Source organism: Arachis ipaensis, chromosome B9 (assembly GCF_059453495.1).
Source record: "Arachis ipaensis isolate K30076 ecotype BB chromosome B9, ASM5945349v1, whole genome shotgun sequence".
NCBI lineage: Eukaryota > Viridiplantae > Streptophyta > Magnoliopsida > Fabales > Fabaceae > Arachis > Arachis ipaensis.
Window position 1 is genome coordinate 32,034,738 of NC_142444.1, and position 72,089 is coordinate 32,106,826.

General features: G+C 35.7%; 2 protein-coding genes, 1 non-coding gene and 2 pseudogenes across 4 annotated transcripts; 3 read left to right on the top strand and 2 right to left on the bottom strand.

Moving 5' to 3' along the window:
• Positions 1 to 8,451: 8,451 nt before the first annotated feature.
• On the top strand, positions 8,452 to 9,642 carry LOC107615353 (uncharacterized). The gene has a single exon (XM_016317422.1). The coding sequence runs from the start codon at positions 8,452 to 8,454 to the stop codon at positions 9,640 to 9,642; it is 1,191 nt and encodes a 396-aa protein (XP_016172908.1).
• Positions 9,643 to 19,715: 10,073 nt separating this feature from the next.
• On the top strand, positions 19,716 to 29,912 carry LOC148544203 (uncharacterized; annotated as a pseudogene).
• A 5,411-nt stretch (positions 29,913 to 35,323) lies between these two features.
• Positions 35,324 to 35,758, bottom strand: LOC148544204 (uncharacterized). Its single transcript, XM_088498891.1, has one exon. It carries the CDS (start codon positions 35,756 to 35,758, stop codon positions 35,324 to 35,326), a length of 435 nt encoding a protein of 144 aa, XP_088355017.1.
• A 4,293-nt stretch (positions 35,759 to 40,051) lies between these two features.
• On the top strand, positions 40,052 to 48,368 carry LOC107615350 (alpha-amylase 3, chloroplastic-like; annotated as a pseudogene). The gene is made up of 13 exons (XR_015899026.1): positions 40,052 to 40,444; positions 40,740 to 40,870; positions 41,161 to 41,215; positions 41,309 to 41,434; positions 41,584 to 41,686; positions 41,829 to 42,188; positions 42,697 to 43,403; positions 44,014 to 44,203; positions 44,407 to 44,513; positions 45,477 to 45,726; positions 46,360 to 46,482; positions 47,216 to 47,383; positions 47,910 to 48,368. The product of XR_015899026.1 is annotated as an alpha-amylase 3, chloroplastic-like (transcript).
• A 16,797-nt stretch (positions 48,369 to 65,165) lies between these two features.
• LOC148544205 (small nucleolar RNA R71) lies at positions 65,166 to 65,272 on the bottom strand. The gene has a single exon (XR_015901498.1). It is a non-coding gene; the product is annotated as a small nucleolar RNA R71 (small nucleolar RNA).
• Positions 65,273 to 72,089: the final 6,817 nt, after the last annotated feature.

Genomic DNA, 72,089 nt, shown 5'->3' on the forward strand with positions numbered 1-72,089 from the left:
TCGACCCGGGATGTTTACGACAAGTCGACCGACCTCTTCAGGACAGGACCATCCGACCTCTTCTCAGAGAGCTCGGCCAAATCACCAAAAAAGCCCAAAAAAGGGCCCAAACAGAGGAGCACGACCCAAACCCAAAGGCAGCCCAACCCTAGGGAGAAAAGGGCGGTTTTCTTGAAGATAAGATAACCCCACTCAAAGATAAGATAAGATAAGATAAGATAAGATAACTATCTTATCTCCAGAAAGGTCATTCCACACCATTATAAATACTCTGGAGCACCCAGGTATAACTCATACTCTGATTCCACATAAAACCTGCTTCATACCCTTGCTAACTTAAGCATCGGAGTCCCTTGCAGGTACCACCACCCTCCGGTGACAGAGGATCAGCAGCATTGCCAGTCCAACAAGTCAGACATGACAGCTCTGGCCGCCACGCACAAGCCGGGCTCGTCCTCTCCGATCAGTACAGAAGATCTCGTCCAAGATCGACCCACAGTTTCAGGTAACCCTCGGAACATTGGCGCCTCCGCAAGTCCTATAGGCATATCGGACAACTCCGCACTCTACCACAAGGGAATCACCTTTCCGATTAGCTTATGGAATGGAGGTAATGATCCCAGTAGAAGTCGAAGAAAGATCGTCCAGAGTGATCCACTACAACGAAGAGGCCAACTCCCAATTTCAAAGGGAAGAACTCGACCTACTTCCAGAAATCCGAGAAAGAGCTCAGATCAGGGAAGAGGCATTAAAATGACGAATGGCCCCAAGATATAACCAAAAGGTAGTGCCGCGAGGTTTCGCTAAAAATGACCTCGTTTTAATCTGAAATGACATCGGAACAACTCGACCTGGAGAAAGAAAGCTGGCAGCAAACTGGAAAGGACCCTATCGAGTCATAGAAGTACTTGGAAAGGGCTACTACAGGCTGTCCGAACTCAAAGGGCGAGAGCTACCAAGGTCATGGCACGCCTGAAACCTAAGAAGGTATTATAGTTAAAGGTAATAAAGATCTTAAGGACAAGGTGCACTCTTTTTCCTGAAAAGGTTTTTTAATGAGGCATCAAGCCCAAGATCTACAAACTGCCCAACTTAGAAGGAAAAACACCCACATGTATGTATTGGCATATTTTTTATCTTGAATAAAGCTTTTTCAGATTTTCTACTAATCCTTTATCAAGACGCATTAATCTGAAATGCAAAAATTCATCGCCCGATTACAAAGCTGCAGATCGGCTGAAAAGTGAAAAACAAATTCACAGCCTGATCACGATAAAGACCAGCAAAAGTTGAAAACCATATTCATCAAAAGGTCGACCAAATGGGTTTTCTACAAAATCGGTGAAAGATGAAAAGGCGACAAAAACAGAATAATGCAAGAAGTTATCGAAAAAGATCCATAGAAAGGACCTGACGAGGTCTTAACAAAATGGGTTGCTAAAAATAACTTAAAGACAGACCGACATAAAGAAGTCGGACCAAGTCGACCACAAATAACCAAAGTTATAAAAAGTAAATCCCTGGAAAGAGGCCTGGCCAGCCCTAAAAAAGAGGATTACTAGAAATAACTTAAGAAGGACTGACATGATGAAGTCGACCCAAACTAAAAAAGTTATAAAAAGTAATCCATAAAAGAGACCTGACCCAGGTCCAAAGAAAATAGATTACTAAAAATAACTTAAGATGGACCGACATGATGAAGTCGGCCCAAACTAAAAAAGTTATAAAATGTAATCCATAAAAGAGACCTGACCCAGGTCCAAAGAAAATGGATTACTAAAAATAACTTAAGAGGGACCGACATGATGAAGTCGGCCCAAACTAAAAAAGTTATAAAAAGTAATCCATAAAAGAGACCTGACCCAGGTCCAAAGAAAATGGATTACTAGAAATAACTTAAAAGGGACCGACATGATGAAGTCGGCCCAAACTAAAAATAACTTCAAAAAAGAAGTCAGACAACAGAAGGCAGGGGCTACACGGGACCCAAGTCGGACCAAGAAAGCTATGACCTCAAGAAAATCAAACTACCAGCACCACATCAGCAAATGCAAAAAAGATTAGCTACACAAAGCTAGACAGAAAACAAAAACACTAAGAGGATCAAAAGAGATTGGACAACAAAGCCCCAACACTCTCAAGATCCCCTAAGCTTTCAAGAAAGATGCAGACTAGCATATTGCAAAAAGAAACAAAGTCATCATCATAATCAAAGCTCAAGAGGCCACCCGAAGTCGACCCCAAAAGGCTTGAAAAACTACAAAATAAGAGAATTCAAAAGCCCACAGGCCGGGCTATACACAAATACATCAGAAATAATCAAAGAGGATCCAGAGATTTCCCAGTAGCAACATCCCAGGGTGAAGGAGGACGGGTCTGAAGAGGCACCGCATTTACCGTCCCATCATCCCGGTTCAGGATCTGAACATCGGGATCAGACTCAGGCTGAGCGACCTCAGCTGCCTGAGTTGAAGAGGGCAACACAACGGAGGTTTTAGTAGCAGGAATAGGAGGAGGGTCAACTTCATCATCATCAGGATCATATGGGAGAATCTTACCATCTTTTACGATGTTGTCCAAACTGAAAAGAGTAAGGTCAAGATCGGGCGCAAGAACTCGAACTTGATCCCTTAGATTCTCATAAGCAGCATTTACGCTTCCCACAAGATGACCCTAGAGCTCGGCATAATCAGCTCGGGCAGAATCCAACTCCTTCCTAAGACCCATCATCTCCCTGTAAGTTGTAACATAGCTCTCCTTATGCTTCAAAGCCATATCTTCAGACAACTTGGCAGAAGCCGCCAAGGCAACAGCCCGAGTCTTCTCTCCCTCCAACTCTTTCTCCAACTTGGCCACTTTCACCTCGAGCTCCTCCTTCAAGCCCTTAATCCGATCAAATTCCAACTTGGCCTCCTCCATAAAGGCCTTTGTAGCATGGATAGAAAGATCTTGAGCAGTTCGATATAAAGCTGCTCCCATGTGTGCCAGTTTAACGCCACTCCGAGTGATAAAATCCAAATGATGAAGAATGGATACATCATCAGTAGGCATGATACCATAAGGAGCAATTTGTTGATCAACAAACCCGACAGCATCAAAGTCGGGAGCATCTAGATTAAAAGGCTCGACAGTCCGGGGTCTTTTTGGAGGAGGAACGGCAGTAGGAGAAGAAGTAGCAGCAGAGGTCTGGGGAGGATCAACTAAATGGACCTGAGGTGTTAGGATCACCCTCCTCGGCCCAGTAGAACTCGAGATCGGTCTCTTAGGAGGAACTTGAGAAGATCCCTCCCCTGCAGCCTTGGCCGAAATACTCTGTGCAGCGGTAGCCTTCCTCGCTTTCTTAAAAGCTTTTATGGAGTCATTATTCTTGGCCATCTCTAAAAAACAAAATCAAACCATAGAAACAGGTTACAAGCTGGAAATAAAAGCAAAAAACAAAGTAACACAAGACAAAAGGAAGTTGGTCACTACCCAACTCAGCTCGGATAAGAGAAAGGTCCCCTAAATATCTCTTTGTATCGAGATGAGGAGGCTCCCCCCAAATGTCTTCCAACACATGTACAAAGGCCTACTCAACCTCATCAAGCATCTTCCATGAGTACCGAGACACCTCGACATTCTTTTGCCAACACAAGGGGAAGGTAGGCTCACCATTCGACTCTAAGAAAAATGGCCGAGCTCCCTCAACAGCTCGGACCTTAAAGAAGTAATTCTTAAAGTCCCTAAAGGACTCGCTATACATAGCAAACACCTTATGTCCCTGGGCAGATCGAAAGGAAATCCAAGAAGCTTTCTTTTTGGAGGAAATTCCGGGCTTAGTCAAAATAAAGAGGTAAAGAAAGAGAGTTTGGGAAGGTTTGACATCCAACTCTTGGCAAAGCAACTGAAAGATCTTGATAAAACCCCAAGAGTTCGGATGGAGCTGGGATGGAGCAATGTTACACGACCACAATAAGTCAGTCTCGAAGGAAGTAAAAGGGAAAGTAATGTTCAGCTAGCTGAAAAAATAGTCATAGACATAAAAGAAGGGACGCTCCCCATGAACCAAGGTCGGGAAACAAACCCTCTCATCAGAATCAGGTGCTACAAGCTCATAATCTTTCTCCTGGGCACGACTACTACAAATCCTATGACGTTTTCTCAGCTCTGCACAGAACTCAGCATTTACCATGGAGACACACATCAACACGAGGGAGTCCAGCCAGTCGGACATACCCTCAAGAATCTTGGAAGACGTCTCAACAATATTTTTGCGAGAAGACATGGCCAACTAGTCCTACAGCAAGAAAAAGAAAATGGATTACTAACCAAAACAGCTCGGGCGACATGAAAACATCTCGGACAAACATGACTTCGAGCAACACAAACAGTAAAAGGAAAGCCCCAAGACACACATCAAGGTCCCAGAAAAAGTCTACTAGGCTACACCCCAACAAATCCTCCGCAAAGAAAGATGTTCCCATTCCAAACAAGTAACAACACAAGAAAGAAAATCAAAGCAGAACACCAAAAAATCGAGCATCTTCTACAAGTTTATCAAAAAAATCACTAACATAAGCAAAAATCGTCAAAGGAGAAATCTTTCTTGAAAAGCAAACAGTAGTTCATCAGAAGTACGATCAAGAAAAATAGCGACAACATGCAAAAACCCTAGGACCTTCAAAACTGTCATCCACCCAAGAGTATACATAAGGTCGAGAGAAAACCAGAAAGCACACATTACAGTAACAATCAAGCATGGTAATACAAAAAGGCTCTAGCCTTCCAAACACAAACTCAAGCAAAAACCGGAACTTTGCCAAGGATAGAACAAATAAAGAAGCAGAAAGAAAGAACCAACCTGAAAGAGGAACCGACGAGAGAGGGGCGAAAATCCAGAAGTTGCCTTGCAAATGGAGGAAGCTCCAGTAACCACCAATGACTCCATGAAGAGAAGCGCGAAAAAGGCTCAGGCAAAGACAGAAAAACGAAGAAAGGTGGAGTTACGGCGAGCAGAAGAGAAATTGCAATAAGCAAAGAGGAAAGAAATGGAAGCGAAAGCTTTTTTGAAAAGATTTCAAAGTGGAAAAAGGAAACGGCGAAGGGAGGAGTTAATGGGTTTTTTAAAACCCTCGCACGTTCCCAAGAAAATGTAAAATGCGAGCTACAAGAAGAAACGTCACACATTTAAAGCTACTTAAAGGAAGTTCCACAAACAGACCCAGCAAAAAATGCTCGAGTCCGGCTTCCCCAAAAGAAATCGAAAAACTCGACTTCAAAAGAAAGACCGAGCTTGAGCAGGGGCACTGTTCATACCCTAGGTCGAGCTGTTCGACCCGGGATGTTTACGACAAGTCGACCGACCTCTTCAGGACAGGACCATCTGACCTCTTCTCAGAGAGCTTGGCCAAATCACCAGGAAAGCCCAAAAAAGGGCCCAAACAGAGGAGCACGACCCAAACCCAAAGGCAGCCCAACCCTAGGGAGAAAAGGGAGGTTTCCTTGAAGATAAGATAACCGCACTCAAAGATAAGATAAGATAACTATCTTATCTCCAGGAAGGTCATTCCACACCATTATAAATACTCTGGAGCACCCAGGTATAACTCATACTCTGATTCCATATAAAACCTGCTTAATACCCTTGCTAACTTAAGTATCGGAGTCCCTTGCAGGTACCACCACCCTCCAGTGACAGAGGATCAGCAGCATTGCCAGTCCAACAAGTCGGACACGACAGCTCCGGCCGCCATGCACAAGCCGGACCCGTCCTCTCCGATCAGTACAGAAGATCTCGTCCGAGATCGACCCACAGTTTCAGGTAACCCTCGGAACACCGCTCGTCACATATAACGTGGGGTATCCTGTGTTATACGTGGGGTGCAAAATAGAGGCCAAACTTCTTCAATTGTGGCCTATGCATTGTATGCATGGTGGTGCATATAACTCACCAAACAAACCACCCCCAGGGCCTTCAATTCACTCACCAATTTCTGAATTCTTCAAGCATTTTGGTGAGTAACTCAAGGCCTAGCATAAACCCATGAAATCAAGCATTAATTTCCAATTGTGGAGAAGATCAGGAGGGCTTATCTTGAAGAAAAAACTTTCTGAGAATACTTAATGAATGAGATTTGATTTGATTTAGTTTTCTTTTGAATTAGTTTGAATTCTGAATTAATTGCCGGTGGAAATGGACTGTTTGAGGGATTTTCCGAGGCCTTGTCTCAGCCATGAAGCTTGTGAGAACCTTTTAAAGCCAGTTTCAGTCTTGGAAGTTAAAGTAGCAGTGGATAGCATGAGCCCTTTCAAATTCCTAGGGCCAAAATGGTTCCAAGCTTTCTTCTTCAAAGAGTACTGGGATGTAGTGGGGCAGGATGTATGGGGTTTAGTTTAGAAGATTTTTCAAGGAGATGTGATTAACCCTTCTGTTGAGTTAAAAAATTAACTAATTTAAATTGATGATGACAAACATTATTTTTAATTATATTTTTAATCATCAAATTAAAAGAAATAGCAGCCCAAATGCAAGGAATCAAAATCATTGCTGGTGGGTCTTTCTAACCAACGAAGGACATAGAAAATAATGCAAAGAAAACTGCTGGGCTAAATAAAACAAATCCAACCCAAGTCCATGAAGAGTCCATCAAGCTGAAGATCTCCAAAGCCAAAGTTCACATGTTTGCTTCAGTAAAAGAACCAGAAAGAAAAGAGAGAGAGAAAGCTTCGTTCCTCATTCATTCACCATAGAAGAAAGAAAAAGAAAGCTTAATCCAAAAGGCAAAGGTCTAATCACCCAAATCAAACTATTTCAAGCTAAGTCAGAAGCTAAAGGTGATTTATTTCTATTTGCATGCAATTTACTTTCTTCACTCCTACTCCAACACTCTGCTACTCCAATTTGTGATAAATGGAGAAAGTGATTTCTGATAATCACTGCTGTGAATCAATGGTCACAATTGTTTCTTGGGGGACAAAGTTGTAGCTCAAGGGTTCAGATCTGGATTTACCATTGAACAACTTTTCCATTGCTTCTTTGAGGCTTTCGGTCAAGCAAAAAGGCTCAGATTCAAAGTTCCTAATTTAATGATTAATTGAAAATAGTGAAATGATAAGTTGGTAGCACACAATTTGAGGAGTTGACTTAGAAGAAAGTAACTCAGCAACATGGAAGGAGATACAAAAAGTTTCTTCCTTCTGAAGACAAGGAGAAAGAACAAGAGTTAGAGTTTCATTGAGAGCTTCCTGAGAAGGTTCAACATTTTGGAAAGTGCTATCTAAAGAAAGAAGCATTCCGCTAAGATGAAGAACTTGATTAGTGTTTGCTCAATCTGGTACAACTCATAGCAAAAGAGGCCGTTGAAGCATCAATCTCCTTCAAGTTTTACAGATTGTAATTTCCTGTTAATGTATATCTTTCTGTAATTTCTAGAGTGGTAAAAGGCTGAATGAGAGAATTCAAAAAAAAAAGCCAAAGAGTGACAAAAGGCTGAGTGATACACTTAAGAGAAAAGCCTAGAGTTATTTCAGATTTCTTTAGGTTGGTTATTATGTCTTGTATCTTGTACCTGTGAGGTACCCCTTTCTAAGTTGGGTTGGCACTTAGAGTAGAGAGTTAGGTATTAGCATAACCAAGTCAAGTTAGGATAGAACTTGAGAGGGAAAGGATTGTGTCAATCCTGTGAAATTGGTATATGTAATACTTTAACTATAGTGGAAATTCTACCATTGTTGTGGTGGAGACTGGATGTAGGTTGCATTGCACAAGGCAACTGAACCAGGATACATGCTGGTGTCATTCTTCTTCTCTTTCTTTATATTCTATTTTCTGATATTTATGAGGCAAAACAAAATTGTCTCATAAGTTTCCGCTGCACAGGTCAAACAGAATCTAAGTGAAAGCTTATAAGTAAAGGCTTATTTCATTATTATAAAAGAATGTCGTAGATTCAACCCCCCTTCTCTAAGCCTTCTACAACCTTCAATTGGTATCTAGAACCAAGGTCTCAAGAATCAAGCTTCACCGGTCAGAGTAAAGGCCCAATGGCAAACAACTTGGGCACACCCACAGTTTCCTACACTCTAATAGAAGGCTAGTCAAACAACAGGCCTCTCTTCTTCAACGGGAAGAACTATGCCTACTGAAAAGAGAGGATTCAGATCTTCATCCAATCCATTGATTACAACATATGGAAGATTGTTGTAAGCGGCCCTAAAATTCCAACAAAAACAAGTGTTGATGGAGTGGTGACTCCAAAAGAAGAAACTGAATGGAATGAAGATGACAAGAAGAAAGTCGAGCTGAATGCTAAAGCCATCAACCTTGTTCACTGTGCTATCAACTTTAAAGAGTATCGAAAGGTGTCTAGATGTAAGATAGCTAAAGAAATCTGGGAGAAACTCCAGGTTACACACGAAGGCACTAAACAGGTCAAGAAAATGAGGATCGATATGCTGTGAAAAGAGTACGAGATGTTCAACATAAAGGATGGAGAAAGTATTGATGAAGTGTTTGAGAGATTCTCAATCATAATCAACAACCTTGATGCTTTGGGTACAACCTACTCAGAACAAACTCTAGTGAGAAAAATCCTTAGAAGCCTCACAAAGGAATGGGAAATGAAGGTCACTGTTCTAGCCGAAAGCAATAATCTAAGTCCCATAACATATGATGAGCTGAGAGGGAAACTCCTTGCATATGAAACCACAAACACGAACCAAGACTCAAAGAAAAAGGGAATAGCCCTTAAGTTAAGAGTTGAATCAAAAGAAAGTGATTCTAGTGACAGTTTTTCAGATGATGAACTTGTGTTTTTTGCTAGGAGACTTAGAAGGCTAATGAGGAACAAAGGCAAGTACAAAGGTTCAAGCTCAAAGGAGTACAAGAAGGACATGAATAAAGTGATTTGTCACCATTGCAAGGAGGCTGGAAATCTCAAGTATAATTGTCCGAAACTCAAAAAGGAGGATAAAGGAAAGAAAGAAAAGAAGAGAGTACTCATGGCATCTTGGGAGGATCTTGAAAATGATTCAGATGAGGAAGAAGACTCCGAATGCGAAGCTCAAATCTGCTTCATGGCTGGTGATGATCAACTCGATGAGGTAAATTGTTATGATTTATCTATAGATGATTTACATGTTATCATTGATGATCTCACCCTCAATTCTAAAAAACTGTGGAACAAATACAATAAATATAAATCTGAAAAAGTAATATTAAAAGCTGAAAATGATTTTTTGAAAGAAAAAGTGAAGGAAAACGAATGTGCTTTGGATATTATTGAAGAAAATAGATTTCTGAAATCTGAACTTAAAAAACTAAAAGGAAAGCACATTGTGGATCCTTCTCAAGAGCTAGTTGCTGAAAACGAAAGATTAAATGAAATGATTAAAAGATTGAATAGTGATTTAGCAAAGTTTGCTCATAGCTCTAGTAACTTGGACAAACTACTTGCAAATCAAAGACCATTATTTGAAAAATCTGGTTTAGGATATGTGATAAAAGATGATGCAGTTTTTGATAACTCCTCCACAAAATTCATGGCCTCTTCCTCAAAAACAAGATCCTTCATTAACAAATATGGTATGGGACACATTCCCACCAATGAAGAGGAATTTGAAAATTCTTATTTTAAGGAAACTGAATCATCTTTAAGAACTTAACCTATATTAAACAAATCGGGTCTGGGCTATATTTCAACTAATGAGGTTACGTTCAAAAATTCATCTTTTCAAAACAGAACCTCATCTTTAAAAGGCCCATATGCTTTCAAAAATTCTGGTTTGAATGCTTTTGCAAAAAGGAACAATAACAACAAAAATCACTTTGTCAAAAGAAATGCACATCTTCCAAAAACCAGAAAAACTCAAGTCCTAAATCTTTTCCAACATCAAAATTCAAATCAATTTCAGCAACATGCATAAGAAAATCATTACTTTAATTACAAGAAAATAGGTCATTCTTACTTACAATGCTTCATTAAAAAAAGAAAAGTAGAAAACCAAACTTACAATGTTGTGTGTGACTTTAATGCACTTGGATAACCAAGGTGGATTAAGTTCAAAGGATCCAAATTAATTTGGATACCCAGGTTAATTGAGTAAAAGAAAGATATGTAGTACTTAGATAGTGGGTGTTCTAGGCATATGATTGAAAGGTCAACTTTCTTCATCAAACTCAACAAGTATGATAGAGGTTTTGTGATCTTTGGAGATGACGAAAAAGGTAAAATTGTTGCTGTTGAAAAAATAGGTAATAATCACTCTACTTTCATTGATGATGTCTTTTTGGTTAATGGTTTAAGGCATAATCTTTTGAGTATAAGTTAATTGTGTGATTTGGGCTATTTAGTGACTTTTAAAAGATTAGAATGCTATGTTGTAGATGAAAAGACCAATGATGTGTTGTTTATAGCTAAGCGTTGTGATAATGTATATGGACTTACACTTGATGAACTAAAGGATCACAATGTAGCCTGTTTCCACTCCAAAGAATCTGAAAAGTGGCTATGGCACAAGAGATTAGGCCATGCTAGCATGTTTCAAATAAACAAGCTTGTTAAGAAAGGATTAGTAAAAGGTCTTCTTTTGATAAAATTTGACAAAGACATCACTTGCGATTCTTGTAAAATGGGAAAACAAATAAAAAGTTCATTTAAATCAAAGAAAAACATCTCTACTAAAAGACCACTTGAATTGCTACATATTGATTTATTTGGTCCAACAAGAACTCAAAGCTTAGGTGTTAAACATTATGGTTTAGTAATTATGGAGGACTAGTCTAGGTTTGGTTGGGTTTTATTTCTTGCACACAAAAATGAAGCCTTTTTGGCCTTTGATTTTTTTAGCAAGAAAGTTCAAAATAAAAAGGATTTAAAGATCACCTCAATAAGAAGTGATCATAGAACTAAATTTGAAAACCAATTATTTGAATCTTTTTGTGAGAAATTTGGAATATCACACAACTTCTCTTGTCCAAGGACACCACAACAAAATGGTGTTGTGGAGAGAAAAAATAGAAGTATTCAATAAATGACAAGACCTATGCTTTGTGAGAGTAATGTTCCAAAATTCCTTTGGGCTGAAGCGGTTAACACAGCTTGCCACATTTTGAATAGAACCATCATAAGGAAATTTTTTAAGAAAATACCATATGAACTTTGGAAGGGTCACCCACCAAACTTAAATTACTTGCATATCTTTCGATGCAAATGTTTTATTCTAAATAACAAAGATAATTTAGAAAAATTTGATCCAAAGGTATATGAGTATTTATTTGTAGGATATTCCACAACTAGTAAAGCATATAGAGTATATCATCAAGATGCTAGAATAATTGAGGAGTTCATACATCTTACATTTTGTGACACTAACTTGGTTCAAAGCATTTTGGAAGATTGTGATGCAGATAATCAAGTTTAGAAGGATGGTGAAAATGGCCAAAATCATGAGAGTGAAAATTCTGAACAAAATGAATCTGAAATTGCAGCTGAAGAAAATCCTGCAGGAGACAATTCTGTTTTGTCTCATGAATCTAGTGTACATCTTGAAACCACTAGTTCATTGAATCCCTCAATGAATGAACCTGTTACTAAGTCCACAAGACCTCGTGAATGGAGATTCCTCAAGAACTATCCTCAGAAATTCATCATTGGGGATGTCTCACAAGGTGTCAAAACTCGTTCTTCCACTAGAAAAGTAAATGAAGAAACAAACATTGCTTTTCTCTCTCTCAAATGGAGCCTCAAAACATCATGGAAGCTCTTGATGACCCATCCTGGGTAAAGGCAATGGAGGAAGAGCATCATGAGTTTGAAAAGAACCAAGTTTGGACATTAGTTCCAAAGCTAAGTGACAAGAAAGTGACAGGAACCAAGTGGATATTCAGGAACAAGTTGGGTGAAGATGGAAGCATTGCTAGAAATAAAGCAAGATTGGTGGCACAAGGATATGACCAAGAAAAGGGAATAGATTTTGATGAATCCTTTGTCCCTATTGCTCAAATGGAAGCTGTAAGACTTCTTTTAGCTTATGCTGCTTATTGTGGTTTTAAATCGTATCAAATGGATGTGAAATGTGCATTCTTGAATGGCGTGATAGATAGAGAAGTGTATGTGGCACAACCACCTGGTTTTGAACATAAAGAATTTCCTAACCATATTTTCAAACTTTCCAAAGCTCTCTATAGATTAACACAAGCTCCTAGGACTTGGTATGAGAGACTTAGTTCTTTTTTTTTTTTTGAAAAATAGTTTTCAAAGAGGCACCACAGACACTACTCTATTTATTAAGAACTCTAATGATTCTTTCATTCTAGTCCAAATTTATGTTGATGACATCATTTTTGGATCAGCAAATGAATCCCTTTGTACTGAATATGGAAAACTCATGACAAATGAATTTGACATGAATATGATGGGTGAACTTAACTTCTTCTTTGGGCTTTAAATTAAGCAAACTGAAAATGGTATTTTCATTCATCAAGAAAAGTATGCCAAGGAACTAGTTAAGAAATTTGGTATGGAAAATGCCAAACCCATAAGAACTCCCATGCACCCTAATTCAAAATTAGAAAAGGGTGAAACTAAGAAAGATGTAGATGAGACTAGGTATAGAGGAATGATTGGCTCTCTTATGTACTTAACTTCCTCTAGACCTGACATTGTTTAAAGTGTTGGAATGTGTTCTAGATTCCAATCCAAACTTAAAGAGTCACATCTTTCAGCAGTAAAGAGGATCATTAGATATGTTCATGTCACATCCAATTGTGGTCTATGGTATCCTAAGATTGATAATTTTTCTGCAGTTGGTTATTGTGATACAGATTTTGCTGGAGATAGAGTGGATAGAAGGAGTACATCAGGCATATGCTATTTTCTTGGGAAGTCCCTAAATGTTTGGTCTAGTAAGAAGTAGTCCACAGTGGCTTTATCCACTGCAGAGGCGAGTATATTGTTGCTTCTTCCTGTTGTTCTCAACTTATTTGGTTGAAAACTCAACTTTCTGATTATAAATTAAATGTTGAAAATATTCCATTGCTATGTGACAATATGAGTGCCATCAATATTTTCAAAAATCCAGTTTTGTACTCTAGAAATAAACATATTGAGGTGAGATTTCACTCAATAAGAGAACATGTTCAAAGAGGGAATATTAGCATTCAATTTATTAAATCAGAAGATCAATTAGTAGACATTTTCACCAAACCTCTAGCTGAAGACAGATTTTGCAAGCTTAGGACTAATCTAGGAATTTTAAGTCATGATTCATTGTTTGCACATTGCTGATGTGTTTGTTGAAGTTTTTGTCTCACGGGTTGGGATGAGACAATTCTGGGCAAATGAAGAATTATCTCTTTGAACTTAAATTTCTAAGCTCTAATACACGTGCTGAATCATCTGGGCCAACCTTAAAGTTCAGATTCTGAGTGGTCCAATATGTTTCCTTAAACATAACTATCTCTAGGCCCAATGAGTGTTACATGTGATGATCCAATGTGTTTCTTTAAATTCTTGTGATTTTGTGTATTTTGTCTTTAGTGAAAAAATTTTATTTAAATCAGTTTTTATTCTTTTAAAATATTTATTTTTTTCAAATCAAATCACTTTTTCATGATGTCAAGTCTTTTCAAGGTCAAATCATAGGTGATGCAGTTGCATGTTTCAAGAAACATTTTTTTTGGTGCGGTTACCAACCTTTTGACTTCTCCCTTCATAACTCCTTCCTCCACCTTTTCAGTTTCTCCCCACTACCATTAGTGCTCCTCGTTCAAAACCAAGGTTCAACCAATGAGGAAGAAAACCATTCTGCAAAAGCCTCCCCATGAAAAGGTTCTCAAGCTTCCAACGAAATCAAAACCCTCTACACGATCCCAAGACCAAACCTTTATACCTTCACCTTCTCCTCCTACTTCACCTCCTCACACAGATCCAATGGCTCGCACAAAGAATCCTTCGAGGTCTCCTCCCTCTTTCAAGCCAACTGCTCCTCCCAACGCTCTTTCCAAGCCAAGCACCTCGAAAGGGAAGCGTCCTGCTGCAGAGGAACTTGCGTCTGAACCCACTAGACCTAAACCTAGGTTTGCTCCTTCTCGTCCTCAAAGAGGTAAAACTCGAATCCTTCTCAAATCTGTTAAAGAGCCTTCCGTAGACCCTTTTGTACACAAAGCTCACTTCATAACCTCCCACTCAAACTACAATCCTCATCATTTTTGATCTGTCAAGAATAATGATTTCTATGAGGGTGTCATTGCTCACCGTACCTTATGTCCCACCTTTTTGGTTGATTTACCAAATCTGAAAAAAAAGTTGATAATCTTATTTTTCTTGACTGGAATTATATTTTTAAAATCAAAAAATCAGTTTACCCAGTTTTAGTCAAGGAATTTTATGTAAACATGACTTACCATGAGGGAGGTATTTATTCCTATGTAAAAGGCCGTGACATAATTCTAAATAATGAAACCATCAGTGATTCTCTGAAATACACTGATGTTGGTGCATGTGCCTATACATCTGGTAAGTGGGATGAAGGGGTAGGTCTCTCTTTCAATGATGCTCTAGCCTATATATGTGAACATATTTCTTTGATTGATGGCATCACTCCAACTCACAAATCCCACCACATAGTGAACCATATCATCCTTCCCCAGAGTGGCTCATATCAAAGGGTGTCTTACACTGATACTCTAGTTTTGTATACTATTCTCACAAAAACTGAAATTTCTTTTGCTTACTTAATGGTAAGATATATGTTTGATTGTGTTAGAAGTGAGAAGAAGGATAAAGATCTTCCATATGGCATGTTCTTAACCTGTATTTTTGAACATTTTGGTGTTCACTTGTCAAATAAGTCATATGAAAATAGACACTCTTATCTAAAAGGAGGTGGTTCAATGAAACAGCGGAAAAAGGGACCCACTCATTCTGAAAGGGTGGTTCTTGATGATGATGATGATGACTATGAACCAGAAGACATTCCTCCTCCTTCTACCACGGGTACTTCAGCCTCCACTAAACACAAATCTGCTTTATATGAGGTTGTTGAGGATGTAGTGCGGGAGTTTGTCTCCTATTCAAACCATTTGATTGCTATGAGTAAGGAGCAAAGAAAACTTGCCACCAAGCATGAAAACTTCCTCAGAAAATCCAGAGATAGAGTGGCAGTCTTCTTGAAATTCATTGACAACCTCCAAGAGGATGACAATACTGCCACTAATCCTGAAGAAGATGCTGCTTCTGATGAGGATGATTAGATGTCTGAATTGGTCTCACGTTGCTGCAGCCTTTTGTTTAATTTTGTCTCTTAAAACTGTTGTTGTTTACTTTTGAACTACTCTATGTCTATTTCGGATGCTGTAATACTCATAACAACTGTTGCACTTAATTTTAGTTACTTACCTGTTTTGGACTTTGCACTAACATTTTATTGCAGGTTTTAGATCATTTTGCTCCACCCTTGATGACAAAAGGGGGAGTAGAAGGCATTTTGTTTTTAAGAATTTTGTTTGTTTTTGTTGCTACTGTGTTCTTTTTTTGTATGAGAATGTGAATGTGCCTTACATGATCTGTTGATATTTTGCCATTGTTAGTCTTGATAAACTATTTTGTTTAAGGTTGAGCAGTTTTGAACTAAATATTGGTCATTACTGCTGATATGATTTGTTCAATTTTGGGATGCACATTTGGATGTTTGCACACTCTCTTGATTCAGCTTCATTAGATGATAAACTGTTTGAAAACCTTGCTGAGTACTTCATCCATGGATAACATATTTTATATAGTCTTTTATTGTGTTTCCTATGAGAATATGCAAACAGAAAAAAAGAGAAGAGCATAAATCTAGGGGGAGCAACTCTTGAAAGGGAAAGGGAGAGTAACACAAAAGCTAGTGACATCAATCAAAGGGAGTTCTTTAAATTTATTCAAGTTAAATTCCTTTAAACAATGTTATAATTATGTTTGTCATCAAGGGGGAGATTGTTGAGTTAAGAAATTAATTAATTTAAATTGATGATGACAAATATTATTTTATTGGGTTAATCATCCAATTAGTTTTTAATTATGTTTGATAAAGTGATCCAGGCAAAAATTAAAAGAAATAGCAACCAAAATGCAAGGAATCAAAATCATTGCTGGTGGGTCTTTCAAACCAACGGAGCCCATAGAAAAGAATGCAAAGAAAACTGCTGGGCTAAATAAAACAAATCCAACCCAAGCCCATAAAGACTCCATCAAGTTGAAGATCTCCAAAGCCAAAGTTCACATGATTGCTTCAGTAAAAGAACCAGAAAGAAAAGAGAGAGAGAAAGCTTCATTCCTCATTCATTCACCATAGAAGAAAGAAAGAGAAAGCTTAATCCAAAAGGCAAAGGTCTAATCACCCAAATCAAACTATTTCAAGCTAAGTCAGAAGCTAAAAGTGATTTATTTCCATTTGCATGCAATTTACTTTCCTCACTCCTTCTCCAACACTCTACTACTCCAATTTGGGATAAATGGAGAAAGTGATTTTTGATAATCACTGCTGTGAATCAATGGTTACAATTGTTTCTTGGGGACAAAGTTGTAGCTCAAGGGTTCAGATCTGGGTTTACCATTGAACAACTTTTCCATTGCTTCTTTGAGGCTTTCGGTCAAGCAAAAAGGCTCAGATTCAAAGTTCCTAATTTAATGATTAATTGAAAATAGTGAAATGATAAGTTGGTAGCACACAATTCGAGGAGTTGACTTAGAAGAAAGTAACTCAGCAACATGGAAGGAGATACAAAAAGTTTCTTCCTTCTGAAGACAAGGAGAAAGAACAAGAGTTAGAGTTTCATTGAGAGCTTCCTGAGAAGGTTCAACATTTTGGAAAGTGATATCTAAAGAAAGAAGCATTCCCCCAAGATGAAGAACTTGATTAATGTTTGCTCAATCCGGTTCAACTCATAGCAAAAGAGGCTGTTGAAGCATCAATCTCCTTCAAGTTTTACAGATTGTAATTTCCTTTTAATGTATATCTTTCTGTAATTTCTAAAGTGGTAAAAGGCTGAATGAGAGAATTTAAGAAAAATCCAAAGAGTAACAAAAGGCTGAGTGATACACTTAAGAGAAAAGTCTAGAGTTATTTCAGATTTCTTTAGGTTGGTTATTATGTCTTGTGTCTTGTACCTGTGAGATACCCCTTTCTAAGTTGGGTTAGCACTTAAAGTGGAGAGTTAGGCATTAGCATAACCAAGTCAAGTTAGGATAGAACTTGAAAGGGAAAGGATTGTGTCAATCCTGTGAAATTGGTGTATGTAATACTTTAACTATAGTGAAAATTCCACTACTGTTGTGGTAGAGACTGGATGTAGGTTGCATTGCACAAGGCAACTGAACCGGGATACATGCTGGTGTCATTCTTCTTCTCTTTCTTTATGTTCTATTTTCTGATATTTATGAGATAAAACAAAATTGTCTCATAAATTTTCTACTGCACAGGTAAAACAGAATCTAAGTGAAAGCTTATAAGTAAAGGCTTATTTCATTATTGTAAAAGAAGGTCATAGATCCAACCCCCCTTTTCTAAGCCTTCTACAACCTTCACCTTCCATGCTTGAAACTCTTATAGTACTCATCCCTAAGGTTGAAGCCCCAAGAAGAATGAATGACTTTTGACCAATTAGTCTCTGCAATGTCATGTATAAGATTGTGACTAAGGTGCTTGTAAGCCGCCTAAAACCTTACTTAGCTGACATTATAAGTCCAAATCAAGGTGGCTTCATCCCTGGAAGAGGAGCTTTTGACCAAAGTAACAAAAATCGCATCTTTAATCGTAAAAACGGACGATTATACGTTCCTACAAGTGTTGTATGTGTCCGTTTCTACTTCCGTTCCTGATGAAACTTAGAAACATAAAATCGTTGTGGAAGATCGTGGGATCGTGAAATTGTCTTCGTCTCCACCGCGTCAAAAGCGAGACAATTTGGAAGATGAATAGCAGCGGGTTTGGGATGACTTGCCTGGCCTAACCCAAATCCAACCAAAAAACCCTTCGATTTCTTCACCGCCTTAGTTCAATCTTTTCAATTTCAGTTTTAATTTGAAATACTGTAACCTCCCTGTCACTCTCCTACTCTCCCTGACTGGCTGACTCCCACTTCTCTAACCTATCGCATTCTAGTTCTGTACTTTTATGGTTTTTATTCTGGGACTCTGCACTTCTGCGGTTCTGCCATTATTGCCTTCTCCACGACAAGTTAGCATCTGCAACTCTGCTTTGTGCATGTAAGGTCCTCGACTCCTTCTCATGCTTCTTGATTTTAATTTCCTTACTATCATTATATTCAACAAATTAGCAAATAAATTGTAGTTGGCTCGTTGCCAATATGATATGAATCATATGATTTAGGACATCAGGATTTAGGTGCATATGCTCTTTACCTGTTATTGTTATTCACAATTCACAAAGATCGAAGAGTGATATATTTCAATTGCTACAGGATAAAGCCTAAATGCTTACATTACATAGTAACATAGTTAATTATATATTCATTTATATATTTTACTTATGAATGTTTAATACTTTATTTTAAGTTTTAACTATATGCTCTATTTAATTTCAATACTTCAATCTAGTTGTTATTGGATATGAATAAGAATTGTGGTATCAATTTTATTTATTTTTTTTTAATTATGAAAAATACTTTTTCTAATATCACTTTGTGGATATGTGAGAAAGATTGCAGCTGCTGCTTCTCAAAGTTAATGAATCCAATAAAATATCTCAAGTTCTCAACTCTCAAATTTAAAGACTCTGAGGTAAGCTTCTCAAATAATTAAAATAGAGTTTAAGTTTGCGACTACAAATCAAATAAGTAATATAATCTACTCTCAATTGTAAACTTGCTGACATCAAATTGGAGTTTCTTATACCAACTATATTATTAGATAGTAGATAATAGAACAAAGTTATTGATTAAAATAAAGATCATTTATGTTAGTATTTAGATAATAGTGGCATGTATGTTTATTTGTTCAATTGACTAGCATTAGTAGATATATATGCTTTTGTATATAAGTTTGTTCTAGAAGAAAATTTATAATTCATTCTTATTAAAGATTGTTAACTATTTAATGAAATTAGTGACAATATCCGATATTCATATAAGCCTTTATGTAATTGTGTATTAATATTTAGCATATTTAGCTCTCGTGCTGTAATTGGTAATTAGTTGCTCCAATTGATGTGTTTGAGAGTATAGATAGAAATTTATGTTACAAAGAACACGTTCATACCTTTGGTAATGTTCAATATGATTTTATTTTCTTTTTAATGCTAGCTAGCTAGGCACGGATGAAACAAATACTTTGGGGTTCATGTTCATGATCTGTTCAAGAAGTGGCTATGGAGTTTTCTTGATAAGTTATTTTTCGTTATGATGTTTGATAATTTTTGAAGTTTATTGGACCATATAAGTCTTTGTGTAATGAATTTGATATATACTGCACCATTTTCTTTTGAAAATTATGTGAATTTGTTGTATTATTGATAATAATATTTAAGTATTCTCACTTGATAATGCATTCATTAGTTTACTGTATATCAAGTTGTTCAAATTTTATTAATGTACTGTATTATTAGTTTATTACTACTATATTTGGGACTTTAAGACCCCTCCCTCGAAAAAAAAAATTAATACTGTATTATCACTTCAAAAGCCATAGTTTAATCTTAAGGGATTAATTGTTTACTTCTATTTATCTAGGTTTGAAATGGCTTCAAATGTGAATAATGGTGGAAATAATACTGGGTCTAAAACTGTCGGTGGTGGTGCATCTGAGAAGATCGCTAAAAATACTCCAGAAAATAGGAGTGACAAAGCTTGGAAGCATGAGATTTCTATTGATGGAGATGCCAAGAAAATAAAATGTAAGTATTGTGATAAGGTTGTGACAGGAGGAGTGTATAGGTTGAAACATCATTTGGCAGGAACAAAAAAAAATGTTGAACTTTGTATAGGTGTTTCTGATGAGGTTAAAAGGGAGATGTTTGATATTGTTGTTGGTTTGCAAAAAAAATTGGTTAAGACAAGAGACTTTGAGAAAAAGATACAAAGTAAAGATGAAGGAGTAGAAGAAGAAGGGGATGCTTTAGTTGGTGAGAAGATAAAGGAAAAAGAAATAGAGACACCAACAAGTCTCTTTAAGAAAAGGGGTGTGAGCACTCAAACAACAATCAACTCTATTTTTAAAAAGGGTCTAAAGGAAGAGGCATGTGATGAAATTACTTCGTTCATTTACAATAATGCTATTCCCTTTAATGTTGCAAGGTCTGAAGAATATCATAGCATGTTTGAGAAGGTTGCCCACCATGGATTAGGATTCAAGCCACCCTCTTATGATGAGTTAAGAGGAAAATTATTGAAGAAGAAGGTAGAGTCAACCAAACTAATATTAGAAGAATATAAAGCTGAATAGAAGAAAACTGGATGCACTATTATGATAGATGGTTGGACGGATAAAAGAAGGAGAACTATTCTCAACTTCCTTGTGAATAGTCCTAAGGGAACTGTTTTCTTGAAATCCATTAATGCTTCTGATATATGCAAAATAGCTGAAAAGATATTCAAGATGATTGATGAAGTTGTACAGGAAGTAGGAGAAGAGAATGTGGTTCAAGTTGTAACTGATAATGCAGCTAACTACAAAAAGGCAGGACAAATGTTGATGGAAAAGAGAAAGAATCTTTATTGGACTCCTTGTGCCGCTCATTGCATTGATTTGATGTTTGAAGATTTTGAAAAGAAGCTAACTCTTCACAAAGACACCATTGCCAAAGGAAGAAGACTTACCACTTACATATATTCTAGGACTTCTTGATGAACAAAAATTGTCGTGTCGGTATAGAATTTCCTCAATTGAATGAATTCTCGTTGCAAGTATAGTTCTACACCAACAAACAATCCTCCCAATCAAAAATTTGTTTGTCACTAGTACAAACCCTAAATTTATAAACCGAAGTATTAGAACCTCGGGTCGTTCTCCCTAGGAATTGCAATAAAGTGTCTTGTTATTGGTTATGAGGTATGTTTTGGGGCTTTTGAGATGATGGACAAGAAATATAAATGGCAAAGGAAATAAACTAACAAAAATGTCTTGGCAAGGTTAGGTGGTCAAGGATCTCTATCCTAATCACTAACCACAACATGAGAATTGGCAAGGACCAACCCCACTAAGTTAACCCCTAACTAATAGTAGAGGAAAGTCAAGTGAGCTATGTCAATCCAAGTCCATAAGTCCTAGTTCTACACCTAATCAATTGGTGAGATCTAGCGTTAATGGCTCCCAATCGTCAATCACTTGGACATTAGTAACTCAAGAGTTCCTAAGTTACCTTCCCAAGCCAAGAGCACAAAAATTCTACACTAAAATCCAACCAAGCATTTCATCAAATACTTGGAAGGCATAAAAAGAAAGTATAGTAAAATTGCAAGGAATATAAATCTACACTACTCAATTGCAAGGAACTAAACAACAATAAAGCAAATCAATAATAAAAGAACATGAATCATAAATTGCATTAAAGGAAAGTAGAAGAAGAAAGAGTGCATCAACAACAAAATAAGCAATTACAAGAATGAATTACAAAATTAGAGAGAGAAAGAGTAGAGGAACAAGAAATTGTAAAGGAAAAGTAAATCAAAACATGAATTAAACCTAGATCTAAGATGAAAATTAACCTAACCTAATTCTAGAGAGAAGAGGGAGCTTCTCTCTCTAGAAATCTAACTAAAGGCTCATATTGACTAAACTAATTGCTCCCCCCCCCCTTTGCCCAAACTTGAATTCTGCATGAAATAGCCTTAGAAATGAGTTGGGTTGGGCCCAAAGTGCTTCAGAAATCGTTGGGGGCGATTTCACATTAGTGGGCCACGTGCTCAATCGGTGCGCACGTGTATATGGCGCGTGCGCGCCCCTTAACGCGAAGCAATATATAGTGAATTTTATATCATTTCGAAGCCCCGGATGTTATCTTTCCAACACAACTGGAACCGCCTCATTTGGACCTTTTTAACTCAAGTTATGGTCAATTGAGTGCGAAGAGGTCAGGCTTGACAGCTTTACGGTTCCTTCATTTCTTCATGAGTTCTCCCACTTTGCATGCTTTTCTCCTCACTTCTTCCATCCAATACTTACCCTATGAACCTAAAATCACTCAACAAATACATCAAGGCATCGAATGGAATTAAAGTGAATTAAAATTACCAATTTTAGAGCCTAAAAAGTATGTTTTCACATTTAAGCACAATTCAAGGGAGAATTACAAAACCATGCTATTTTATTGAATAAATATGAGAAAAAGTGATAAAATTCCCCCAATTAAGCACAAGATAAACCACAAAATTGGGGTTTATCAAATCTCCCCACACTTAAACTAAGCATGTCCTCATGCTAAAATCAAGAAAGAAGCAAAGGGTATCACATTTATTCAATGCAAATTACTACATGCAACTTATCTATATGCAATCTATCTACATGAATGCATCCACTTAGTCAAAATAAATCAATTTCCAAGAATACATATACAAACACAAGGGCTAAGGCAATAGAAATCACTCAACCCACAATTGAATTGAATTATTAAAAAGATTTTACAAACTTGCAAGAAAAGAGATGATCATGGGTGAAAACATGTAATTGAGCGATCGAACCCTCACCGGATGTGTATCCGCTCTAGGCACTCAAGTGTATGGAGTTGATTCACTCAATTCTCCCCTAATCATGCTTTCCAATATTTGTTTTTTATCTAACAATCAACAATTACTTTATGCATGCATACAAATATCATGAGGGCTTTCCCATAGGTTGTAATGGGGCTAGGGTCAAGGTAGGATGCATATGGTCAAGTGAGCTTGAAATTTGAATCTTTGATTAACTTAAACTTTCCACCCAACCTATGACAACCTAAACAATTATAAACAAACCTAACTACCCATTCTTCACTTTTTCACACACTCATGCATTCTCTTTTTGATCACCACCCATATGCATTGACTTTTATTGAACCTTGCTTTGGGGCATTTTGTCCCCTTTTTATTGCAATTCTTTGTCTTTCTTTTTTTTTCTATTTCTATTATTTATTTTTATTTTTTTTTTATTATTTTTTTCATTAATTTTTTTTCTTTTTAAACTAAAATATATATACAAGATCATCAATGCATATGGTTTACACATGATTAATACATGAGTATGTACCCAATTCCCAAGATTCTCAACACAAATACAAAAACACACTTTTATCTCTACCCAATGTTCCCAACTCTCCCAAAATCAAATGATAAACACTCTCACTAGTCTAAGCTAATCAAAGATCCAAATTAAGGAATATTTATTATTTTTCACTTAGGCTTGTAATGTGCTACAATTAAGAACAAATGGGTTAAACATAGGCTCAAATTGGTTATCAATGGAAGATAAAAGGTAGGCTTATTTGGATAAGTGAGCTATTTGAATAATGGCCTCAATCATATAAATGCATGTATACACAAAATAATAGACATATAGAATTAAACAAATCAAATATTACAATCATAGGAAGAGAATAATGCACACAAGAATGAAAGTAAGTGGTTATATATAATGTAACCACACAATTAGGCTCAAATCTCACATGCTTGTGTTCTTAGCTCAAAAATCATGTTCCACAAAGTATATAATTCAAGCAAGTTCTAAAAAAAAAATTTTTTTCTTCAATTGGGGTGCCCTATAGATAAAATTCTTGGAAAATATCATGATTTTGACTAAGCTTAATATATACATATGCAATACAACCAAAAATCCTAAAAGATCTAAAAATGAAATAAAAAAGTGTTGGGATTAGAAACTTGTCACCCAAAAATGCCGAGCGGTCGGACGACCTCCCCACACTTAAAAGTTTGCACTGTCCTCGGTGCACTCAAAGATGAGCAAGGGGATACGGCGACTTTCTGAGTTGCTACCTTCAGCTGGTAGGTCAACCGGTGCTGCGTATTCTTCCTTCCGCTTCTATTTTTGCTTGTGGTGCATCGATCATGAAAAATAAAATAAACACCGTAAGATGAAAACATACAAAAGCTAGGAAGCGTGAATTGTTGGAATGAGGTGAATCACTAGAATTGAGTGAGTGAATTGGTGTGACATTGATGAAAAATAGTTGTATGGGTTCTAACTTGCATGCGGTTTAGAACTCACACTCTAGTATTTAAAAATCATGTCACAATTATACAAAATAAAACATGCACTTCACTCATTCTAGTGTGCTTGAGATACTTTAAAAGATTTGTAGGCTAAAGTAACCCAACAAGTAGTGAAGAAGTATAAAAGCATTCAAGCAAAAATCAAGCGATTGTGAAATTGGATAGTGCATGGACATTGATTGATGTGTAGGTAGACTTAGTGAACAAAATGGTATATGAAACTCACACAACAATTAATGACACATATTGAAGTTGTTGCAACACCTAAGTGACATAGAGGTGAAACACATGGATGCTATGGAACTTAGAAAAAAGAAGATAAAAGTGAAAATCAATCACATAGCAAGCATGGCCCACAAAGCTTAGAAAGCTCAAAAATATGTCGCTAGGTAAGCTTTCGATCCAAATTCACAATTCCACAAACTCAATGTATGAAATAAGTGATGTGAATAAGGGTAAACCATAAACAAGCATCACCTAAAAAAATGCAATGAGAATATACAATTGCCTAACAATAGATGATGAATGCATGGTGGCCAAAACATACAATTCAAAGAATTAAGATGCATGAAGGCAATGTAACAAGTACTTGGTATTCAAAAGTGTTAAACATGAAAAGTTCCAAACCAAGTAACCAAATATAACCTCAACAAAGAAATCCAACAATGACAATAACGACAATGATGTTAAACTAACATCCCATTAGTAATAAGCAGCAGTAAATGGTAAACAAGATTAGTAATCCAACACTTATAATGGAAAACAAAAATTAAACAAACTAACTAACTAAAAGAAATAGTGTTATATGATGCTTGGTAGTTTTGGATGATGATTGAAGGGTGGAAAAAGAAGAGAAGAAGGAAAAAAATGGAAAAAGGAGAAGAAAAGAAGGTGAGTGAAACAGGACAATCCACGCGTGCGCGTCATGTGTGCGTAAGCATGGATTGATGAAATGGAAGCGACGCATACGCGTACAGTGCGCGTACGCATGCATGGCAAGGCAGAGAGCGACGCGGACGCGCAAGGTACACGTTCGCGTGCCCTGGGGCACAAAGTTGGCACACTTCAGGCACAACTCTCGGGTGAATGTATGGGAGGTGGAAAAATTAAATCCACGCATGCGCGTACATGGCGCGTCCGCGTGGATGGCCAAAATTGCTTGAGGCGCGCGTACGCGCCAGGTGCGCGCACACGCGGGTTGGTGCTTTGTTTTTTAAATATTTTTTTCTATGTTTTTGCACCAACCCAAGCATTCCCAACCTCCAAACAACTACCAAAACATCATAAAACCTTATTTAACCTACTAGACTCCCAAATAGACTCGACTAACTAAACAAAACATGAAATTAAACCTAAATTACCAATATTTACAAAGAGGGTAAGGGAAAGATGTTACCATGGTGGGTTGTCTCCCACCTAGCACTTTTGTTTATTGTCCTTAAGTTGGACTTATGGGGAGCTCTTCATCAAGGTGGCTTGTGCTTGAATCCATCCTTGAACATCCACCAATGCTTGGACTTCCATTGTGCTTCATCATTCAAAGTTAATAACCCAAGCTTTGATGGAGTTCTTCAAAACCCACGGGCTCCCAAAGTTGATCCTCGTCTTGTGATCCGGGATCCCACACTTTATTTTCACACCCGTCTTTGAGTTGATCATGGTGGTTTCCTCCGGGTGGCAAGAGAGATGAATTCTCATGGGGGTACCAAACTATTCTCCTAGACCCACCCAATTGAGCACTAGTCCAACTCTTGCTCTTTGAAGCTTCAACCATAATGAGCCTAGACTTACAACGCCAACCACAAAACATTTTTTCTTTTACGCTTCATCCCACAAAGCTCCCTAAGTTGACCATCCGTTTCAAGCAAATCATATTCAAGTGGGATAATAAAGATAATAGAAATGAGTTTCACCCACTCAAATGAAGGTGTATATGGCAACCTAGGTAAAGGTGATTCCAAGGGTCTTGACAAGGCGTATTCAATTTCCATCCTCTTTTTTCTAAGGATCTCCACCTCTTCACAAGTTTTCTCAAATGTGATCATTTTTTCAACAATATTATCTAAGCCCTTTCCCTTACTCAAGTCATAATTGGGAGGGCGAGAGAGATTTACCTTCACATTGCTTTCAAATCCAATGGGGGAAGGTTCTTCATGTTCAAAGGATTCTTCACCACTAAGACTTGATGCTTGATCTCCATCACCAAGGGGACTCAATCCTTGATCTACCCCATCCAATTCTTCATAAGGGATATGCCTTGGAAGGTGTGCACTTTCCTCCCTAGCATCAATTTCAATCATCTTGGAGGGGTCTTCTCCAATCCTAGATTCCTAAGGTGGTTCCACATCTCCTAAGTCTTCAACCACTTCTTCCTTTTCTTCAATAATCTCTACCTCCTCCTCTTGTTGCAATTCTTGCTTTAACTCCTCTTCTTCACCTTGGAGCTTCAAGTTCACTCCCTTACTAAGCTCCTTGGTTGCTTTTCCACATTCCACAATGGGAGTGCCTTGATCACATAGGCTTAGGCGGGATGAGACTTTGTTGCCAATGGCTTCTACCATGATAGCCATTTTTGCTCTTAACTCCTCAAATTTCTTTTTATCCTCCTCGTGTTGCCTTAAGATGTGAGATTCAAGATCCCTTAATTCTAGCATAGAGGCTTCATCATGGGGTGATGGTGGAAGAGAGGGTTCATTGTTTGAGGAAAAGGTATTATAGTCGGAAGGTGGTTCTTTTGGGTAGAGTTGTGGTGGTTCAACATTTTCCTTTCTTTCCATTTGTTGCACAACACACTCCATGGTTGCTTGAAATTGACCCAATGCTTCCTTGAAATGATCCTTTGACTCTTGCTCCTCTTGGATATCATGAGTAGGATCATATGGCTCTTGGATTAAAGGGCATGAATATTCTTCTATGGGAGGTTGTGGTGGAAATTGGTGTTCATCTTGTGGTTGGAAATTTTCATACATTGGAGGTGGTTCATCTTGGTGACAATATGGAGGGGGTGGTTCTTGAAAATGTTGATGTTGGAATGGTGGTGGCCCTATATGTGGTTCATATGGCTCATATGGTTGTTGGTAGGATGAATATGGATTAGGGACATATGAAGATGGTTGGTGAAAGGTGACTTGTGAGTATGGTTGATGGCTATATTGAGGATATGGCTCATAGGTGTATGGTGGTGGTTCTTGGAAGTCACAAGGGGATTCACCATAACCATTGGATTGGTATGCATCATAGAATGGCTCTTCTTCATAGTGTGTTGGTGAAGGTTGTTGCCAAGAGGATTGATCATATGCATATGGCTCCTCCCACCTTTGGTTATCCCATCCTTGATGCACATCTTCATTGAAGTTCCCATTTCCTACAACATAGTTGTAATCACACTCATAGCCAAAGTGAGAATTCATAGTGAAAAGTGAAAATAAGAAATAAAAGCTAATAAGAAATAATGAAACAAAGTCCTAAAACTAGCAAAAACTAACAAGCAATCCAAAATTCAAGCTATTCACAATATTCACATATATACAATAACCAATAACATAACACCATTGCAACTTCCCGGCAACGGCGCCATTTTGATGAACGAAAATTGTCGTGTCGGTATAGAATTTCCTCAATTGAATGAATTCTCGTTGCAAGTATAGTTATACACCAACAAACAATCCTCCCAATCAAAAATTTGTTTGTCACTAGTACAAACCCCTAAATTTATAAACCGAAGTATTGGAACCTCGGGTCGTTCTCCCTAGGAATTGCAATAAAGTGTCTTGTTATTGGTTATAAGGTATGTTTTGGGGTTTTTGAGATGATGGACAAGAAATATAAATGGCAAAGGAAATAAACTAACAAAAAGGTCTTGGCAAGGTTAGGTGGTCAAGGATCTCTATCCTAATCACTAACCACAACATGAGAATTGGCAAGGACCAACCCCACTAAGTTAACCCCTAACTAATAGTAAAGGAAAGTCAAGTGAGCTATGTCAATCCAAGTCCATAAGTCCTAGTTCTACACCTAATCAATTGGTGAGATCTAGCGTTAATGGCTCCCAATCGTCAATCACTTGGACATTAGTAACTCAAGAGTTCCTAAGTTACCTTCCCAAGCCAAGAGCACAAGAAATTCTACACTAAAATCCAACCAAGCATTTCATCAAACACTTGGAAGGCATAAAAGAAAAGCATAGTAAAATTGCAAGGAATATAAATCTACACTACTCAATTGCAAGGAACTAAACAACAATAAAGCAAATCAATAATAAAAGAACATGAATCATAAATTGCATTAAAGGAAAGTAGAAGAAGAAAGAGTGCATCAACAACAAAGTAAGCAATTACAAGAATGAATTACAAAATTAGAGAGAGAAAGAGTAGAGGAACAAGAAATTGTAAAGGAAAAGTAAATCAAAGCATGAATTAAACCTAGATCTAAGATGAAAATTAACATAACCTAATTCTAGAGAGAAGAGGGAGCTTCTCTCTCTAGAAATCTAACTAAAGGCTCATATTGACTAAACTAATTGCTCCTCCCTTTACCCAAGCTTGAATTCTGCATGAAATAGCCTTAGAAATGAGTTGGATTGGGCCCAAAGTGCTTCAGAAATCGCTGGGGGCGATTTCACATTAGTGGGCCACGTGCTCAATCGGCAAGCACGCGTATATGGCCCGTGCGCGCCCCTTAACGCGAAGCAACATATGATGAATTTTATATCATTTCGAAGCCCCGGATGTTAGCTTTCCAACGCAACTAGAACCGCCTCATTTGGACCTTTGTAGCTCAAGTTATGGTCAATTGAGTGCGAAGAGGTCAGGCTTGACAGCTTTACGGTTCCTTCATTTCTTCATGAGTTCTCCCACTTTGCATGCTTTTCTCCTCACTTCTTCCATCCAATACTTGCCCTATGAACCTGAAATCACTCAAAAAATATATCAAGGCATCGAATGGAATTAAAGTGAATTAAAATTACTAATTTTAGAGCCTAAAAAGCATGTTTTCACATTTAAGCACAATTCAATGGAGAATTACAAAACCATGCTATTTTATTGAATAAATATGAGAAAAGGTGATAAAATCTCCCAAATTAAGCACAAGATAAACCACAAAATTGGGGTTTATCACTTCTCTAATTTCCTTTTTGCAACAACACACCAAAGGAAGAGATTTTGTGAGACCAGATATGACACAATTGCTACTTCCTACCTTAATTTGGGTAGTCTTAATGAGAAAAAGAATCTAATAATTAGAATGTTTATCTCGGATGAGTGGAAGGCAAGCAAGTGTTCAAAGACAAGAGATGGAAAAAATATTAAAAATATTGTTTTGGATAAAACATTTTGGAAAAACATTATCCATTGCTTTAGAGGTGCTTATCCTCCTTTTAATGTGCTCTGTATAGTGGATTCAGAGGAAAAACCAGCTATGGGATACATGTATTCTGAAATTAATTATGCTAAAGAAAAGATTAAAGATACTTTTCAAAGTGTTGAAGTAAGGTAATAAAACTAGTAATAAGTAAATATTTTTCTTTCAGTATTACCATTTAATTATTTACTAATTAGGTAGTTGTCTAATTCATTATTTCGATGTTCTTTTTAGTTATAAGCCTTTGTGGGATATTATTGATGCAAGATGGGATAAGCAACTCTTTAAGCCTTTGCATGCTGTAGGCTATTATTTGAATCTACAAATTCATTATAGTCCTAATTTTAAGGTTGAGTATGATGTTAAGAAATGACTTTTTTATAATTTGGATATACTTGTGGGAGATCCTACACTCATTACAATTATTGATAGTCAACTTGAAGATTCCAAAGGTAAGGATAAATTTTTTAGTAGAGATGTAGCCAAGAATGTAGGATTACAAGTGTTCATAACACGCAGCGGAAGTAATAAAGTAATCCTATTGATCTATTTTGTGCTTAAAACTTTATTGAAATAAGATGGGTTAGATGCCAATACCTGAGTACCCTAGTGAATGAAAACTTTCTCCTTCGATAGTATGAAGGTACTATGTGTATCCACACCGAGACTGATCCTTGTCGTTAACTCCTTGACCAATGAATTTAACTGAGAAAATTCTTGCAACTCCTTGCAACAGCAATTCTTCACTAAGAATTGGAATATTTGTGTATGTGGAGGTAAAAGAAAAAAACTTATGTTGTCTTTCTTTTATCATATACACATACATAGTATGAGATTGGTGACTAATTTGTGAATCAAATTACAACTTAATTTGAAACAGAATCAGTTGGGATCTTATCCATGTTTAAAACTCATCATAGAATAAATAATTAATTATTTAATATTCTCAATTATTATATTATTATATTCATGGTGCTAGTAAAGAATATAATAATATTCTATTTGGATTAATATAATTATTTATTTGATCCAATCAAAATAATAATTAAATGATTATTTACCAAGGATTAGAACACTCGTTAGTGTATGACCTAATAGGTTCAATACTAAGCAGGTAATAAATTAGTCATACTAAATTTACTAATCAAGGTTGGCGTCTAGCAACGCTCCTTGACGACCCGATAGTATGAAGTAATAATATTTTTACTAAGAACCCAAGATGAACAAAAAATACAACTCCTTCCATCTTTCCAGCTCTTGGCTAACTTTTAGAGTACAGTTTGATTGTCAAACTCTAACTTGTTACCATTATTATAATGAATTATGAATGGCTTAAGAAACTCATTTCTTAATTCATTCAAACCCCTTAGCCAAGGCATTGTTTATTTCATTCATTGTAATCGTAGAGCTCAAACTTATTACCATAGTTGATGGATTCCATTTTGACTAATCATTAATTCTACAAGTATTTAAATCATACCCAATGTCCATTCAACTAACATTGTAGGGTGTTAGGTGTCCGGAATCAAAGTATAACAAATACATTGTCAATTATTATGATAGTTGCAGATCAAAGGAAAATTCTAATATTATGTTCATCATAAGAATATCTTATTGACAAATATACGGTAACTATAACCATTAGGAATTCTTAGAGTGAGTCAGTTCAACGGTTATATCTCTATATATACCATTTATATATATAATTTAATAAATGAGATCTATTAATCTTCATCCAATGAAGACTATATATATATATATATATATATATATATATATATACGAATCACTAATGTCCCATTTTTAGTGATTCTACAATTAAGAACAATTTAAATTAAAAGTACTCAAAAAACATATATCTCATTATTACGATCCCTATCGTAATTATTCGTTTCTAATATTAATTAAGGACACTATCATAAATTATAAAAGTTTATTCTTATAATAATAATAATAATAATAATAATAATAATAATAATAATAATAATAATAATAATAATAATAATAATAATAATACACACTTATCTCCAACAATCTCTCACTTGCACTAGAGCCAATGACAGATTTGATCTAGGGCATACATGTATTTCCAACAAAATCTCCCACTTGCTTTAGAGCCAATCAGTCATATATTTCAATCCCAAATCCCACATGTGCTTATCAAACTCTTTTGATCCAAGCGCCTTAGTGAATGGGTCTGCTGCATTATCCTTCCCAGCAACCTTTTGAATTTCAACGTCTCCAGATTCAATGATCTCTCTTATCAAATGATACCTTCTCAAGATATGCTTAGATTTTTTATGTGATCTTGGCTCTTTTGCTTGTGCAATGGCTCCATTATTATCGCACAGTAATGGAAGTGGTTCTTTAATTGAAGGCACCACACCAAGCTCGTTTTTGAACTTCTTCATCCACACAGCTTCTTTAGCAGCCTCACTTGCTGCTATGTACTCAGCTTCAGTCATTGAATCAGCTACAGTAGCTTGTATGGAACTTTTCCAACTCACTGCACCACCATTTAAGGTGAAAACATAACCTGAAGTAGATTTGCTATCATCTTTGTCTGAGGCAAAACTTGCGTCAGTGAACCCTTTTGGTATAAGTTCAGAATCTCCATAAAGGAGGAATTGGTCTTTGGTTCTTCTTAAATATTTAAGAATGGATTTAACCACCTTCCAATGTTCCTCACCGGGATTTGCTTGATATCGACTGGCTACTCCTAGCGCATATGCGACATCAGGACGTGTATATGTCATGGTATACATGATAGCTCCCACAGCACTAGCATATGGTATTCTACTCATGCGTACTCTCTCTTCAGAAGTTTTAGGACAATCCTTTCTGCTGAGAGTAATTCCAGTGCCTATTGGTAAATATCCTTTTTTGGAATTTTCCATGTTATACCTTTTCAATATGGTATCAATGTACATAGACTGTGAGAGTCCGAGCAACCCTTTAGATCTATCTCTATAGATCTTTATTCCTAGAATATAGGCTGCTTCTCCCAAATCTTTCATGGAGAATTGTTGATATAGCCAAGTTTCGGTATTTTGCAATGCTGGTACATCATTTCCTATTAGTAATATGTCATCAACATAAAGTACTAAGAAAATGACTGTACTCCCACAAAACTTTTTGTATATGCAAGAATCCTCTTCACACCGGATAAAATCGAACTTTTTGATTGTCTTATTAAAGCAAATGTTCCAACTTCTAGAAGCTTGCTTTAGCCCATGAATGGCACGTTGCAATTTACAAATTTTACTATGATCAGGTTGAAGTGTGAAACCTTCAGATTGTGTCATGTACACTTTCTCTTTGAGTTCTCCATTAAGAAAAGCTATTTTCACATCCATTTGTCATATTTCATAATCATAGTATGCTGCTATAGCAAGTATAATCCGAATAAATTTGAGCGTTGCCACAGGAGAAAATGTTTCTTCATAATCTATTCCCTCCTTTTGACGGTATCCCTTGGCAACTAGACGGGCTTTATAGGCCTCTTCCTTACCATCTGCTCTAATCTTTTTCTTGTAAACCCATTTGCAACCAATAGGTTTTATGTCTTTTGAGGGTTCAACCAAAGTCCAAACATTGTTGAACCTCATAGACTCTATTTTGGATTCCATGGCACTCTGCCATTTTAGACTTTCGAAACTTTGCATTGCCTCTTCATAAGTCTTAGGATCATTATCATCATAATTGATCCCATTGTCCACATCATCTTGCACCATTAGGTTTAGCCTTAGTGGTGGACGATGTTCTCTTGTGGACCGTGGAAGAGGTAGTTCTTGTACCAAATTTGGAGGTTGCTGAACCGATTTCAAAGGTAGTTCAAGGATTGGTTCATTAATCTCTCTTTGAACTACTATCGGTTTGTTATCCTCAAATCTTGAAGATGATAAATTTGGTGTTAGTTTGAGTACATCCAAAATTGGTTGCTCAACTTGAATTTCATATTCTTGAGCTTGTACTATTTCATTGGTTTCTTAAACTTCATCAAGTTCTATTTCTTCACCTTGTCTTCCTTTAGAAAGAAATTCCTTTTCTAAAAAGGTTCCATCTCTTGCCACAAACACTTTGTGGTCAGAAGGGTGATAGAAATAATAACCCATTGGTTCTTTAGGGTAACCAATGAATCTACATTTATCAGACCTAGCATCAAGTTTATTACTTTGCAATTTCTTAACATATGCTGGACATTCCCAAACTCTAATGTGTTTGAGATTTGGTTTTCGTCCTTTCCATATCTCATATGGTGTTGAAGAAATTACTTTAGTGGGTACTTTATTTAGCAAATATGCTGCTGTTTCTAAAGCATAACCCCATAAATTCAATGAAAGATCAGTAAAATCCATCATGGATTGAACCATATCTAATAAAGTTCGATTCCTCCTCTCTGAAACACCATTGTGTTGTGGAGTACCAGGAGGTGTCCATTGAGAAAGAATCTCATTTTTCTTTAAGTACTCAAGAAAATTATCATTTAGATATTCTCCTCCTCTATCAGATCTAAGCACCTTAATGCTTTTATCTGTTTGATTTTCAACTTCACTACAAAAAATTTTGAACATTTCAAATAACTCAGATATGTGTTTCATAAGATACACAAAGCCATATCTAGACATATCATCAGTGAAAGTGATAAAATAGAAATATCCTCCTTTGGCTTGAATTTTCATTGGTCCACAAACATCTGTATGTATTAGTCCCAATAATTCTATAGCCCTTTTTCTATGTCCCATAAATGGAGTTTTGGTCGTTTTTTCTTTGAGACAGGATTCACAAGTTACATATGATTCATAATCATATTTGTTAAGGTAACCTTCTTTATGTAACTTAGAAATCCTTTTTTCTCTTATATGGCCAAGCCTACGGTGCCAAAGATATGATTCATTTACTTGATTATTTATCTCTATTTTGAGAGTAGAAACATGCATGACATAATTACCATTTAAATCGAGAAGAATATAAATGCCATATTGGAGATAGCCATTTACGTATAAATCATCACCATAATAAGTAGAACAAATGCCATTTTTAATATTAAAATAAAAACCACGTTTATCCAACATAGAAACAAAAATAACATTTGCAACAAAATTAGGAACATAATGACAATTCTCCAATACTAATGTCTTGCCCGTAGGCATTGCTAAAGAAATAGATCTTATAGCTACAACAGCAACATTTGCTCTGTTCCCGACTTGAAGGTAAGTTTCTCCTTTCTTCAGCCATCTACTTACTCGTAGTCCCTGCAACGAATTAAAAATATTATGAGCACTTCCGGTATCTAATACCCATATAGAAGAATTAATAGTAGTTAAAGAAATCATGAAAACTGTTTTCAAGTATGTTTTACCTTCCTCTTTGGTTTTCAAAGAAGCAAGGTACTCCTTACAGTTTCTTTTCCAATGACCTTTACCTTTACAATAAAAGCATTCAACATCATTTTTTGTCAGCCTTTTCATGTTTGCCCTTGGGTTTGGTCACACCACCCTTAGGTGCCATGGGTTCTCTTGTAAAATTATTCTTTCCATTTCCTTTTGCTTTCCACTTTTCTTTCTTCTTAGAAGAGCTGCCAACTACCATAGCAACTCCTTTCTTTTTCTCAGATGCAATTTGATTCTCATAATCAATTAGCATGTTGAGCATTTCATGAAGATTACAGCTTACTTTAATCATATTAAAGCTAACAATGAATTGTGAAAAAGTTTTTGGAAGAGATTGCAAGATCAAATCTTGTGAAAGTTCTTTGCCTAATTTGCATTCCAACTTCTCAAGTTATTCAATAAGATCAATCATCTTAAGAACATGGGGTCCAACAGGAGAGTCCACATCAAGTGTGGATCTAAACAAAGTTTTGGACAATTGATATCGGGCCGTCTTACTTTGTACACCATACATCTTCTTAAGATGTTCAATAATAGTTGGTGGATCCATATCCTGATGTTGCCTCTGAAGATCAGAACCCATGGATGCCAGAATGATGCATTTGGCGTTAAGACAATTTTTCAAGAACTTCTCATAAGCCTTGGTTGCCTCATTCTCAATACTTCCATCCTCTTTAGGAACTGGGGCCGTAACAGCAGGCTTATCGATTATATCAATTAGCCTTTCATGCATGAGAACAATTCTCAAATTGTGATACCAATTATCATAATTGGCTCCAACCAATTTGTTATTTTCAAGTATGCCACGCAGTGATAGAGTAGACATATTATTCATGAATCTAAAAGGAAAAAACAAATATAAGTATGTATTCACACATACAAATAACACTTTCTACAACAATTATTATTATAGAAAATTAAGAAATCTTTATTTCTTAAATTAAGTGTTAAAAAATATTTAAAATCATGAATGAGTATCTTGGTTATCAAGTCATTACTCATACATTTTTTTAAATAGATGATTAAATGTATCACATACAATTTTAATCCTAAATAATTACCTGGTTGTCAGGTTATTATTTAATTGAATTATATTTTATACCCCTAAGTTATCAGGTAGCTCCTCGTAAACAAAGTATAAAATTTATTTACTTTTTTTTTCCTTTCAGTTTTATTTCATAAATAAATAAAAACAATAATAACAGTATATTCCTTAACATACATATAATTTTATCCCATATAAATTTATAATTTTGATAATACCATCCCATGCCATTATTAGGAATCACATTCACTATAATAACAAAACCTAAATTAATCCTACTAATTCTGTAAATTTTTGGCAATAAAATTTTAAACACAAAAGGGTCATGGATTACAAGTGTTCATAATACGCAGCGGAAGTAATAAAGTGATCCTATTGATCTATTTTGTGCTTAAAACTTTATTGAAATAAGATGGGTTAGATGCCAATACCTAAGTACCCTAGTGAATGAAAACTTTCTCCTTCGATAGTACGAAGGTACTATATGTATCCACATCCTTGTCGTCAACTCCTTTACCAATGGATTTAACTGAGAAATTTCTTGCAACTCCTTGCACCAACAATTCTTCACTAAGAATTGGAATATTTGTGTATGTGGAGGTAAAAGAAAAAAACTTGTGTTGTCTTTCTTTTATCATATACACATATATAGTATGAGATTGGTGACTGATTTGTAAATCAAATTACAACTTAATTTGAAATAGAATCAGTTGGGATCTTATCCACGTTTAAAACTCGTCATAAAATAAATAATTAATTATTTAATATTCTTAATTATTATATTATTATATTCATTGTGCTAGCAAAGAATATAATAATATTCTATTTGGATTAATATAATTATTTATTTGATCCAATCAAAATAATAATTAAATGATTATTTACCAAGGATTAGAACACTCATTATTGTGTGACCCCATAGGTTCAATACTAAGCGGGTAGTAAATTAGTCATACTAAATTTACTAATCAAGGTTGGCGTCTAGCAACGCTCCTTGACGACCCGATAGTATGAAGTAATAATATTTTTACTAAGAACCCAAGATGAAAAAAAATACAACTCCTTCTATCTTTCTAGCTCTTGGCTAACTTTTAGAGTACGGTTTGATTGTCAAACTCTAACTTGTTATCATTATTATAATGAATTATGAATGACTTAAGAAACTCATTTCTTAATTCATTCAAACCCCTTGGCCAAGGCATTGTTTATTTCATTCATTATAATCGTAGAGCTCAAACTCATTACCATAGTTGATGGATTCCATTTTGACTAATCATTAATTCTACAAGTATTTAAATCATACCCAATGTCCATTCAACTAATACCGTAGGGTGTTAGGTGTCCGGAATCAAAGTATAACAAATACATTGTCAATTACTAAGATAGTCGCAGGTCAAAGGAAAATTCTAATATTATGTTCATCATAAGAATGTCCTATTGACAAATATACGGTAATTATAACCATTAGAAATTCTTAGAGTGAGTTAGTTCAATGATTATATCTTTATATATACCATTTATATATATAAGTTAATAAATGAGATCTATTAATCTTTCCGAATCACTAATGTCCCATTTTTAGTGATTCTACGATTAAGAACAATTTAAATTAAAAGTACTCAAAAAACGTATATCTCATTATTACGATCCCTATCGTAATTATTCGTTTCTAATTTTAATTAAGGACACTATCATAAATTATAAAAGTTTATTCTTATAAAAAGGAATAATAATAATAATAATAATAATAATAATAATAATAATAATAATTCATGATAGTATTTTGTTGGACATACACACTTATCTCCAACAAAGAATGCTCTAAAAACCAAAATACCTTCACAATGGTGGGATTCTTATGGGGATGAACATCCATAAATTCAAAAGTTTGCTATCCGTGTCTTGAGCTTGACTTGTAGTTTATCGAGATGTGAGCGCAATTGGAGTGCATTTGAGATGGTAAGCTTTTAATTTGATACTAGTTTAGGAATTTATTTTTTAAATTATAGAATTAGTTAATTATTAAATTCTATTATTTTCTAATTAGCATATGTATTTATTTTAAATAAATGTTAATAAATTTTGATATTATTAGATTCACATGAAAAGGAGAAATCGCTTGAAGATAAGCACAATGAATGATGTTGTTTATGTGATGACCAATTTAAGATTGGCAAGGAAGAAGTCATAAAAAAATACTACTGACTATAGTTTTGAAGACTTGGATTCAGATGAAGAATGGATTGTGGAAGATGAAAATATGATGAAAATTTTGAAGGAGTTTGACACAAAAAATTATGTAAATTTAGCCCCTCAAGTAAACAGTTAAAAGGCATAGTTTTCTTCCTAAACAGTTAAAAGGGTCCTCTTCCTCACTTCGCATTATACTATCCACTAAACTACGACATCCCTTCCTTTCTTCCTCCTATTCGTCTTTTACCTTGAAATCCTTTCCCCTCTCTTTTCCTATTCTTTTTCCTAAATATTATATAATTTAATTATGCAATTTAAATCAATTTTAATTATTTTTAAACTAAAATTAATGAATTAAAATTATCCATTTGAAACATTTAGTAAATAAGAGAAGATCAAAGATAAAAGGTTATTAAATTAAAAGAAGCGTGAGATTGATGAGAAGTTATTAAATTAAGAGAAGATCATAGATAGATGGAAAGTGGACACAATTTAACCAGTTATCTCAGCCACTTTTTTTTTCTATAATTTAAACAATTATCTCTCCCACTTTTTTCTGTAATTTAAATAGTTATCTCTTCCATATTTTCTGTTTTATTTACCCGTTCATTCAACGTCCCGCTTATTTTAATTTAATAACTTTTCATCCTTCATCTTCTCTTATTTGTTAGTTGTGGACACAATTACTGTCTTTTTTTCATCATGAAACCTGAAAACGTAATTTTATTAAAATTTAAATCAATCTAATTCATCTATTTTTTAAATGGGTTGATTTTTAAGAAAATAATGTATTCATCTAAAAAATGTATGATTTTAAATCACTAGCTTTTTTATTAAAAAAAATTAAAATTGATATTATTGTATAAAAGTAAATTATATTAGGGAAGCTGTTTATAAAAGTTTTTAATTTTTAAAAATTGAATTAATTTAAAACATAAAAATTAAATTAATATTATTTTAATCATAATTTTTTTGTGATAATATATATATATATATATAATCATAATTATATATATATCGTTTATACTGTAAACGAAATAATTATGGATATATATCTCAACGAGATATGTGTAATTTTTTAAATTTTAAATATCTCATTTGCAAACGAGATAAAGTTAAATAAAATTATATCTTATCTCATTTACCGTGTAAAACGATACCTAAAATTATAAATAATGTTCAAAATACTTATTTTAATAAATAAAATAATTAAAATTTTTATTTAAAAAATATCCCCTTATAAAAGGGGTAGAAATAAATTTGATATAATTTTTATATAAAATAATTTTTATTATATATAATTTATAAAAATATATATTTATAATTACGAGATACCTAAACACAACATATCTTTGATTAAAGTATTCTACCATCTTAGTTAACCATTATATTTATTATTATACCTATTGAATTTATAAATAGATCGATTAATAGATAGTTTCTATTAATCCACTAGTTAATACAAGACAAGACAAAATTCCTTCTCATTCTACACGTCCTTTTTCTGAAAAATGGTTCTTTTTGCTTTCGGGAAATTTCATTTTGTTTCTTTTTCCTAAAAAGGAAATTCTAACCAATCGGGAAGTATGGATTATGGAATCTATAATTCTATATGAGAACAACTAGGGACCAAAATCATTTCAGTCAAAAATCAGTCAAAATGTGTTTGGGTTCTATAAAATATCGGGTTTTAGTTTGTGCTCCGTGATCTCAAGAGCGATTTTAAAACATATTATTTAAAAAGTAATTTTAATTAAACGATTTTATTTACTTTTTGGCTGGTCACGTCTTTGTTTCATATACTTTTCCACTCTATATTGTGTGCCACTCCAAACAAAAGTACAAAATTACTACAAACTACAAAGTACTACAAAGCATGTTCATGCTGAGCCAAAGTATCTTCATTTCATTCCTCCAATTAACCGCTTTTCCATTTTTGCTGGGACTGAAAAAGAAATAGGGATCATCTTCATGATAATGGGAACCCTCACCACCATAGACCCACTCTTCCACCTTTGCCGCGGACAAAATAATCTTCCAATTCAACAACGATCTTCCAATCACCACCACGAATTCAAACCCTTCTTCACTTGCTTTTCCACCAATAACAACAATGCATTTTCTTCCACCAACACCTTTTTCCACCCCCATAGGTTTCTTTCTCATGTGGTTGCTGCTTCTGAAATCGGCACGCCTACCGTGCAATCCTCCCCTCATCAATGCTCTGATGATCTGCTTTTCACCAAGATTTTCCCAATCAAGAGAACGCAAATGGTTCTCAACTTAACCTTCTAATATATGAAACAATGTTGTTTGAACACGAAAATATTTTTGATATGCATATGTGTTTTTGTTAATGTCTATGCGTGAGTATGTGCATGGTTTTCTAAGAAATTGTTGGGGAATATACTCGGAAGAGAAAAAAAGATTGATAATGGTATCCGTCAACTTATGTTACAAAATTTCCCCCTTACTTGTAACTTAACATGCTTTATGTGGAATGTATCTCAGCATATTTTGGCGTTTGCCATTACGGGATTGCTGTCTTGATTGTAATGAAATCTTGCAGATGGAGGGAATGATTTTCGTGAGATTAGATCAGAGTAAGGAATTGAGGAATTGGGAGCTTACAGTGGGTTGCAATCTACCTGGAAAATGGACTCTTCATTGGGGAGTTTCCTATGTTGATGACATTGGGAGGTACTTAGTACTTATTATTGTTGATTTCTCTTTATATTTACTATTTACATTTTGAGTATTTGTTTTGTTTCGGAGTGAGGAAAATAAATAAATAAATAACTAAATAGAATTCTCTTTTTCAAATCATTTCACACTGCTTATATTTTTTAAAATCATGAAAAAAGAAAATATGAAGACAAAACACAAAACAAATAAGCTCTAAGAACTCTCTTTCCTTTAAGTTTGAAAACCATGTTGTTGTATGTTAATTGATAATGTTAGTGACCCTATAATGTTCTTGATTCTTGCAGGGAGTGGGATAAACCTCCTTGTGATATGATACCGCCTGGATCTGTTACTATAAAGGTAGACAATGGCTTCATGGCCTGCCATGATCACTTATGCTGCGTGCTCATTATTCGCATGGCAAAAGTTTGAGTTGGAAAGTAAAAATTTCAGGACTATGCAATAGAGACACCCCTGAAAAAGTCATCAATATCTGCTGATGAAGGAGATACATTTTATGAAGTCAAGATTGATCTTAAGCCCGACAGCAAAATTTCCACAATTAATTTTGTTCTCAAGGTTTAGGTTTAACAATTACAAGTTGTATCTGTTTTGTTGTTAGTAGTAGATAACTTGATGGATCTTGGAATCCTTTTGACTGAACATTGTTTTTCTTCCTTTCGCTGCTTCCGTTTGCTACTTTGGTTTTCCGAATTTGGTTGATTTAGGATGACGAAAATGGAGCTTGGCATCAATATAAGGGAAGAGATTTCAAAGTTCCTTTGGCCAAATACCTTAAGACACCTAAAAGGCGCTTTAGTTTATGGCCAGGTTTCTGAAATCATTGCATGTTGTGATTTTATTTACTTTGCTAATAAAGTGTATATTACCTTCTCATTTTAGTGCTCTGAGGGTATCAAATTAATCATTATCCTGTGATGCAGCTCCTGATTTGTAGTTTCATTACTTGTAGGAGGTTTGACAAAGATATCTAACATTCTCCTGAAGTCAATAACAACAGTTCACAATGATCAAGATAAAAGCAGTGAGCTAATTAATCCAAAACAGGAAAATGGTCAACTAGAAGGTTTCTGTATAGAAGTGCCTATCACAAAGGAGATTGATTTCAATAACTCTGTTACTGTCTCTGTTAAAAAGTGTCATCAGTCTGAGACATTAAAAAATGTCCTATATTTAGAAACTGACCTACCTGGAGATATTGTACTTCACTGGGGACTTTGCAGGGGCAATTCAAGAAGGTGGGAAGTTCCACCTGGTCCTCATCCACCAGGAACAGTACCGTATAAAGACAGCTTTGAGATCTCAACTGCAGGTACAGTGCTGACAAACTGTGAATTTTTCTTTCAATGTTTTAGAACATAGCCTTAAGCTATCAAAATAATTTGAATTCTGTTCTTCCGCTGGCGTGGTCCTCACCATCCATGCATTCTATGAAGATATAGGCATGCTTAATACTTCCAATAGACTTTAAACTTGATTTTTGCACCATGTGATTTTCTGTTGCAAGAGGTTGATTTTGTTTAAATTATATGCAGACTACTGACCGGATGCATTGTACTCTCTCTTTCATTTTACTACAGTTTCTTTTTTAGACACTGATGTAAGTTTATATACCTTAATGGATACATGCATACTATTGAAGCAACATTGCATTCAAGAACTTTGTACTTGCTCTTGTTATTTTCCCTTATTATTTTTCTTTTTAAAAACTTAAAAGTTGAGTTATATTTTGTTGATGGGGATATAGACATTATTGTTGTAGTTAAATGTTTTTCTTTCTTTTTCTCATTATACATCTATTTGGCCATCCTATTTTGTAGGCAGGAGACAGTACAAAAGGATCTTCTCTACAAATCACTTTAGGCGAAGGGTTTTCAGGATTTGCTTTTGTTCTTAAGCAAAATGAAACTTGGTTCAAATGCATGGGAAATGACTTTTACGTCTCTCTCTTGGATTCTAATAGCATCCATAAAGAGGACCAACCAGAAGGTGTGGAGAGGGAAGTGACCAAGGGGACAAGTCAAGAAGCTTCTTTCCTTTCATTTACTGATGGAATATTCGGCGAAATAAGGAATTTGGTGACAGACATTTCCGCTAATAAGAACAGAAAGATAAAATCGAAAGAGCCACAAGAAAGCATTCTTCAAGAAATTGAAAGACTTGCTGCTGAAGCCTATAATATGTTCAAAAGCTCGGTTTCAACTTTCTCAGATGTAACTTCTACACTAGAGCCTGAGGCCACTGTTGTGGAGCCTGAGGCCGCTGTTGTGGAACCTGAACCTGCTGTTGGATCAAGAATATCGACTCTAGTTCCAAAAGTATGTTCTGCAGAAGGCACGGGATATGAAATATTATGCCAAGGGTTTAACTGGGAATCTCATAAATCTGGAAGATGGTATGTGGAGCTTAAGGATAAGGCTTCAGAGCTAGCATCACTTGGTTTTACTGTAGTTTGGTTACCGCCGTGCACTGAGTCTGTTTCACCTGAAGGATACATGCCAAGGGATTTATATAACTTAAATTCAAGGTACTACGTCAAAAGTAGTATAACCATTTAGTTGCTGGCATTAATCTTATTTTAGAACTTATAATAGAAGGACTAGTGTTATCCAAATTGCACTCCAAATATGACCATCATTCACTAAATTGAGTAGCAGATACTGTGGTTTTTCATCTGTATATTTATATAATACATGAGGAAACAATTGAGTAGAATGGAATGGAGATCCATGCCTGCTGTTTTGATATTCAAAATGGAATGGAGTAAAGTGACCACTCCGTTATTTAGAAATTAGTGTAGAAAGGAATGGAATGCATAGTTTTGTCATAAGAGAAGGGAAAAAAAAATGAGGAATTCTACGCTTCTCCCCATTTTGGGCGAAGAAAAATAAAATAATATGACGAAATGTTATAAAATTCATTTCATGCTTTTCCATTCCATAGTTTCCACTATTATGTATTCAAAAGTTGAAACTTTTAATTTTTTTCCTTCTCAGTCCATTCGATTTTCATCTCTTTCCACCAATCCAAACATAGTCTTAATCTTGAACTCAAAGGATAGATAACCAGCAAAACACATTCAAGAAAAGGAACTGGTGCATGAGTTGTAACAACCTTTCTTTTTTAATAAATATCAGATACGGAAACATTGATGAACTGAAGGATTTGGTGAAAAAATTTCATGAACTTGGAATAAAAACTTTAGGAGATGCTGTTTTAAATCACCGTTGTGCTCATTATCAGAATCCTAACGGTGTTTGGAACTTATTTGGAGGGCGTCTCAACTGGGATGAACGTGCAATTGTTGCTGATGATCCTCATTTTCAGGTTTGTTAGTGAAAGTTCTGGATGTGTGTTTTGTAATTTATTCTCTCTAACTTCGTATTAATTAGTAATAATCCTAAATCAGAATCAGATAAAGGGTTCTCTACTTTCTCTATAACACTCCTAGTGAATGTTCGGGTTGTATGATATTGTTATATTGCTGGGTGAACTTTGATACATAATTGATGTCATTCCTTGCCATACAGGGTAGGGGAAACAAGAGTAGTGGAGAGAATTTTGATGCTGCACCAAATATTGATCATTCACAGGAATTTGTGAGAAAGGATATTATAGAATGGTTATGCTGGTTGAGGTTGATATCTCATACCCCTTCTTTTTTCCTTTCTTAGTATTAACAGAAGTGCTGTCAGGGAAAATTTTGATACAGTTGCACAATCAAATTTTTTGGTAGAGCATAGATTCTAGTCAAATTATGAGTCGTGTTTCCCTATTATGTTACCTTAGAAAGGTGGCAAGGCGTATGTAGGGCTAGAATCTGATGGAATTGCTTGGTAATATGTTAAAAATGAGCTATGTCTTGACTATGGACCAATAGCTATCTGTTGGCCTGGTACACACTTGATTAGGGCATGCTATTTACTCTCTGCTTTCCCAAAATGTCAGGGATAGATTTGAAATTTAGAAGTATTCATAATGAATTCTGTGTGCTTCTTTATGGTGTAATAGTCAACTGACCAATAGTCCGCCCATTTCTTCTTTTCCTTTGTTCTCTCTATTTTTGGGAAGAGAAGCACAGTGGAGTCTTTATACTAAGTAGTATTTCTAAATCGATGAATATATGTTGCTGAATTGCTGCTGATCCCAAATGGACAACCTATTAAGCCCGATTTGTAACTATCCCAGTACATGTAGGACCGGGACTTTAAGGCATAGAGATGGAGAAACCTTGTCTCCACTGTTCCCATATTCTGGGTGGACCGAAAATATAGAGAAAAACTATCTTGAGACATAAATAGGTTTATTATTTTTTGTTTTGGGATAGTATCAAAATTCGAAACACAGCCTTACAAATAGGTATCTCCAATCTTTCTTTTGAGGAAGCTAAACTGAACAGCATTACAGATTTAGATGCTCGGAAGGACTCTCTTTCTCATAAAAATCAGATATCTGAGATCATTTGCACTTTGTCGATTAGTGGCCCTAACTAGTCCTACTCCTGTGTCCTGTAAAGTTTCATTAAAATTATGTTTTTCTATTATGATTGTTATTTTGGTTTGGATAGAGCATACAGTTTCTTATATTTTGTGACTTTCAGAAAAGAAGTTGGATATGATGGATGGAGGCTTGACTTTGCCAGAGGATTTTGGGGTGGCTATGTAAAGGACTACATTCAGGCAAGTGACCCTTATTTTGCTGTAGGAGAGTTTTGGGATTCCCTGAGTTACACAGATGGTGAATTGGATCATAATCAAGATGCTCATAGGCAGAGGATAGTTGATTGGATCAATGCTACCAATGGCACTGCTGGTGCATTTGATGTTACAACCAAAGGGATTCTTCACTCTGTAAACACTTACTCAGGCATTTCTTATTTTAACAGCGTCTGTTCAATTTTTTATTTTTATTTTTTGTATTTTCCATTCCATTTACCCCTTTTGCACGTTTTAAGAGCTGACATATTTCAATGGTTTACTTACCTCAAGTTTCACCTATTTTTTGAAAGGGTGAAAAAATGTGCTTTTGACATTGTTCTAGCATATGCATGCTGTTAACATTTGTTTTGTCTGACAAAACCTTGAGAATTGGCGCCTCTTATTTTTTCCTGGAGAATAGAATAGACGATCAACCGTAATGTCTAACAAGCTGGTCCCTTTGCTATATCATCAAAAGGATTTTAGGACATAGATGGATCTATTTCTAGGTAGTTCAAATTGGCCTCTATCAAAAACACAATCAAGACAAATTCCAGCAAAAAGCTGACAAGGGCTTAACTTGTCCTACCTTGTATTTTATATGTATTTTTAAGTTTTGATTTGATGGACCAATTAGTGAGAGGTTAAGCTCAATTGAATCATTTGATAAGTCTTGCACACAATGAAAGTTATGCTCCAAGGGTGTGCTCAACTCCTTAGTTTTGTACTTTACTTTCTCGTGCACTTTAATCCTTAATCGTATTTTTGAAATTTGTCTCCATTTAGGCATTTGAAACATGTGAATACTGGCGATTGTCTGATAGCGGTGGAAATCCACCAGGAGTTATGGGGTGGTGGCCATCTCATGCTGTTACCTTTATTGAAAATCATGACACTGGTTCCACCCAGGTTTGAATTTACACCTTGGCAAAATTCAAAACTTACTGTTAGTCATTTTGCTTGGAATTTCTTAAGACTTTTGGTGTAAATCTGCATTATTGCATGCAAATATTTAGTTGAATAGTAGTCTAATCAATCAAACCTTGTAATATTTTGAGTTTAGTTTTGATGAGCAAACGTTATTTTGAATAATCATTCAAGTAATAGGTGTAAAAGGTGATTACTTTTGCAAATATGGTAATAGTTGAATGGATATTTGTGTAAAAGTTTCTTTTACGGGTTTAATTTGTGTGGACTTCAATGTATTAAAGTTTTACCTAGACCACCAAATTATATACTACCACATCATCACAGTAACCATCTTCCACACACTCACTGTTTGACTGCTCTTCCATGATGGATTTCATTGATTATACCTTGATATTCTTAGCGCATTTTACATAAAATCTATATAACTATCCATGAGTTCATCATAAAAAATCTCTAGAAAATATTAGTAGATAAGATTGAAGCTTTTGTTAATTGTTTAGCTATTTGTAAGTGAATTTCGGATAACTCTTTTGGAACTGTTAATACAATGAAGCCAAATTTCGAATAATAGGCATTTTAGTATTGAGATATCATACTGAAGTTATGATGCTTGCAGGAACCCTTATCATTTTGCTATGGTTTGGTAATGATAAAAGTATTAACTCTCTTTTATCAACATCAAGTAAAATATTTTTAATATGTTCTCCTGAAGGGTCATTGGAGATTTCCAAGTGGAAAAGAAATGGAGGGATATGCTTACATTCTTACTCACCCTGGAACTCCATCAGTGTTCTTGGACCACATTTTCTCTCACAATAAAACAGAAGTAGGAACACTTATATCTATCAGGACTAGGAACAAGATCCACTGCAGGAGTGTGGTAAGTATAAGAATATATCCGTGCTTGAATACTGGTAATGTATAGGAAACTTTCCAATATTTTTTGGGAATGTGTGTGGTGTTATGCATTTTTGGTATGCATCCTTTTTTCGTTAATAGTTGTTTTTATAATCTTTCTGGTTGTTTCTCTCTATAGTGCTTGGAAGATATAGTATAGAGTTTAATTAAAATCCTCTATGAATTGACAGTAACATCCAATCAAGTGTTGTTATATACACACAATTAGTTAACTTTACCCCAATTGTCTATAAACTATTTTTTGTTTATGTAACAATACCTAGATGAATGCCTATGTAATATTGAACATTGATAGTGCTTAGAAATTAAACTCTCTTGTGTATGTGCATGCACGTAGAAATAAATATCATATGCATGCTTACAAGTTCATGACTCTCTTAATTAAACAGTGAGGGTATTATTTAGTTGTTAATTAATATGATGTTATGCACAAATACTGGATTTGATATTGTTGGAAAACTGACCTTAATCTTTGCATATGCTTTAAGGTTCAGATTGTTAAGGCAGAATGGGATGTTTATGCATCTATCATTGATGAAAAAATTGCCATGAAGATTGGACCTGGCCACTTTGAACCCCCTGCTGGCTCCCAAAACTGGTCCTTAGCTATTGCGGGAAGAGACTATAAGATTTGGGAGGCAAAAAATAACTTATTTCATCATTACTCATTAGTATATAGAAAGGTATATAGTATGTTTATGAACAAGAAAGTAAGCTTATGTACTCGAGGATAATATGCTGTAAAATTCGGATATGGCAGGCTCCAATATTAGAGTGAGTTTTGTCACGCTATTAGTCACATAGCCATCTAAGCAACACAACCAAGAAGGTTGCGTAAAAAGGTCGATTACCTCCAAAGGCAAGATTGGCAAGCTTATTTGGAACTTGCTGAATGTGAATGTGTTGGGGGGGGGGGGGGGGGGGGAAAGTAAGAAATGAGTTGTATACATGCTATATTTTCAATAGTAGGATATTCAGATTCTTAATGGATAATAGTGTAAAAGGTCATTCTAAAATGATTATATTACGGTGATGATTATATTGATGTGGTTTTTTTTTTTTTGTGTCTTTGAAAAAAATTAGAACATAGGGGCTAAAAGAAAATACAAAACAAGAATCAAGTTGGCAATACTAAGTCCCTACTGAAAACGTCTCGCAACTGTTGCCAAGACTCCAGCCGCTCCACCAAATCAATCCCATCCCAAGCCCCTCTCTTAGCTAGCAGGTCAGCAGTTGAATTTGCTTCCCTTCTCACTAGACTAAAATGAACTTTCCAATTCAAAGCCAACTCTTTAATTTTCAACACTAGATCACCATCAGTGTTAGTTGGCCGATCAGAATCAAATTGAAGTCTTAGATAAACTTTCATCGAGTCAGTTTTGATTATATGAATGATTTTAACCCACATTCCCAAGTAAGAACCAAATCCCTCCAAAGAGCAAAAAGTTCACACCTGAAAATTTTCCAATTAGGGAGACATCCTGAGCAACCTTTTCTCCAAGTTCTATTTTTATCCCAAAGAAGACAACCAAATCCCTCAAGATTGTACTCATGTAAATGTTGGCATCACAATTTATTTTGACCATATCTTTTGGAGGAGGAGACCAAACCACACTATCATCAGGTCAGGTTCATGAAGGAGGTGGTTTGAGTGGCTGAAATTTTCCAGCTCCTGAGCAAGCCTCCTGGCAGAGAAGGTAACTTTATGATCAGACCACTCCTCTTCGGGATTAAAAATTTGCTAATTTCTATTACGCCAAATCTATTATATACCTGCGAAAAAAGTGAAATCAGCTTGCACCATCCGACGCTGGAAAATATCCAAGGGGTTCACTAAACCAGTCATAGAGCTGCTGATGCCGAACAATGACACACCCAGAATGGACCACACGTTTCAAGCTGATAACACTCAAAAAAGCAATGATAAGCTGACTCTTTTGACCATTGCAGCGAGGGTAGAGATCCGGCATTGCTATCTCGCACCGAAATCGAAAAGCTACTGTGGCAAGTTCCTGGATGCAGAGCCAAACAAGAACCTTCAATTTTTCTGGAATTTTTGAGCGCCACAACCAGTTTCAATTGATGTGGGTATCCCAATGGTATTTCCTTTGCAAGGGCCAAATATATCCCTCTTTTGTTGAGTAGGTTTTGGTAGAGGATGAAGACCACCACCATCCAGGGTTACCACCAATGTGAGGAGTCATACCAAGAATGAAATTTTTAATATCCAAGGAAAGAGGAGTGGTCAACGAATCCAAATGCCAAACAAAATTAAAACAAATATCTTCTAGGTTAATGTGAATATCTGAAATGTGGACATAAGAGAGAAGTTTTCCAATATACCTAAGAAGACTCCAAGAATCATGCCAAACTGATTGATGAAGGGAGCCTATACACCAAGAAAAATCATCCTTCAAAAATTAAGCGCCAAAGCAACACTATGTCAACAGTTAGAAGCGTTTGTGGGAATCTTAAAATCCAAGCTACAACAACGCTCTATGTATTTTCTTGACATGAGTGTAACCCATAATTTATCCTTAAAGAATTTGCCAGACCAGCTTGCCTAACAAAGCCAAATTCACACAGTGAGCATCTCTAAAACCAAGGCCACCATATTTCTTGGGAGCGATAAGAGTTTCTAACTAGAAAGTCTACTTCGGATCTTTTTAATAACATCATGTGCCCCTCTTTTAGAGATACGAGAATGATTAAGATCTACTCCAAGATACTTTTTTAAATTTTGAGTAAATTTGATGCTAGAGATACCAGTAAATATGCTTGTGAATAGATGAGACATTCTTTGAATATAGAGCCTTTGATTTGTGGAGATTAACCTTCATGTCGAAAGCCTTGCAGAAAGTGTTAAGAACATCCATAATCAATGCAACTTGGGACATTGTGGCCTTACAAAAAAGGAGGTCATCAACAAACATAAGGTGAGAGATAGACTGGCCCCCTCGAGAAATAACTATCGAAGACCAAATTCTATTTGAAACTTTATGAGCAATCAAGTAAGCTAACCGCTCTATGCAAAGCAGAAAGAGGTAAGGGGACATGGGATCTCCTTGCCTTAAACCACGCTTAGGGCAAAAACTGGGAAGTCTACTGCCATTCTAAAGAAGAGAGAGAGATAACGAGCAAACACAGTTCATAATAAGTCTAATAGTGCTTTGAGGAAAACCAATACTGCTTAGAGAATGCTCAAGAAACAGCCAATCTATTATGTCAAAGCCTTTTCCAAATCAATCTTAAAAGCCAAAGCACCTTCCTTGGATTTGGATCTCTTCATAAAGTGCAAAATTTCTTGTGCAATGATGATGTTGTCCGTAGTTCCTCTCCCAGGTATAGAATCCCCTTATAAAAGGCCTATAATCTCTTCAAGATACGGACGAAATCTATTAACAATCACCTTTGTGATAATCTTATAGACCACATTACACAAACTGATAGGCTGAAAGTCCCTCATGTGGTTAGCATTCTCAGTCTTGGGAATAAGAAAAATCAGTGTCTCAAACACATATCGATCAATAAGTTCTCCGGAGAAGGCTCTCTGAACAATATACCAAATATAGTGAGCAATAAGATCCCAATATTCTTTAAAAAGGAAAGCTTGGAATCCATTAGGTCCAGGAGCTTTATAAGAATTCATTCCCATCACAGCATTCTTCACATCGACAAGGGAAACGGGCTCAGTCAGCCGTCAGCCGATTGCAAGCATTAGAGCTCAACTGAGGGAGAGGAATGTTCCCAGAGCATCAATATCAACTTGTTCTTGAGAATAAAAAAGACCTTGAAACTTGAAAGAACTTAATTGCTTTCGCTTTGACTATATCATTCTCAATGATCCAAGTTCCATCATCCAAAAAAATACATTGATCCTATTCTGTTTCTCCTTACAAGTGTCTGCAAATAGAAAAATTTGGTGTTTCTATCATTGAATTTTACCCACTGCTCCCTAGATTTCTGATACCAAAGAATCTCTTTTTGAAGAAGAATTCTATTATATTCCTCATTCAAACTTCTTTCCTCTTTCCAGAACATTGAAGAGGATGAATTCTTTAACAGAGACTGAACATGCTTAATCTTATCTTCCAATTTCTTCTTTCTGACAAAAATATTGCAAAAAATCTCCTTATTGAACTTGGTCGCCCTTGCCAAACCTTCTAAAGGCTAGAGGTCACCAACAAAGAGCCTTTCTTCCAAGCATTATTTCCTATACCAGCAAACCCAGGATGGATTGTCCAAGCAGCTTGGAATCTAAAAAGTCTTGGTTCAGACAACTTTTTAAAAACTCTCTGGTTTCGAATAAAAATGAGACACTGATCCGAAAGCAATCTATTAAGCACCTCCACATAAGTTTCTGGAAAAAGGTTACACCATTCTAGGTTGGTTAAAATACGATCCAATTTTTTAGCAATATCCATGCCCCACGCACCCTTTTGTACCAGGTAAATGATCTCTCAATAGCACCTAGGTCCATTAAGTCACAATATTCCACTGTTTCGGAAAAGAAAGCAGCTCTTTGGGTATGAAATTTCTCCCCTTTGACCTTATTTGGAAGTAGAATATCATTAAAATCTCTTGCAACAAGATATGGACAAAAAATGTTATCAGCTAAAGATTTGAGAAAGCTCCATAGCTCTGTCCTTTGACCAACAATAGGACTGCCATAAACAGCGCTGAAGCACCAACTACTGCAACCCCAACGAACTTCAATGGTAACACATTGATTATGAATACTTCAAACACAACACTGATTAACTGGAAATTTGGTTAGGACCCAAATTCCGCCACTGTGACCTAAAGCTTCAGAGCAACCAATAACACAATAGCCAAGCCCAGATCAAAAGGATCTAACTCTATCAAAGATGACATGAGTTTTTAACAAAATAAAAAAAGCCATACTATATTTTCTAATAAGCTCTTTGTAATAAACCCGAGCCATTTTATTAGAAGCTCCTCTAACATTCCACTTCAAACAATTCAAAACTATCCATAAAATGAATAATGAAGATAAAGAAGAACCAACCACAGATCATTCTATGGGCATGTGAAGCTGCTCCTTGCTACAGCTACTAGAAGGTGCTTCAGGCAGTCTGGCACCATGCATATTTTTTGTCATAACTGTTTTCGTTGTCGGAAAAGCTTGCAAAGATATGGGCCTTGTTCTTTTCCTAAGATAAAAAACTGATGGAGTTGAGGATTCTGTCCCTTTACGAAGTACAACGTCATTTTTCTTTTCGGTCTGGCCTTGTTTAATATCACTAGGTTTGTTTTTTGATTTGTTGCTATATGGGCCAAGCTCAGTAGATCTTTTGGCACCCTTTTTAGACCATTACCTCCCTTAGAAGATGGACCTATAGCAGATGGGTCCACTTTCTTTTAGCCTTTTCTATTTGAAACTCGAACCCACTCTCCCTTCTCAACCAATTCCTTTGATTTAGGAGGATTTTCATGCAACATAATCTCTTCTAAATTCTAATGCTTCCAATCCCTGATTATTTGCCTCACCATTATTATTCTTACCAAATTCAAACAAGCCTCGATTTCGGTTCTGATCCATTTCACTTTTTCTACCCTCTGCCAATGACACAGGTTGCAGCGGCACCGTCACAGTCGGCTCCACATCCTCTTTTACACCACGATCCTTGTTGCAATCCTCCTTAATATGGCAAAAGCAATTGCATTTTCGACAAATAAGATCCAAATTTTCATACTCAATAGTAAATTTTGGCTCCATCAACAATAATTTCAGAGACCACTGGAAGACCCAAGTCGATCTAAATACACGCTCGCATAAACTTTTTTCTTTCCACTTCCTTTGTAGCTAGATCAATTGTGATAGGTGTCCCTATGCCCGAAGCTATTCTCCTCATAACTCTTTGTTGGTAATACAATATGTTCAAGTCTGTAATGCGTATCCAAACTGGAGTGGAACCAAAAGATTTTTCATTTGGTTAAAAGGTAGCGGACCATGGTTTCATCGCCACAAAATAGCCACAATCATCCAAGGTCCACCTATCAGGATCTTGTCCCTATCTTCTGCCAAGTCATACTTCACAAGGAAGTATCCAAACCCCACATCCATAATGTCATAACCTCCTTTTAGTCTCCATATGCTTTTCAACCAATGAACAAGAGCAATGCAATTGAAGTGTTTGCCGAGCACTTTGATAAAAATGAAACCTAATAGGGCTCCGCCAAGACCTTCCGTCCTTCTTTAGAGAACATAATGACAGGAGGAGAAAGATCTCTTTGTTTTCCAGACACCACTGCAAGTAAGTCTCTATCCAAAGAGTCATCAACAACCAAAGGCTTCGATTGTAAATTTCCTACTACTTTGTCTTTGAAGGAGACTTTGGATCCCTTAACCCCCTCCATAGTCCATACACTGGAAGCACCCACCCCATCACTCTCCCCCTCATTATTACCGACGATATGATCGGAAGTCTCACTGTGTTTCCCTCTCTCATCGCTCTGCTCTCTTCCGCTCGCACATTTTCTTTCTTCACCGCTCATGTCTAATCTTCACAGTCTAAAGTTGGTCACGTTGATTATAGCATTTTAAAAAGTATGGTTAAAATTAAAGTAATATCTTTGTATTGTTAAATAATATTTTTTAAATAGTGTTTCTTCAAAAAAGTGTTACCAAAATATTAAAAAAAAATCTAATTTTAATGGTGGGTAAAGTTCTATTTTGATTACCAATGTTCGGACTAAATCGTAATTTGGTTTCTAATGTTTCAAATGTCATATTTTAATCTTAAAAAGTTTTAAACGGACTTAATGTTGTCCCGCTATTAAATTTGACACGAATAATTAACATATGAAATATGCAATAATATTCAATTAAGTAAAATTGACACTCCAACGATCACCAATATAAATAATTTTTTTTAGATTTTGGAGCGTTGTTGATTGATTGTTAGGGTTTGAGATTTTATACAAAAAAGAGAATCAAAAGAAAAGTGTTACAAAAAAATTTTGTTTGGTTATATTTTTCTAACACGTAAAAATAAGAAGATTTAATTAACTAAAAATGTTGTTAACATTCATGTCACTTATTCCATTAATTATTCATATCAAATTTAAAGGTGGAACAACATTACATCCGTTTGAAACTTTTTGGAATTAAAATCAGATGTTTAAAATGTTAGGGGTCTAAACTAGAATTTAGCTCAAACGTTGAAGACTAAAAAGTAATTTACCTTTTTAACAATACTTACATAAGAAGTTCTTGGGCCAGCAGATTTTAGTAGTTTTGGTCATCATTTGGCCAGTACAAAGACTAAATTATCTTTAACAAATAAATTTTACTAATTTATGAGTGTAAACTCTGAAAAATGTAGGTACAACTGTATTGATTCATGCAAAATTTTAATAAATATATGTATAAATTGTATATTTTTTGTGTGCAAGACGTCTGTAAATATAAATACAAATTATTACTAACCAAATGCAAATAAAAAATTAATAATATTTCCTAGTCATATAACATTGCTATTTACATAGCTACCATAGTGAATTCACCTGGTGTAAATATATACATTTTGACGCATAGAGATGATAATGTATACCCATGTTCAAAATCTACTTAATATACTAAAACTAGATTTTTCCCTAACTAATAAAAGTGAGGTGTCAATTTCTCATGAATCCGTTTTTCCTCCAAAATGAGTACACTATTCTCTCTTCTAAATTTATTTTAGAAAAATATCTTTATTATAATTATATCTTAATTAGCATTTAATGAATAATGCATAATTATAATAATTTAGAAAAATATCTTTATTATAAATATATAAAATTAATATTTAATGCATTATTAAACTACTTATCAATTATCAATCGAAAATATTTTTAATTATTTTAATAATAATAATAATAATAATAATAATAATAATAATAATAATAATAATAATAATAATAATACAATATGATATGATAATGGCACCGGTTGCTCTAATCATGATAAAAAAAATTTATTCTAATCATGATATGATAAAATCTTATGATATTACAAAACAAATATATGTTGTCTAACGTAAATAATACAAAATTAATTTAATAATAACCAATTTATATTTTTCTTCTAAATCTATTTTAGAAAAATATATTTATTATAATTATATAAAATTAATATTTAATGTATTATTGATGCCAGGACATCTTGGCTAGTTTCACAAGCCATTTTTAGTTTGTTTTAGAGTAATTTCATGCATTTCTTAGGCAATAAGTAAGTATTTGGATGAGAAATTCATGCTTGTCTTGATTCAATCAAACATTGTTAATTTTGTGCATTTTCATGAGATTAATGCAAAGAATTATTTGATGCTATGAACGATGCATTATCTTGTGATTAAGGCAATACTTTGATGTATTTTATTTGGTTGATGATAGGTAAAAAGAAGCAAAAGAAGGGAAGAGAAGAAGAAGAGCAAGCAACGTTGGTGGCCAAAGTTGGCTCACCAACGTTGATACAAATGTTGCTCCTGACAGCCTGACTGTGTCTTCTTCAAACAAGAATAACTTGAGCTACAAAGCTCCAAATGAAGTGATTCCAAAAGCATTAGAAAGTAGGAATCTAGAACTTTTCAAGCATATATGGCACTACATAGTGGACACTAAATTTGAGGGGAAAAACTGGCCCCAAAAGTGCAAAAATGAACATAGTATCAACCTGTAGTAAGGCCAGCTGACCTCTTCACCTTCCATGGAGAATAACTCGAGTTTTAGAGCTCCAAATGATGCGCTTCCAACGGCATTGGAAAGTAGACATTCAAGGCTTTCCAACATTATATAATAGTATGGGGTGGACAATACGTTTGAGCTTCATAATCCGGCATTGTTACCAACGTTGGTGTGCCAACGTTGCCTCCAATGTTGCACACCAATGCCAACGACCCCGTCCCCTTCAAAGGAGCATAACTTGAGTTGTAGATGTCCAATTGAGGTGATTCCGGTTGGGTTAGAAAGCGAAAATTCAGAGCTTTCCAACCATATATAATAGTCTATAGTGGGCATAAAATTGGCAACGTTGACAAGAGGGCAAAGTAACATTCCAAGGCTTGAGGTGCAACATTATGCAAAAAAGAAAAGTTCTGGTGCCAACGTTGGAGGAAACGTTGGTACACCAACATTACCCCCAACGTTTTGCTTTCTGAAAATTGAAAAAAATAATCCACGCGTACGCGTACGTGACGCGCACGTGTGGATAGGCCAACATTGGAGGGAGCGTTGCCAAGCCAACGCTGAGGCCAACGTTCGCGATGAGCTTTCAAAAATTGGAGTTGGAAACTTTGCATCGACGCGTACGCGTTGACATACTTTTTCAGCCCAACCATGCGCACGCACAGGCAACGCAGACGCGTGAAGTGGCAAATTCTACCATCCACACGTACGCGTACGTGTACGCCATGTGTACGTGTGACTGCGCGAACGTTGGTGCACCAACGTTGAGTCAAACGTTGCTGGCAACACCCAGACTTCATTTTTCTCAAGTAACGTTTGATCCAACGTTTTTATACAAACATGGACACCAACGTTAAGGCTAATTTCATTCCAAAATGCACTAATACAGAATATGAATGATAATTGCCAACGTCCATCATCAAAGAATCACTCCTAACTACTTCAATCAAGGCCAAGGCCCACATCCAAGTATTTGAAGATCCAATTGCAGATGGAAAAAAGGTTATAAATAGAAGAGTTGTTGAAGATTGAAGGGAGCTCTCGGGAGGCCCTTAGGGGGCTCTGGGAGTTCAGAACTCTGATTTTCATTTTCTCTGCATTTCTTTTTCGTTTTATGTATTTTCTTTTCTTTTCTTTTCTTTTTCTGTAATTGGGAGTTAGCCAGTCAGAAACCCAATTCGGAGAACTCTCTGCATAATTCTCTTTTCTGCAATTTTAGTTTACTTCTGCAATGTACTTTTCTTTTTTACTTTCCATTTCCAGAGCTATGAATAACTAAACCCCTTTCATTGGGTTAGGAAGCTCTGTTGTAATTCAATGGATCAATAATAGTTTTCATCTTCTTTTTCTCTCTTTTTTCTTGATTTTGTTAGAAAGTTTTTTATCTTAGTTCAATTGGATAGTTGTCTTAACAGAGAAGCTATTCATAATTGGGTTTTCTCTGATCCTTGAGAAAGGGATGAGGAAATCATGTTAGAAAGGCTTTCTCACATTGGATTAGGTTGGGATTTGGATAGATATTGTGCAATTTAATCCTACCAATACCTTGATCTATGAATCTGTGTGGTATAATCAGTGATGACCGAACGTCATCTCTTCCCATGAGCAATTAAATCAAGACATTGGGCAATTGTTCAAGCTTAGAGAGATTGGTGAGCCAAGACATTGGAATCCAATCACCTAAGATTGCCAAGCAATGTCAATGAATGCATTGATTGAGAAAAAGATGAAAATGATTTGATCCGAAGAATTCAATATCTCCTAAAACCCAGTGAATCCCCATTTCTGATCTTACCCATTTTCTTTTACATTCTGCTGTTTACTTTGATGCTCAACAACCCCATTTTCTTTTAATTTCTTGCAATTTAAGCTTATGCACTTTAATTAACTGCAATTTCCTTTCTGCCCTTTAATTTCTGTCATTTACCTTCAGTTATTTACATTTCTTGCACTTTAAGTTTTTCGCCAATTTACATTCTGCTACATACATTCAATTTCTGATTCAGTTCAACTAGAACAATTCTCCAATTAACGTTGATCAACCAACCAATCCCTGTGGGATTCGACCTCACTCTATAGTGAGTTTTTACTTGACGACAATCCGGTGCACTTGCCGGTGAAAATTTGTTGAGAGACAAGTTTTCGTGTATCAATTATTAAACTAATTATCACTTGAAAATATTTTTATTCATTTTAATTATATTAATTTTAATTATATTGATACAATTCTAATTCTTATTTTATTCAATAATTTTATTAGTAGCAAGTTATTACCTTAATAGTGACCCATTTATAATAATAATAATAATAATAATAATAATAATAATAATAATAATAATAATAATATATGGAGTTGGGCCGAGTTATTCCATTCATGATAAAAAATAATGATTCTAATTATGATATGATAAAATCACATAATTTTAACAAAACAAATATATAATGTATAACTAACGTAAATAATAAAAAATTATCTTAATAATTAATAACTAATTTATATATTTATTTTTGTTCTAATAAAATCTATATATAGTATTTTTTTGTGTTACATGAATTTAGATTTGAGAGTTAATATATTTTTTTAAATTTACTAATTTTAATTTTTTATTAGATATGGACAAATAACAATATATAAAATACAAAAACTCTTTTAAATACATTATAATAATATTTCGACATTTTGTTGATCCGTAAATATATAAACAATCATTTGTAACGTTTTTCTTTCTCTTTTAATTATAAAAATATTTTATATTTTTTATTTAATATTCAATCATGCGTACAATTTCAATCTCATTTCAACAAAGTATATGATAGGACACAACTTGATATAGAATATTTGCATGTCCGACTAGTGTTATTGAATACTTTAGTTTTCTTTGCAATATGTCAAATACATGGATATAACATTCTAACAAAATATCCATACTTCGTATAATTCAATAAAAAGAATATCAACATATCCCATTAAGTCAAAAGTAGATCCAAATCTCGGCTATCCAAAACTATCTTGAAACAAGCCACCAAAAACTTGAGTTTCAGAAAAAAATGTTGCCCACCCTGAAAAAGAATATATTGAGAACAATTCCTGGAAAAAAAATTGCGAATGTTTGGTTGTTTGTTGGATCAGTTGAGGAGTGATTGTTGGGAGTGAGGGTGAGGATCTGAATACGGGAGCTGAGATAAAGAATTGAGTTTGTAAGTCCTTAGTTTTTTAGCGAGTGGAGATACTTGCAAAGATACTCCAATACTAAAGTAAGTGTCCATACGATAAGACGGCTAGATTAAGATTATGGTGATGTACATGTAGAGAGGGGTAGGTGTCTCTCCTTTATTCCTCTTCATTGGGTGGGCCCTCCCAGTTGTCCTGAAACTTTTACTAACTACCCAGACTTCTGCTAATAAGATCATGTCACGTGAAGGACACGTTACTCGGATGGAATGTGGACCCGTCAGGTCGCGAATCTGTCTGATAGTCCTCCGGTTCTTGTTAGACTAGGCCAGAACAGAGAATATATTGCGAACCACGCCTTTCAGATGCCACTTATTCATGTAAAAAAGGAACACATTATTCTATCAACAACTGAACATTGTTAGAATCTATGATAATAATTCAGGAGAAAACTACTTCTTCAGACGCTGTGAGAATGTACAATCTATGGGAATATACAATGAACAATGTCTATTTATTGTTATAGACCAATGATACAATCTAATAATGATGATAAAATTAATTTAATATCAAACTAAAAAAAATATAAAATCAATCCATAAATGCTATAATAATTTATAATATCTTAAATATATTATAACATCTTCTCTCAAATTAAACTTGCAACCTATGAAAAGAAAGGAAATAAAAAATTAAAATAATATATAAATAAAATTCTTAGAAATTTTGAACCATTGCAAAGATTTCAAATGCAAATAAAATTGTAGAAATTATGGGTGCAAACAAAATTACGTGAACTCGAGATGAAGATAAAACGACGAATTGTAGAAGGAACTGCTGAAACTTAGTATACAGATAAAATTTAGGGTAGAAGAACGTCGTTTGTGCCCCCACTCAGCAAAGACAGAGAAATAAAAACACCCAGTAATCTCCTTGAGAATACACAAGGTGATGAGGAGAGACTCTTTAGGAATCACACTTCTCAATTAACAATGACGTGAGACCCTAGGACACTAAGAAGTTTTTAGAGCACGATCATGTGTAGCGTATACCGAGAACACTTCTACGAGGAACTACCACAAGGTAGCTCTCAAGTCAAAGTGCAGCCCATCTAAAATTGGCATACCAAAACCACAGTGGGGCCTCAATGACACTCAACGATATAAAGACTGGTAACATGAAAAAACATGATGTTGGCACATGACCTCCTAGTTTGGGGGCATTGTTTCGAACACCTTATTTAGGAGTGAATCCCGCTAATCTATATTTAGTTCTTTAGGACACTTAGTCCAATCAAAGAGTGGAATCAATACTTTGTGAGTAGTCTTATTAGAAAAGCTTAAAGCTCTATTTTATCTTATCTTATCTAACTCGCGTAAAACATTGCATAAAGGATGAAATTGAACCAATAACCAAGCCTACTCCCTCTTCAAGTAATGCAAGGGAAACAATTAGAACCTCCAAATATGATATAAATATATAATACCTTTTGTTTTATAAACCCATAATTTCACCACACTGTAAGAGTCTTTTTACTTGAGCATTGTTGTCCTTTTGTGGGTATCTTCTCCATTTAATCGACAATCTGCTACCGTTTTGCACACCTGAATTTCTCAGGTCCAGTCAAATCAACCTCCTATCTTAAACATTGCTAAAAATATAGTAAACGAGGAACTCAAAAGGATTTTTATACCTATGAGGATGCAAGACTTAGAGAACAATGACTTTGATTATGATAATTGACCTTCAAACTTCTTGTATGCATATATTTGACATATCTAAGATTTTTTTATGGGTTGATTTTGTTATTGTTGCAAAAACAACTGTTGAATCCTATATATAATAAAAAACAAATGTAAAGATGCAATTCAACTCTTCTATTTTTATGAATATTAATACAATTCCATACTATAAAATGGGACACTTCAGCCCTTGATTCTGTTTATCGTAAAAAAATGTGGGCCCTTTTGTCATCTCTATTAATAACTAATAATAAAAATGGCCTAACTAGCACATTAGACTGATGATCTACAAGGTTAAGTGTCATGTTGTTATTGTCACATTAATTAGGAATTGATGAGCGGATATTTTATATGTTTTTTCTCATCACTTTCATATAGTTTTTAGTAGTTTTTATTTAGTTTTTATAGGTTTTAGTGTTAAATTCACATTTTTAGATTTTACCATGAGTTTTTGTATTTTTGTACAATTTCAGGTATTTTCTGGCTGAAATTGAGGAGTTAGAGCAAAAGTCTAATTTAGAGACAGAGAAAGCACTGCAGATGCTGTCTGGATCTGACCTACTTGCACTCAGAAGAGCTTTTCTGGAGTTATAGAAGTCCAAATGGATCTCTCTCAACGGATATGGAAAGCTGACTTCTAGAGCTTTCCAACAATATATAATAGTCTATACTTTTCTTTGGATTAAAAGGCCCAAAACTGGCGTCCAACGGCAGCTACCTGCCCCCTTCCAGGCGTCCAGCGCCCAAAGACCAGAGACCAATGTACAAACACCCAAAGAGGACCTCCAAGCTAGTGTTCCACACCCAAGAGACCTCATAGCATGTGGATCTCATCAAATCTCAGCCCAAACACTCACCAAGTGGGCTCCAGAAGTGGAGTTTAGCACTAGATAGACTATTTTTCCCTTATTAGTCATTTGTTTAGTATTTAAAGTTAATTTTTACATAATCATTAGGACAACACAGACCTTTTACACACCATTCATGTTTTTCATTGTATTTTTACTTCAGTATGAGTTTCTAAACCTCCTAGGTGGAGGGGAGGAGCCCTACTGAGTCCTATGAATTAATAAAAGTACTATTGTTTCTTCTCCGATCCGTGTTTGATCTATCTCTAAGATGTATATCCGATCTTCATCATGGTGAATAGGATGATCTGACAAATTAGCTCTGTTCATCACATTAAGATGAACGTTCTTGACAAATACCCACGTCTACTTGGGTTCATGTGAATACGTGACTGAAAAGCACGAGCCAACAGCTATGTTAATACATCTCTCAGACGGTTAATCCACGATTTCGTTGGGGACTTCTCAAGACACCAGTTCAGCCAATTTTTGGAGAGATTAGGGTTTCCGTTGTATAGGCTAGAATCCATAGAAGTAGCGTTCTATGATCCGGAAGATTCGACCTTGTCTGTGGCGCTTTAGGCAGGACCGACAGGGAATGACTGCTAAGCACTTCACCCTTCATCAGATTGGATGACCACGGCCAATGGCGTTCAATCTGTAGCAGAGGAGATCAATGACCACGGCCCATGGCGTTGATCACATACAACCTGCCATAGAAGAAGATCATTCACAAGCAGAGAAGACAGTAGTACCAGAGTTAACTCAAAAAGGAGAAGCAACTCCAATCCTTTACCTTATTCCTATCACTGATTTTAATATATACAATATATTCCTTTCATGAATTGCCCTTGCATCTATCCAACAACCTTCCGATCTGCTTGACTAAGACCTGCAAGATAACCATAGATTGCTTCAAACCATAATCCTCGTGGGATCGACCCTGACTCGCTCAGGTATTACTTAGACGACCCAGTACACTTACTGGTACAACAGTACGAAAGTGTGAAGATTCATGCTACCAAGTTTTTGGCGCCGTTGCCGGGGATTGTTGAGTTTGGACAAACTGATGGATTATCTTGCTCCCTATATCAGGTAATTTTTATTTTATTTGAGTCTTTTAATTTTTGTTTTCTTCTTATTTTTTTGAAATTTTTTTTAAAACCTTTTCAAAAATATTTTTCTTTTCTTTGCTTAATTTGTGTTCTTGTTGAGTCTTTTATTTTTGGTTTCTTCTTTTTCAAAATTTTTCGAAAAAATCAAAAACCTTTTTAAAAATATTTTTTACTTTCTTTGTTTAATCTTCGTTCTTTGTTTGAGTCTTGTGTGTCTTGTGTTCTTGTTCTTGTTGAGTTTTTCATGTTCTTTGAGTCTTTCTTTCAAAAAAAAATTAAAAATAGTTTCTTTGTTTAAATCTTGTGTCAAGTCTTTAAGTTTGGTGTTTTCTTGTTGCTTTTCTTTTAATTTTCGAAAATTGTGTTTTGGTTTTCTAAACAATTTAAGTTTGGTGTTCTTTTTATGTTCTTGTGTTCTTTGAGTCTTGTTCTTTGCGTTCTTGAGTCTTTTTTGTGTTTTGATCTTAAAATTTTTAAGTTTGGTGTCCCCTTGTGTTTTCCTCCAAAACTTTTGAAAATTAGGGGTGCTAGATCTAAAAATTTGAAGTCTTGTGTCTTTTGTGTGTTTTTCTCTTTCATCATAAAATTAAAAAAAAAAAATCTTTTCTAACTTAACTTTAACCAAAATTTTCGAAAATTATAAATAAAAATTTAGATTTCAATTTTAAATTTTTATCTTATCATATCTTAGTTGTCAAGTTTTCAAAAATCAAATCATTTCAAAAATAAAAATCATATCTTTTTTTCAAAAATCTTATCTTTTTCAAAATCATATTTTTTTCAAAATTTAAAAATCTTATCTTCTTCAAATTTCAAATTTTAAAAATCAAATCTTTTTCAAAATCAAATTTCTAATTTTATCTTTTTCAAATCTTTTTTGTTTCTTATCTTATCTTTTCTAACTTCCAATTTTAAAAATCATATCTCTTTCATAATAAAATTTTTTATCTTATCTTTTTCTAATTTCAAATTTTAATTTTAAATCTTTTCCTATCTTATCTTCTATCTTATTTTAAATTTCAAATCTTTTCTTAATTAATATCTTATCTTCTCTCTCTTATTTTTCAAAACTTCCTAACTAACTCCTCTCTCCCTTAATTTTCGAAAATTATCTCTCTTCTTCTCTCTCTTCTTTTTCAAAACTTCCTAACTAACTCCTCTCTTCTTAATTTTCGAAAACAATATCTCTTCTTCTCTCTCTTCTTTTTCAAAACCACCTAACTAACTCTCATCTCTCTTAATTTTCGAAAACTTCTTCCTTTTCTCTCTTTACTATTTTTGAAAATTCACTAACCAATTTTAAAATCTTTTTAAATTATTAACCATAATTTTCAAAAATTAATAAATTAAATAAATAAAAAAAACAAAAATATTTTAATTCTTATTTACGTTTTCTACTTATACTTCTTCTCTTCTCACTTCTAATTATTCAAACTCTACCCTCCTCTCTATTTTTCCTTCTTATCTTTCATCCTCTCTTATTTACTTCTATCCCTATTTTCAAAGTATTCTTCTTCTACTTCTTTTATTTCTTTTCTATCTTCTTCTTCTTTCTTCACATCTCACTTTAAGTAGGAGTTTCTTGCCAATTGGCACAGAGAGCTTTCTTCTTTTCCATCTTTCTTTTCTTTTCTTCTTGTTTATGACCAGGAACAGGGATAAAGAACCCCTCTTGACTCCTGATCCTGAACCTGAGAAGACTCTGAGGAGGCGTTTACAACAAGCTAAAGCACAACACTCCGGAAGAGACCTTTCAGAAAGTTTTGAACAAGAAACAGAGGACATGGCCGAACCTCAAGAGGAGGCAAGAAAGGTCCTTGGTGACTTCACCATGCCTACCTCTGACTTTTATGGTAGAAGCATCTCTGTACCTGCCATTAGAGCTAACAATTTTGAGCTTAAGCCTTAGTTAGTCTCTCTTTTGCAGCAGAATTGCAAATTCCATGGACTTTCAATGGAAGATCCACATCAGTTTTTAGCTGAGTTCTTACAGATCTGTGATACTATAAAGACTAATGGAGTTAATCCTAAAGTCTACAAGCTGATGCTCTTTTCCTTTGCTTTAAGAGACAGAGCTAAGCTATGGTTGGATGCCCAACCAAGAGAGAGTCTTAACTCTTGGGAAAAGCTGGTTAATGCTTTTCTGGCTAAATTCTTTCCTACTCAAAGGATGAGCAAGATTAGAGTGAAAGTTCAAACCTTCAGACAAAAAGAAGGTGAATCCCTCTATGAAGCTTGGGAAAGATACAAGTAGCTGATCAGGAGATGTCCTCCTGACATGCTCTCAGAGTGGTTAATCATAGGCGTGTTCTATGATGGCTTATCTGAGATATCCAAGATTTCATTGGATAGCTCTGCAGGTGGATCCCTCCACTTGAAGAAAACACTGCAAAAGCAAGAGAGCTCATTGAGATAGTTGCAAACAACTAGTTCATGTACACTTCTGAAAGGAATCCTGTAAACCAAGGAATCCCTCAGAAAAAAGGTGTTCATGAAGTTGAAACTCTGAATGCCATCTTGGCTCAGAATAAGATCTTGACCCAACAGGTTAACATGATCTCTCAGCATCTAACTGGGATGCAAACTGCAGCTGGCAGTACCCAGGAAGCTTCTCTTGAAGAATAAGCTTATGATCCTAATCAACCCACCATGGAGGAGGTGAATTATATGAGAGAACCCTATGGAAATACCTACAACCCTTCATGGAGGAATCATCCTAACCTCTCATGGAAGGATCAACAGAAACCTCAGCAAGGTTTCAATAACAATCCAGGTGGAAAGAACCAGAATAGGTTCAACAATAGACCATCATTCCCATCTTTTCAAGAGAATATGGAAACCTTTAAGTAGAGCCTTTCTGACTTAGCCATTCTAGTCTTCAGCCTCACTAAGACCACTCATAGTTTCATTAACAAAACAAGGTCCTCCATTAGAAATTTGTAGGTACAAGTTGTAACACCCTAATTACCCTAAGCCTTACCTCATGCCATAAAGTAAAGGTTAATCAAGGGTTACGACAATTCTAAGGCTCATACATAAATACATATGTAGAAGGAATAATAATTCTAGAAGTTCGATGAAGAAAATAACTCAAAAACAGGATTTGAAAAGCGCAAAACATACTCACGAAGCTACTAACTTAACTCATAATATATAGATATAATATAACAAAATATAAAAGTATAATAGCATAAGAATCTAGCCACGGCTCGCGGAGTTTAAGCCGGCTAGCAATATACAAACAATACAAAAATCTGAAGATTTAAAATAGCTTATACAAGTTTTTCCTCTCAAAGTAAGCCTCTAGGCAAAAGTAAAAGCAAAAGTGAGAATGCAAATCAAAATAACCCTGCTAGCAACAAAATAGAAGAAGATACTCCGCTCTGCTACCATCAAACAACTCACTGAGGTGGGTTGCGACCTGCATCTGAAAAACAACAACAACATATGGAATGAGAACCGGAGGTTCTCAATATGGTAACAGTACCCAGTAATGTAAGATGTAAGATCCCGGGACGCCAGAGGCAATCCTAGAGATTTATACCAAACAGATATTCAAGCTTAAATGAGATAAATAACTTAAACCGTAAATAATAAACAAGGTATCTGATCTTAGGGGATTTCTAACTAAAACTAGTCACCGCTGTCCCACAGCCTTCACCAACCTACCCTCAGTGCGATCCCATCGCCACCGCCTACCTAACTTCCTCAGCACTAGATATACACAGATAATGCAAGCAAAGAAAACACAAGTAGTACTCATATATATAACAAGTAATTCAAGAAGCAAGTAGGCATATTATACAATTAGGCAAACTCAAGTAATCAAAGCAGGCAAACATATAGAAGATGTATATGATGAATGTCTGCCTTATTGGCTGTGATATCACATGTCGGTTAATGTGCTAAACCCGGCAGGAAATCCAGACGGCAACTCCCGGATTAGACTATCTGTTGCGCATACTCAGGAGGAACAGTTCCAGGGGATAAGTGCCCTACCACCTTCTCCTTTCAGAGGGAAACGTTCTGAGGGAGAGTGCCCTACCACCATCCTTTGGATGCTGCATAATTCCGTGAGTTAGTGCCCTACCACCTTGCAACCAGAGAGAAACCCATGCTCAGGAGGAATAATTCCGAGGGATAAGTGCCCTACCACCTTCTCCTTTTAGAGGGAAACGTTCTGAGAGAGAGTGCCCTACCACCTTCCTCTTGAGCGATAAACATGAGTGGAAAGCCCAGCTTCAAGTCTCACATCCGAACGTAGGCGGGAGACTTCCACAGTCCCTACGACGGATAACATTGCATATCATAATCATGTATTCAATCTCAGAGGCCACTCCTCATAGCACACTTCTACTCATACTCATTTCATCAGTCATAACCATTCATTTCCAAGTTTTCCAACTCCTCACAACCATCATCAATTCACAACTTTCTATTCCGAACTCAGTAGTTTGTCAATTTCTCAATTCACATACCATTCCTCTTTCGCACTCCACCAAACCTATGCTCAGTACACCAGAAACCTAAGCCTCCGTCCTCTCACTTTTCAAAATAAAACCAAACCAAATCTTTTAAAACTTTACCCATGTTCTAATACCCAAAATAAGCCCAAGAGTCTTAAAATGGTGTCACAGAAGCATACAAGCTTGTTGGGAAGGTGGAATAGTTGAAAACAAAGTTTAAGTTTGAGAAACAGGGCGTGTGCGTACGCACAGGGGTGTGCGTGCGCACGCCCAGGAGAGTTTTCAAAAGTGTGCGTACGCACAGGTGTCAAATTTGTTAATGTATGTTTGCTCGCACAACCTGTGCCAGCGCCTCCAACAAACTGGCCTTCCCAACATGTGCGGACGCACAGGTCTGTGCGTACACACAGGTCACAAATCCTCATTGGTATGTGCGCACACAAGCTGTGCTAGCGCTGCAAACAGAGAGCCTTCCCCTGCATGTGCGTACGCACAGTTTTGTGCGTGCGCACAGGTTACAATTTTCGCAGGATTGTGCGTGCGCACATACCAGAAATCATAAAATTCTGCAACTTGGCAGAATTTCAGATTTTTAACACCAAATTTGGATAATCATAACTTCTTCTACAAAATTCTAAATTTTACAAAATTTATATTGATTTGAAGAGTTTTCAATAAACTCTAATTCTAAACCAGTTTCAACAAATTTTGAAAACCGAGGCAAAAGGTATGATCAAACAAAATTCACCAAAAACTAACTTTTACCAAAACTCACAAAATCTTAATTTACCAACTTTTACAAACCACATCCACCCAAAATCATACCAAACTACCAATTACAACACAATCTACCCTTTTTGGGTCACCATCTATCATTCCCACCAAATTTTCCATCACACTTCATCATTTTCCATCTCAATCATCAAATATATAACATCTCAAACCACCTTTCAATCTACACATTTGTTCATCTTCATCATATCAATATTAGTCATCATCATTGAACTCAAAAATTCCTCAAGCCATCATAAATCATCATACATCAACATTCAACACCCAACAATCATTAATTCATCATAAATCATCACATGCCATCATTCAACAACTCAACAAACATTTAAATCCAAACATATCCTATGGTTCACTAGCCTAAGTGTCCATGAATATTATATACTACATAGAGAAAATCGAAACCATACCTTGACCGATTCCCAATATGAACCAAAACCCCAAAAGAACACAAGCTGAGCTTCCAACCACAAGCAAGCCTCCAAAAGGACTCCAACAAGCACTAACAATCTCCAAAAGCTCCCAAACTCACAACATACAAGCTATATACACACAAACCATCACTAACCAATCTAGGGCTCAACATAATCATATAATCACAAGAGTTTCAAGAGCTCTTACCTTGCCCAACAGTTTTGGAAGCCAAAACCATAAGCAATCAAGTGCTAGAGTGTATCTAAACATCCAAATCACAAGATATCACTGAAAACCAAACCCTAAAACTCAAATTTCACAAGGGCACGAAAACTGAGAAGGGAAACTCGAGATACTTACCACAAAGCTTGAATAGAAACGACGAGCTTGGCAAGAGCTTCGCGTAGCCGCTGACGGCACACAAATCGGAGCACCGTAGCTCAAGATATGATGAAAGGAGTGAGGAGGTGAATAGTGTTTCTTCTCTCTTCTCCCTTCTCCTTCTTGCAGCTGGTGTGTATGTGTTTATGGGTGTGTTGGGTTGAATGGGTTCATTAATGAACTCTTATATATGTTGGGCTTGGGCCCAACTTGGGCCCGGTCCAACCTGCTAGCATTTTTAGCCCGTTCGGCCCAACTTTGGGCCAAACCTTTAACACTAACGCCCGGTTTTTCATTTCTAATATGTTTCTAGGATTTTCGACCGTTTTCACTTTTCTCGCGCAATACCGGACAGACTTAAACCGGTTTGCGATTTTTCACGGTTTTTCGCAGAAAATACATTTTCTGACTCAGAAAGACCTACTGAGTCCAAAAATCATATTTAAATCCCCAAATTCTCATTCTAAATTTCCGGAACTTAATTCAGGCATTTAAATTATTTTATTTCGTGAAAACTCCAGTTCTTACATCCTCTCCTCCTAAAAAAGATTTTCGCCCTCAAAAATCCGAATCACGCGATGTAATGTATATATATATATATATTCTCCACGAATCATCCTACTATCAACGTTACCAACCCAACAAGTTGCCAAAGCATCTCGTTCATCATCATCCCACCGTGTCAATGTTCTCTCTCGCCTTCCGCTGCGTCACTCTGATTATCGTCACTAGGAATCCGAAAATTTTCCTTAACTCAAATACCGATTTTGTAATATTTTTCAAAACCTTTAAAACAAGTTCAATTTAAATGAGTCCATTGTTAAAACCTTATCAAAAGAGTCAAAAACCTTTTATTTGTAAATCAATCACTTTGAAGCACGATTTTTCTAAATTCATTAAAATCCTTAAATCAGAACCTTTCAATTTGAATCCCTTTTGATAAGTTAAATTTTTACAAATGAAAATCACAAGATAACAAAATTTTAGGACTCACTTTCCTTTTTAATTCGTATCATTTGATCAAAAGTTCCAGTTCTAGTTTCAAAACCAAATCATTCAAACCAGAGTTCCAAACCAAGTTTAAAAGTCAATCTAAACTTTAAAACTTTTTCAACACGAACGACGATAGTCTATACTATGAAGATAAGTTGAGGTCTGGCCATCGGCTTCGTAATTACCTCAACCCCGTTGTTGTGATCGATCCGCCTCATGTGCTCCTCGGTGTGGGCAATCTCTAACCAAATGTCCCAGTGAGCCACACTTGTAACATAGTTTCTTGCCCAACTGGCATGGCCTATTCGGATGGAAGTTCCCATACTCCTGACATTTCATATCAGAGGAGTAAGCTCTTGACCGCTTCCCTTCACCATATTTCTTGAAGTTTTGTCTCCTTGGTTCAAGGTAATTATCCCGTTCCCTACTAGCGTTTCCTCCATGAGTGTCCCTTGACGAGGCTACTGCCTTTGCGTATTCTTCAGCCACTCTTGCCTTGTTCACCAGATCGGAGAAAATCCGAATCTCTATAGGAGCCACAGCAATCATGATGTCATCCTTCAAGCCCCTTTGATACTTGACACACTTCCAACTTTCATAGGTCTCCAGGGCACCATGACACGCCCTAGAGAACCTACAGAGTTCCTCAAATCGAATGGTGTAGTCCGCCACAGATAAGGAGCCTTGCTTCAGCTGTATAAGTTTCATCTCCTTTGCTTCCCTTGCAGACTCAGGAAAGTACTTCTTGTAGAAGGCCGTCTGGAATACATCCCAAGGAATATCGGTGTTCTGAAGCTGTAGTAAGCGGCATTCTACTTGTCACCAATGCTGGGCCTCTTCCCGAAGCTGATAGGCAGCAAACTCCACATATTGGTTATTCGGGACATGATGTGCTTGCAGCGCACGCTCCATAGCTTGGAACCAATTGTCCGCTTCCGTGGGATTAGTTGATCCTCTGAAACTTGGTGGACGAACCTTGAGAAAAGTTTCCAAAGTCATCAGAGCACCTCCCAAGTCATCACCATTTCTGTCTCCATTTCCATTACCGTTCTCGTTTCCCACCGGTTGACCCAGCCTCTTCGTAGTTTGCAGAGTCGTAGGAGCATTTGCCTCCATGGTGTTTGCAAGATTCGCCATTTCCGTCATGAACTCGGATGGTTATCAGCTGGTTGCTCGTTTTGACTCTCCCATCGTGAATGTGTATGACCTCGTCCGCGAGTAGCCATTAGGGTTCCTGTCTACACCAAACATTCGATATCAAGGTGATCAGTCTCAATATCAAAAGCCTAGTGCTTCAATTATCCCAAAAAGGCACTCACAAACAAGCATGCTATGAAATATCAAGTAGATAACCTAAATAGCATGAAAGAAAAATGACCCAGAGTATGCAATGAAGCACGATCGGTCCATCCCTCAGGCTCATCAGGACGAACCGCTCTGATACCACTAATGTAACACCCTAATTACCCTAAGCCTTACCGCATGCCGTAAAGTAAAGGTTAATCAAGGGTTACAACAATTCTAAGGTTCATACATAAATACATATATAGAAGGAATAATAATTCTAGAAGGCCGATGAAGAAAATAACTCAAAAATAGGATTTGAAAAGCGCAAAATGTACTCACGAAGCTACTAACCTAACGCATAAGATATAGATATAATATAACAAAATATAAAAGTATAATAGCATAAGAATCTAGCCACGGCTCGCAAAGTTTAAGCCGGCTAGCAATATACAAACAATACAGAAATATGAAGATTTAAAATAGCTTATACAAGTTTTTCCTCTCAAAGGAAGCCTCTAGGCAAAAGTAAAAGCAAAAGTGAGAGTACAAATCAAAATAACCCTACTAGCAACAAAATAGAATAAGATACTCCGCTCTGCTACTATCAAACAACTCACTAAGGTGGGTTGCGACCTGCATCTGAAAAACAACAACAACGTATGGAATGAGAACCGGAGGTTCTCAGCATGGTAACAGTACCCATTAATGTAAGATGTAAGATACTGGGATGCCAGAGCCAATCCTAAAGCTTCATACCAAACAGATATTCA

Excerpts from the sequence above, each read along its gene's own strand:
- LOC107615353 (XM_016317422.1), top strand. The coding sequence starts at position 8,452 with ATGTTCAACATAAAGGATGGAGAAAGTATTGATGAAGTGTTTGAGAGA.
- LOC148544204 (XM_088498891.1), bottom strand. The coding sequence starts at position 35,758 with ATGTCTACTCTATCACTGCGTGGCATACTTGAAAATAACAAATTGGTT.